Below are 72,089 nucleotides of genomic sequence, written 5' to 3'. Positions count from 1 at the left end.
TAGGGGAAATAAACAACTGAACTAGAATTGCATGGACAGGGAAAATACAGTCACATGGATAAATGACTTAAAGAAATAGTGAAGCAGAGAAGTGTTATCGATCAAAAGTTCATACCACTCACCACAGAACACACCAATAAACTGAGAGACAAGTTCTTGGGGTAAGAAACAGTGCGAAGCCAGGAAACTGAGAAGATGGGGGACTAGTGTCCCAAGCACGTTACCTTAATAAGGAGTCGAGTGTGGCCTCTGTTAGAAAAGGGCGATGTGGAATGCCAGGATGTGACAAGTAGGAGAACTTAAATATTAATATTATATTTTTATGTTAATAGAGAGTCAGAGAAGTTCTATCACTTAAGCCCAGATGGCTTAATGACAATTAATGACAATATGTTTCTTATTAGAAAAGCAGATAACACATGAGGTGTGACCATGAAGAATTAGGATCAAAGTAGCGAGCAAAATACACATTAGTGCTAAGACTGAGTATATTTGTTTTTATATTCATTATTTCATCTAAAATTTATTCTACTTATTGTTTAGAGTGATGAATTTGAAAAGAGGGGAGAATCTTGTGAGAATAATGTTTGTTAGAGTGCAAATTTCTATGACAGGACCCTGTTAAGATCTTTTAAGAAGGTAAATACATTAAATATAGTTTTGCTTAGATTACAGTAAATGCTACAGAATAATAAAGAAACATGAAAAGGGAATGGAAGCTTTTAAGGACAGGAAAACAAAATTTAACTGATTTGGTTAGAAAAGCCTTCATGGAAAAGGTAACAATAAATTATGACCTAAAGAATGAAAGTATGTTATGAAGTTGTCCTCATTTATTTTATCATTCCCGTGTGATGTTCCACAAAATTTCACAATACATTTCACCTTGTTTCACAATCACATTTCAAAACCTAATAATTTCTTTTTCACATTAGTACTTCTCCTACCTAGACTGTTCTTCAGAATTTATTGAAATTATACTATCAGCTATATCTGATTTCATATTTTACCACGTAATGTTCTTATAAAAATTTAGGAAGTTACAGCCAACTATTATAAATACATTAAAAATCTTACCTATCCTTTAAGACCCAATTAAAAACAATTTCTGCCCAAACTGCTGTGTGTGTCCATAGAAGGAATTCTTTGGGTTTCTTTCATTGCTTATTATTTACCTGCTTGTTTTCCACATTATATTGGAAACTGTATCCCTTAGTTATCCTCATAAACAACAGTTTTATAAAGTCCTCTACTGATATTAAGAACCAAAACCATTGATAGGCTAGAAGAAGACAGGGAAAGGAGAAATTACCAAAATTCTGGGAATGTAGTGTACAGAGAGGGTCCTTGAAAGATGGTGAGGGGTGTTGTTAAAGGTATAGTCAACTTAGAGAGACCTGGAAGGGAGGCTGCAGAGAAAGCAGATACATGAGTTCACTCTCTGTGCTCCTCTCTCTCACTGTGCCTTTGACAAGTTTTAGTAGAATCAGGAGAAGGAGGACCAGAGTCCTGTTGATGCAGCTCTTTTGAATCAGCAGCCCCGGGTAGTCAAAGCTATGGTTTTTCCAGTGATCATGTATGGATGTGAGAGTTGGATCGTAAAGAATGCTGAGTGCCAAAGACTTGATGCTTTCAAACTGTGGTGTTGGAGAAGACTCTTGAGAGTCCCTTGGATTGCAAGGAGATCCAACTAGTCCATCCTAAAGGAAATCAGTCCTGAATATTCATTGGAAGGACTGATGCTGAACCTCCAATACTTTGACCACCTGAATCGAAGAGTTGACTCACTGGAGAAGACCCTGATGCTGGGAAAGATTGAGGGAAAGTAAAGAAGGGGGCAACAGAGGATGACATGGTTAGATGGCATCATTGACTCAATGGACATAAATCTGAGCAAACTCTGGGAGATAGTGAAGGACAGGGAATCCTGGTGTGCTGCAGATCATGGGGCCGCTAAGAGTTGGACATGATTTAGAGACTGAACAACAACAACCCTGGACACAAAACAGGGTTGATGAATATGGAAGACAAAGCCAGAGGGGGTAACAGAAGCTATACAGAACACATGTCTATATGAAACCACAAGAATACTTAATATTCATGAGCCCAACTCTTATTCTTGAAGTACCATTTGGAAACATAGAACAAAATATATAAAGTCACAAAGTAACTTTTAAACATTTCTTTCCCATTTTTGAGTATCGATTCCCTGTCAACAGCATGAATCATACTGAGAGGAATACTTCTTCATTATCATATAGTTCATAAGTGTAACTGAAAAATACTTTTTCCTCAACAGTTTTATTCTTAAATCTGGTGACATTACATTGCCTAGAGATTACTTTTAAAGGTTTACAACTGAAAATAAAATCTGACTGTGCATATCCAGATTCATCCGTAAAATTGTCATTAGAGGGTCTTTAACAATCTTTTTAGACATGAGGTTTATGGAGTGAATTGTGTCTAATAGCATGAACTCTAATACAATTCCCAGGAAAGTCACAAAATTCCAAGATAATGTTATTGGTAGAAATACCACCAAACTGGATTGTGCCAGAGTCTGTGCCAGATTCCATAAAATGATGAGGATTTGAGTAAGTAGGACATTTCACTTTTCAATTTATAGTAATAGTACATAGGATTGTGGCAGATTGTATTTTTCAAACGAAGACGCTAAACTTTTCTTTTCCACTGTTCTTCTAGTACCTGCCACTCTTTGATCAACATGGGAATTCTATTCCCTTTCACTTGAAATTGAGCAGCCTTTGTAAGTGCACTGGCCAATAGACTTTATTGGAGTAATGCTGTCTGTCTTTTTATTCCAATCATAAAATTCTGATAAGGTTTCTGCCCGAATTCTTCACTCAGAATGTGTGGAACCCAACCTTTATGTCAGAAGAAAGCCTGTATTATGTGAAATTATTCTGCAGACCCAGATGACAAGCGGCATCAACCTTCAGGAATATAAATGAACAAATGTTCAGATGATTCTAGACCCCAGATTTTGAATGCCCCTAGATGATACTGAAGGAAAAGGGAAAAAGCTGGCTTGCTGAGCACTGCCCAAATTACAGATTGGTGAATAAAATAAAGTGAATGCTATTGCTTCAAGCCATTAAGTTTCTTTTTAAGGAATATTTATTTATTTGGGCTGCACTGAGAGGCATGCAAAATCTTAGTTTCCTGACCAGCAATCTGTGGCCCCGCATTGGAAGCACAGAGTCTTAGCCACTGGGCTGCCAGGGAAGTCCCTCATCAAGTTTCAAGACTGTTTATTAGGTGTTAATAGATAATCAAAATAATTTGTTTATTGAAAGCACTCAATAAACATTAGCAATCATTGTTAAGAGGTAGAAGCGATGTTCTCTTTAATATTCTGTGAACCCAAAGCATGTATTTTTAATACTTATGCTGTAACAGGGCTTCCCTGGTGGCTCAGATGGTAAAGCATCTGCTTGCAAAGCGGGAGACCCAGGTTTGATCCCTGGGTCAGGAAGATCCTCTGGAGAACGAAATGAAAGCCACTCCAGCACTCTTGCCTGGAAAATTCCATGGGTAGAGGAGGCTACAGTCCATGGGGTTGCAAAAACTTGAGCACGACTGAGTGACTTCACCTTCACTTTATGCTGTAACAATATCGCTTCTGATACTCAGTATTGTTTTTGAAGATTTATTTATTTATGTTTGGCTGTACTGGGTCTTTGTTGCTACAAGGGCTTTCTCTAGTTGCAGCGAGTGGGAGCTATTCTCTAGCTGTTGCGCACAGGCTGCTCATTGTCCTGGCTTTCCTGCAGTAGAGTACGGGTTCTAGAGGGTGCAGGCTTTGGTAGTTGGGTCACAGGGTCTCAGTTGCCCAGTGGCATGTGGGATCTTCCAGGACCAGGGCTCAAACCTGTGTCCAGTGTATTGGCAGGTGAACTCTCAACCACTGGACTACCAGGGAAGCCCTGGTACTCAGTATTTTTAACATACCTCATTTGTTAAGTTTCAAGTGTGCTCAGGTACTATATAAAGATAACCAACTCTATTTGTTTAGATGCTACTATCAATATTTCCTGGGGCAGGAGAAATAAATCCATCTATAAATAATAGCAGATTAAACACAATAAAACAGTATACAAGTTATCACAGTTTGGGGGGATCAATTTCACTAAGAAGTAAAAATGGAAAGAGAGCCAATATACAACTGTCAGGATGGCGATAACAAATAGAATATAAGCTTCATGAGACACTAGATTCTTCATTGTCTCCCAGATCAAGCACAATGCCTCACCCATAAAAGGTATTCAATCAACAAGTAAGGAATCCTCGGGTTTCAGGCTAAAACAAGAGGGCAACAGGTTTAAACCTTGAATGCAGAAAGTTTTTGCAGAAGAGAAATTTGCAAGTTGTCTAATTCGAATGCATCTTTCTAAAAAGACTAGGGATGGCTTCCCTGGTGGCTCAGTGGTAAAGAATCCACCTGCCAATGCAGGAGACATGAGTCTGATCCCTGGAAGGTCACACGTGTCATGGGGCACTTAAGCCCATGTGCCACAACTACTGAGCCTGTGCTCTGGAGCCCGGGGGCCACAATTGCTGAAACTACACGCTCTAGAGACCATACTCAGAAACAAGAGAAGCCACTGCAATGAGAAGCCAATGCACCACAGCTAGAGAGTACCCTCTGCCCACCGCAACCAGAGAAACGCCCGCTCAGCAATGAAGACCCAGCATGGTCGAACATAAATAAACAAATAAAATTATTTTTTTAAAAAAAAGACTAGAGAAATGGCAACCCACTCCAGTATTTTTACCTGGAAAATTCTGTGGAGACAGCAGCCTGATGGGGTACTGTCCATGGGGTCAAAAAGAATCGGACACAACTGAGTGTGCACACACACACACACACACGTAAGTGCATGGGAAAAAATGAGTCACTGACATTTGAGCCCATGTTAAGTTATTTAATTCTGGCTTATGATTAGAGAAGGCTCAACTTTCAGGCCACTTGTGAGTATTCGTCTGTAAGATTCCTTCTAATTCCAACAGTCTACAAGTAGTCTTGTTACCTCTACTCCATTTTTTTCTTGGCTTCTTCCAATTAATTTAAGAGAAAATAGTTGCTATTTGCTTTCACAACAAAACCTTTTGATAAGTTTTGAAGTTTCTAATGTGTTGCGCTGGCACTGCAATTACTTGGGGTAAATCTTACAATCAGCATAAGGCCCCTTCTGTGATATGCCTTTTACTGTTTTCCCTGCTTTTATAATTCTCTCAGCTCCTGTCTCCTTCCACACTTTACAATTGTTTGCACATTCTATAGTCCTGCGATGCCTAAATGCTCCTGGGAACCCACATTTCTGATTACTTTGCTACTGCATGAAAAAAGCTCCTGTGCTTTCTGGTGAAATGTTGAATTGATTTTTCATTCTGCTTGGTATGAATAAAGCACAGTCAATCCCTTCTGGTCGTTAGTGATATTTGTCCACTCTCTGCTACACTCTCTCTCTGTCCTTGTATACAAATTCCTTTCAACCGAATTCAGAAAATTGTTGGGGATTAGTTGAGGATTACACCATTTAAAATGTTTTCCTTTTACAGCTGTAGTTGATTTACATTTAAATCATTTGCAAAATTTAAATAGGTGTTTAAAAACAGGACATTGTTTTAGATTTTTAAAGTTTTTCACCAATTAATGCTTCATATAAATATTGTATTCCTTTAGCGCTTCTGATAATGAAATGAAAGATAGTTACCAAGAATTTGCTCAGGAAACAAAACACCTGTTTTGCTTTTGCCCTTGACTTTACTTTCCCCTCTCCTGGATCAATACCTTTTTTTTTTCCTGCTCACTTTGAGGGATAATTGACCAGCACAAGTTTCAGAGTGAAGGTTGGATGAATGGACGGGTTCACTTTCCCACTTTCAAGAAAATGTCGTATCAGTGCCTGATTACTCTTTCCATTTCCTTATATTTCAAGCTTTTAGCCTTCCTTTGTTTTGTTTTTTTTTAAACTTCTTTCTTTTCTCTTCCTTCCTTCTTTCCTTTTCTTGTCTCTCCCTCTTTTTTTTTCATTCTTCTATTCTTTCTACCTTTTCTTCTCCTAATCAGAACGCAACTTGAAACACTGACAAAACCAGAGGTTGGGAAGTAGAAATGACCTAGGTAAAGTATCTCCTACTTTTTGAGAAGTAGTGGAAGACTCTTTGGGCTGTATAATCTTCTCAGGAAGGGTTGGAGGTGATTTGTTTACTTTGTTTGCCACAAGTGAGTGGTTATATTTTTGGTTTATTTTTAATTGTGGATGTTTTTTCTATGTAAATATGATGACTGAAAGCTACAATTGTTAGTTTCATAAGCATTAGATTGAAGTACCTGAATTTAATTTACTACTGTGTCATTAATCATGTTGAGAGGACCAGTTGTTAAATGGAATATTAACAAATGTTGGCTATTTTTAAAATGAAATTTATTGTTTGCATATGTTTAGAAATATTGGATTAAAATAAAAAGGCTTTTCTTTTATTGTAAATTTCTGAGCATCCTTAAGTTGATCGTGTTTACAGTGGTTTTCTAAAATATTTTTGAAGTTAATATTCACAAAGTTGTCTGACCTCATAAAATATTATTCATAAACCATATCATCAGATTAGTGTTTCATAGAATTCATATCAGTAAAGGAACATACCCCAATTACATGTCAAATAAAATTTACATTAATGATTCTAAAAAGTATTTGTTTTTTATTTTTTCAGAGTAAAAAGAAGTATAAACTAAATCCCCAAAGTGATATTTGATATCTGAAATAACATAATGTTTTTCTCTCATTTTGATCATGAAGGTAACAATATAAATACTCCATGCTTGAAGGAAAAACTTACTTATTTTTAGTTACATTTAACTAGTATTTCTCATCGCTCGAGGACTAAATCATTTTAACTTTTTTCCCTTGTCTCTGATGGAGTAAATGCTGGCTACCTACAATGTGTTTAGACTTGTAGCAGTTGCGTTTTAGTGCACTTCGCCCTTCTGGTTGGTGGAAATTTCTCCCGGTACCATCAGTCTCTCTCCAATTGTTGTTGTTTTCAGTCACTAAGTCAGGTCCAACTTTTTGTGACTCCATGGACAGCAGCACACTAGGCTCCTCTGTCCACCCGTTGTATTCCAGATTTTGCTCAAATTAATGTCCACTGAATCAGTGATGCTATTGAACCATTTCATCCTCTGTCACCCTCTTCTCCTCCTGCCCTCAATTTTCCCAGCATCATCTTTTCCAATGAATCAGCTCTTTGCATCAAGTAGCTCAAGTGTTGGAGCTTCAGCTTTAGTATTAGTCCTTCCAATGAATATTCAGGGTTGATTTTCTTTAAGATTGACTGGTTTGATCTCCTTACAGTCCAAGGGACTCTCAAGAGTCTTCTTCAGCACTACAACTCAAAAGCACTTATTCTTTGGCAATCAGCCTGCTTTATTGTCCAGCTCTCATAATTCTGGCATAGCATAGCAGAAAACTCTCAGAGAAGGACGTAATTCCAAGTAGCAGTAGTTATTTAGACACCAGTGCTTCTCCTCCTTTCTCTGTAAATAATTTCTTTACTCACTGGAAATGTGTAAGACACTCACTTCTCTGTTTGTACAATACTTTTTCTGTGTTTCAGCCACATTCCTATATCTGTATCTTTTACTTAAGCACTTCTTTTTACCTCTATTTGTTGAAAATATCTTTTCCTCCAAGTTACCCATCAAATGAGACTTCACCAAGAATACTTCCTAGTGCTCTGAACTCAACTTGATCAAATCCATCTCTTTTTTTTTTCCTAGAGTACTTTGGATTACTCTTCTCTCCTTATCTATATTTTCTGTTGATAGACATCAAGAAACATGTCTTTTTGTGTCTATGCCTTTATCACCATTCTTCCACTTTAACATGTACAAAGATTCAGTAAATGTTTTTTGCTCTGAACTAATTGTACTCAGTAAAATCTTTACTCATTTTTCATTAGATGGTACAGCTTTCTTCTTAAGTATTGGCATCTCTGCTTTTAAGTTCCTATTTTGGTTTGTCTCTTTCTGTCTTTTTTTTTTTTTTTTTTCACTTAATGTGACAACTGAAGAAAAAATAATACTTTTTATAAATAGTTTTCATTAGCAACAATTGCAAAGTGCTTTTCAAGTTTAAAGTGCTATCATACATGTAGTGAAATAATACTCAAAATAACTGAAGTAGGGCACAGTTACCTACCTGGTGCAATGAAAAACAAAATGGTATTAGAATTTAAGACACCACTTCCTTCAACCACCACAAACACTTTTCATCTAAATATGGTATGCATATTTATTCATTCTTTCTAAGTTCTAAATAACTCATCCTACAGTTATTCATTTTATGCATACTTGGTTACAAGTTAAGTTAGGTTCTCTTCAATCTGGACTTTCCTTTTGTAAACACACATAGTTTTATACCAAAATTTATTCTTTAGTACTTAAAATAACATTTTTATTTTCTCCTAGAAAACAAGATGTCACTCAAATCACTTAATGTTATGACTGTGACTGTATTTAAAAAATATACGGTGTTTAATTTTATGTGAAATATATTGTCAGTCTGTTTACCTTAGTATATCTAAGACTATTTAAAAAACAAATAATTCTCAAGATGGAATTTATGAATATTCTAAAGAAAATAATTTGAAATAGCAAAGAACAGTTTTCAAATGAGATATCAAGTGTTTAATTACTGTTTTTAAAATATCAGGGACAGTTTTTAGAAATGAAAGTTTACTATAGCATTTGAATTGCATAGCAGATATTATTTCTGTTTTTATACAGAATTATTTTACTTATATTAATAACAGTTAAAACTATAGGATATCATGTGGAATTTGTTGAAAATACTTTGAATAGGAAGTGTGACTAGCCCCTAAATAATGCTAAAAAATAAAGTTCATTGTCAAATCTGATACATTCCAAATTTTACTTATAGAATTTTTAATCACAAGAAAGTTTGAGGTTATCATCTGAGTCAAAGAGCATCTATGCTATGATGTCATTGACAAGCATTGCTTGAATATTTGCAAAGTTGAAATCTTTGTTTTGTTGTTGTTTGCTTGTTTGTTTGTTTTTTTTGTGAACCTTGTATACTTTACTAATTATTTTAGTCTAATTATACCTCATTATTCTACTTACTGAAAGTATATGAAATAAGTGAAATATGTTTTCTTACATAAAGGTCTTTGAAAATATAGACCTGCTAAATTAGCAAATAAAAATAAAAGACACGCAACTAAATGTGAATTTCAAGTAAACAGCAGTAACTTTTACCTTAAGTATGCTCCATGCATTTTTTCCATTCAGGGTTGGGCATGCTAATACTTTACAATTATTTGCTGTTCTTCTAAAATTCAAATTGAACTTGAAATTCTATGTTTCATCTGGCAATCCTATTCAAAGACAGTTTTCTATTCTAACCTCTTTCTTGTTTCTTTAGATTTAGGCTAAAGATGTTGTTGTTGTTCACTTGCCAAGTCATGCTCAACTCTGTGACTCATGTACTGAACCACACCAGGTTTCCTAACCATTTCCCAGAGTTTCACCAAGTTCATGCTCATTGAATCGGTAATGCAATCCAACCATCCCATCCTCTGTCGCCCTCTTCTCCTCCTGCCCTAAATATTTCCCAGAATCAGAATCTGTTCCAATGAGTTGGCTCTTTGCATCAGGTGGCCAAAGTATTGGAACTTCAGCTTGAGCATCAGTCCTTCCAATGAGTATCCAGGGTTGATTTACTTTAAGATTGATTGGTTTGATCTCCTTGCTGTCCAAGGGACTCTCAAGAGTCTTCTCCAGCACCAAAATTTGAAAGCATCAATTCTTCGGTGCTCTGCATTTGTTATAGTCCACTCTCACATCTGTACATGACTCCTTGACTATAAAGACCTTTGTCAGAAAAGTGATATCTTTGCTTTTTAATGCACGGGCTAGGTTTGTCCTCACTTTCCTGACAAGAAACAATCGTCTAAACATATACATTAAATTATTAGGAAACAGCAGTATTATGTTTTCAAGACTCATAATCCCTCTGGAAATGTTGCATTTATGACCATGTTAAATTTCTAAAATCATCAAGTATAGTTCCACCAAAAAGAATGTTGGGATTGTAACTGTGACGCAATTAGAATAGGAAAAAGAAGTCCAGAATGATAGTGGCTAAAAGACAAAGAAGGGAAAAGCCCACGAAAATAGAACAAAGGAAGGTCCGAGGACCAAAGTGAGAACCTCAGTGAAACAAACAGCCCTCCTGGTTAGACCAATTTACACAGGGCAGGCTCAGGGGGAGGGGAAAAAAACATATAAAAAGAGGAGCCAAAATTGGGCCCCCTTACTCTTTGGTCCTTTGGGTCTGCCTGCCCTCACTCCTTGAGGATGTATTTTCCTTTGCTTTCCAAATAAAACTTAGCTGTAACACTGATTCATCCGACACTTCAAATTATTGCTGCGGTGAAACAGAACTGAGGAAATTACAAACTACCCTGACATACATGTTACTGTTTCCTGAATTTAACCTGGCTGAAGCAACATCAGCTCAGGCCCCATAAGGCAGAAGCCAAGCACAGCAGAAGGCCAACTCAATGAAAACTCCTGCGGTGGAAGCTGAATATGAAGAAAACCCAGCAGACTGGAAGTGACAAGAAGCCCAGAGTGCTGGAAACCGCAACAGCAAAAATAAACTCGGCAGAAAGCTCACGTGGCTGTCTCAGATTCCAGAAGACCTCTGGTTGGGGTAGGAAGTCCTTGCCCCTATGGCTGGAAAGACATACGGCTAACAAAATGTTACTTCCTTTGCAATCTCTTGTTTCTTGTTTCCTAGAACTCCCTGTGAACAGGCGAGCAGCAGTGTGCGCCCCAGGGTGTCATGAAGGGTCTACTATCTGCTGTGCCTTAGTAGCTGTTGCTCAAGTGGGTGGGGGTTCTTCTGTTCTTACTCTTCTCTGTGCCAAGGATCAGGCCCATGAAAACTGTGAGCACAGGTCAGGTATTTAGGAGATTTTTCTGGCAGGTTATGAAGGGGATTCCTCAGCACGTTTTCCCACTGCTTTTTCCTCCCGTCCTTCAGCTCCTTTCTCCTGGAACTTGAGCCCAGCCAAAACCCACGGTGCCTGGTTTTAGGACCTAATGAAGCTCAGACTCTTGATGTCTCATTGCAAAAAGATTCAGTGAGAGACACAGCGATAGGTAAGAGGTAGATATGTTCGGATTCAGAGAGAAGCACACTCCACAGGTTGTGGGCCATTGCAGAGGTCAAGTGCTGCAGCCATGGAACATGTTGGGGCTAGGTTTTGCAAGCTGGGTAATTTCATATGCTAATGAGTGGGAGGATCATTCCAACAATTGGGGAATCACCCACTCCTCCATCTTTTGACAGTGACCTGGAACTATCTTGGAACCTCAGGGTGTATCATTTAGCTTGCAGACTGAGGATCAAGGTTTAGTTGAATTTGACTTATCTGTCATCTTGGACCCATTTGATTTTAACCAGTTTATGTTATGCCCTTGGGCTGTCATTCATTCAAAAGCTGTGCCCCGCCCCCTTCCTTCCTGTGTCATGCTCTTTCCCTGAGCCCTGTCTGGGCCCACAATGTAGCCTCTACAATCTTCTGGAGGGACAACCAGAAAATAGCTGGCCCTTGGGAGGGAAATACTGTTAATACCCAATCCTTCTAAGTAGTCAGGCCTTCATCTTCCATGTTTCCTACAACATGTGCAACAACAGCATCTCTCAGTGAACCCACTAGGCTGGGAGACAGGCACACAATGCCTGCTAGAAGTCCATCTGCTGGTGACATCCCTTCAAGGGCAATTAGGCTTCCAGGGATAATATTTGACACTTTGGGAGTTAGTCCTGCAGGCTGTTTGGGTAAGGGCCCAAATCCTTACCACCCTTCTCCTATAGTTACAAACATACCCCTGGGTCAAATCTCCACTCCACTTTTATGGAACAGATGGTCTGTTACCTGTTATCAATTTGTTCTTAAGCCACTTACTAGCTCCTACAACCAGGACCCTGGCCCCTTGTAGACAACTTTGCTCCACCCAGCTTATTATTAAAATACCCTTAATGCCCCTAATAAGACCAGATAACCCACTTTTGTCATTGCTGCTACTGCTGCTAAGTCGCTTCAGTTGTGTCCAACTCTGTGCGACCCCATGGACAGCAGCCTACTTCTGTTATTAACTAAAGTGGGCCTATGATAATGAAATGTTTACCATTGGAAACACCCTAAACTGCTCTTATGGAGGACTAGGGGAGGAAATCAGTGATGTACATTCCCTCAGAGCAATGAGGATAAGCCTTTTTTGTTGTTGTTCTTTAACTTTATTTTTATTTTTTTATCATCATTTTCATGTAACAATCACAACATTTATCAAGCTCTCTGTGTGTGCCAGACCCTGTTCTACATACTAGAGGTTAATCCAACCATCAACACATGAAATAAAGACTATTCTTCACCAGTTTACATTCTGGAGGGGGGAAATACATTCTGTAGGAGGGAATGAAAAGTGATTAGAAGAAAAATAAATCCAGGTAAACAAAGAGAGCTATAGAGATGGGCATGGAATATTTTATATATTTTTCCTTTAATACATTTTAAAACTCTTGATGGTGGAAATATTAAAACTAGAGATGAAAATGTTGTGAATGTTCATGGGCTTATTCACCATTTATCAACTTCTGAGTAATCTCATTTTCTTTTCTGGTGTATTTTATTTTTTTATTTTAAATTAGTTTATTTATCTATTTTTTAACTTTACAACATTGTATTTGTTTTGCCATACATTGACATGAATCCACCATGGGTGTACCTGTGTTCCCCTTCCAGAACCCCCCTCCCACCTCCGTCCCCATCCCATCCCTCCGGGTCATCCGGGTGCATCAGCCCTGAGCACCCTGTATCATGTGTCAAACCTGGACTGGCGATTCGTTTCACATATGATAATTTACATGCTTCAGTGCCATTCTCCCATATCATCCTGCCCTCGCCCTCTCCCATAGAGTCCATAATACTGTTCTATTTATCTGTGTCTCTTTTGATGTCTCGCATACAGGGTTATCTTATGGCTGTTTCACCAGGTTCCCAGTCTCAGGGCACGGGCTTGGATTGCTTTACATCATGATATCTATTCCCATCTGGGGTGGGCAAACCAGCAAAAAGTTAAGATTACAACCCCTTAATCCTACCCAGCACTAGTCACGCTGGAAAACTTGGGGAAGCCCAACTCTTGTCCGGGGTTCCCAGGAGGTCTATTTTCTTCAGCCTAACTAGGGATCTGGTCCTCAGGAGTTTGTCACATCTCAAACTGCTTGGGGATATGCCAGTCCAGGGGTCTCAGGAGGTCGACACACTTCGACCTGCCCAGGGATTTGATCTCCAGGAGGCTGTCGTGCCTCAGCTTGCCTGGGAATCTGCACCCTGACCCAGGGATGCCCAGCTCTCAGGTTGTGACCATACTGGGGAGGATAAGCTTCAGAAAGACTCACCCCTAAGGAAGTACAACCATGGAAATAGAAGGAAGCCTGATAGTTGTGGAACTGTGTCCGGTCTCAGCAATAATGAGAATCCCATTGCCTTTTCGGAAAGGCAAAAGGAGGCCCTCTAAAAGTTTACCAATCTGGACTTAGACTCTTACGAGAGACAGGTGGTTTTAAAGGAGAGATTACTTTCCCAGTGTGGATCAGACATCAGAATAAAGTTACAACAGCTACAGAAGCAGGACCCTGCTGCCTCTTTAGCTGAGATGGTCCAGACAGAGCCACCAATACCTTTTATAACAGAGAACAGGAGAGGGAGGCCAAGGCCCAGGAGAGGGAGAAAAGGAAAGAGACAAGACATACCCACATGTTGGCCGCCCTCCAGGGAAAGCCTATGGCAAACCCCGAGTCCTTAAAGGACGAGACACCAGGCAAATGCCTAATCTGTAGACAGGAGGGACATTGGGCCAAAGAGTGTCCAAGCCATGACAAATCTCCTAGAACAGCTTGCTACAAATGCCATCAATTGGGACATTGGGCGGCACTCTGCCCTTGGGACCCAAGAACCTCAAGGTCAAGCACCAGGCATTCTCTCATTATGGTTCAACAGGACTGAAGTGGGCCACTCCAGCCAGCCTGCTTGTCACAGATAACCATCACGGGGCTGGAGTGCAAATGCATGTGGCAAGTAAGTCCGAGAATTTCTTAGTTGACACAGGGCTACCTATTCTGTCCTGACCTCCTACTCCAGAGCCTTCTCCGAAACCTGTACCATTTTGGGTGCTACAGGAAACAAAGTTATAAAAGATTCACATGAGCACTTCGTTGTTGCTGGGATGGACAAATATTTTCCCACCAGTTTCTGATGGTCTCTGAGTGTCCTACTCCCTTATTGGGAAGAGATCTCTCCTTGCCTTTGAAATCATGCAGCTATTGTAGTCCTGACAGATGCTTTAAACTCTCTCTTGGGGGCAAAAATATTTTTACCAGCACCAAGTGAAACAACTCCTGAATGGGAGAGGTCTTTTATGGATGCCTGATCAAAGGATCCTCAGATATCAAGCAGTGCTGATGGAAAATCCAGGCCTCACTATATCCCTTTGTGAGGTTCTCAGCCCAGCCACGCTCCTGCCTACCCCCGAGGGCTCTCTCCCCTTTCACTCATGCCTAGAAACATTGAACCACTGGACAAAACCCCAAGAGGGATTGTCAGAAGATCCTCTGACCAATCCTGAGGAAATCTGCTGCACTTATGGAAGCAGCCTTGTCTTGGATGCAAAAAGAAGAGCCGGGTATGCAGTAGTCTCCAATTTTGAGACCATAGAGGCTAAGCCTCTGCCACCAGGTACTTCAGCCCAATTAGCTGAGCTCATAGGCCTGACTCGCGCTTTAGAGCTGGAAAAAGGAAAGAGAATAGCCATTTACACTGACTCCTTTCTGGTGCTACATGCACATGTGGCTATTTGGAAAGAAAGGGGCCACTTGACCACCCGAGGGTCCCCAATCAAATATGGTGATCACATCCTTAGGCTCTTGGAGTCAGTCCATCTGCCCACTGAGGTTTCAGTCTCCCACTGTAAAGGACACCAAAAAGGGAGCACAGAAGTGGCATGAGGGAATCAAGCAGCTGATCAGACAGCTAAGAGAGCAGCATTACAGAACAATGACCTAATTGAGATTGCCACCTTAGTTCCACAGACTAATTTGCCAGAAACTCCTTCATATACTGAAGGTGAGACTCTTAAAGCTAAGAGTGAGGGCTTTCAAGAAGATCATATGGGGTGGTTCCAAAAGGAGGGACTCCCTTTTCTGCCTGGGAACCTCCAATGGAAGTTGGTTAACTCCTTGCATGCCACCACTCATTTAGGGGAAAAGGCCCTCCAAAGATTTCTAGAAGGGTCCTTCAGAGGAACAGGCCTCCAAACGACTATAAGGAAAGAGGTCTCCTCTTGTCCCACTTGCCAGTTAAACAACCCCCAAGGAGCTCGAAGACCCAAGCTGGCCCAGCCTGTCCAATGACGTGGTCCTACCCGGGAGAGGGCTGGCAGATGGACTTCACCCAGATGCCAGTTTCTCAAGGGTATAAATACCTATTAGTCATGATAGATACTTTCACAGGATGGATTGAAGGCTTTCCCACCCAGACGGAGAAGGCCAAGGAAGTAATAAAAAAAACTGCTCCACGAAATCATTCTGATATTTGGTTTGCTCAAGTCATTACAAAGTGACAATGGGGCATCATTTATTTCTAAGATCACCCAAGGGGTCTCTAAAGCATTGGGCATTACTTATTATCTCCATTGTGCCTGGATGCCTCCGTCTTCAGGAAAAGTAGAAAGGGCCAACCAATTCTTTTTTTTTTTTTTCAACCAATTCTTAAAATCAATGGTAAAAAAGATAACCCAGGAGACCTCCCTGGGATGGAAGGAGGCTTTACCAATAGCTCTCCTCCCCCCCGTATTGCCCCTAAGGAACAGATTGATCTTAGTCCTCTTGAGATGCTACATAGGAGACCTTTTTTTTATGTCAATGACCTCTTCCTAGATCCAGAGGCTCAGACACTTTGGTCTTATACCATGGTTATTGGGCAATTTCAACAGGATATGCGCTTGTGAGGTATCAACCAGGACCCAAAAGATTGTAAAGAGCTACCACTATATGCTCCAGGGACTCAAGTCCTAATTAAAGTCTGGAAAGATGGCTCCCCAAAGGCTCAACTCTAGCCCACATGGAAGGGCCCCTACCCTGTAATACTTTCTACCCCCACAGCAGTCAAGGTACCAGGGCATGACTCCTGGATTCACTACTCACGAGTCAAGCCGTGGAAGAAAACAGAAGAGGACACTCAATATACCCATATGCCCTGGGAGATCTCAGATGCCCATTCAAGACTACAAATGAGTGCCATTCTAAGGAACACCCCCAAAATTAATTTTCTGGGGATAAAATTTCTCAGGACAGCTCTAAGGAGCCAACACAGCTTTTCAGGGACAAAACAAAATAGACAGGAGATAGATGTCCTGATCCCTGAACAAGGAGGGATGTGAGCCATCTTGAATGAGATTTGTTGTTTCTGGGTAAATATCTCCAGTCAAGTTAAAAAAAGTCTTACAGTCTTCACGAAAAACATTCAGATCCTACTGGATCTCAAAGAATGAGCTGGAGAGTTCTCAGGGTGGCTACAATTTCCCTTTGGGGGATCTTTCTCCTGGTGAGGGGGAATTTGAAGTTGGCCAACACTTGTGTTCACCATATTGATGCTGCTTATGATTGCTCCATGTATTACCAATTGTCTAACCCATTTTATCTCTGCCCAGGTGAACAAGCTACAACATGCAGTGCCAGTTCAACAAGGATATAGAAAACTACAGCTGACCATGGAAAATATCACCCACCCTTAGATGAACACAGCTATAAGGACTCTGAGGCTTGAGACTAGCAAGAGGGGGAGGCCCAAAGCCTCTCGCTGTCCTAGTTCAGCAGGAAGTAGCCAGAGAGACCTCGATGCCCCAAATTCTCAAAGACCTGGGCCTCTCATCTCTTGAGGGGGGAATGTTAGGTAATCAGAAAAGGAAAAAGAAGTCCAGAATGGCGGTGGCTAAAAGACAAAGGGAAAAGCCCATGAAAATAGAACAAAGGAAGGTCCGAGGACCAAAGTGAGAACCTCAGGTGACACAAACCTCCTGGCCAGCCTAAATGATATAGGGCAGGCTCAGGGGGAGGACAAAAGCATATAAAAAGAGGAGCCAAAATTGGGCCTCTGACTCTTCTCTTTGCATCTTTGGGTTGGCCTGCACTCACGCCTTGAGGATGAATTTTCCTTTGTTTGCCAAATAAAATTGAGCTATAACACTGGTCCGCTTGTTGCTTCAAATTTTTGCTGTGGTGAAACAGAGCCATTACAGGAAATTACAAACTCCCCCAGTGTAACCTTTAATTCTCTATCAGTGTAGTTTAAGATTCAGTGTTTCTTTTCCTTTGTTCTCTTCTTTGAATTTTGCAATGTCATATTGCTGATATGCATCATTCCTGTGTCTACTGAAACACTTAATACCACCCATATCCCCAAAACATCACTTCATCATGCTATACATATGCCAGGGATTTTAAACTTAAATGTATTGCTATGCACTTAGTTTTCATCTTTAACTCAAATCAAATAATTTTAGTTGGTGTTATTTTCCTGTACTAAAAGTGTTCTCTGCCTTTCAAAGATTTCATAATAACTGCCTTTATACAGAGCACTGACTTATTGCTTTTCAAATATGGCTAATTTAAAAAATGTTCACCTTTTCAAATCAGTCTCAGGAACACATTAATATTCAAGTTCTATCCATATGAACAGTAAATCAAGGTAAAATATTCTTTTATTATTATTACATCCTTTTTATTTTATTTCTTTATAATTTTCATTTTTAATGAGGTGATTTCTAGAACTTTAAGTTTCGATTTTCTGGGAACTATTATATAAAGAAATAATGCACTGTGCAATACATAGTTACTGAGAAAATGCCACTTTATGGTGTTCTAAGATTCCTCACGAGCCCCAAACTAGCTACTTTTGGCAATTTACAGGAAAATGTATACTCTAGGACACAAACTATAGGTGCAGGAAAAAATTTTCATATACAAAGACTTACAATTGATAGGTAATTAATTATGAAAAATATTGGTGGGACAGTGAAGAAGCAGGAACAAGACTTATTTTGCTTTTGTTGGACACCTTGTCCTATACATATAGACGGTTGGTTAGCTCATTTTCTTGTAGCTTGGAAACTGTTAAGTCTAGAATTGTGCACAAGCTTCTACAATGTTCCAATCCAGATATCCTTACGCTATGTTAATTTCTGATGGTAGGCTAAAATTGTATTTTAATTTATTACACCAAATTTTTAAAATTTATTTACCTGGCAGATGGAAATCTAATCAAGGTTTCAACCTCATATAAATTTTCCAATAACAGCCCTTTAGGATTGAAACACAGAGTGAGCCATTTTGAATACCTCTGTGAATAATTTGTTAGACAGCAATTTCAAAGCTTTCACAGCTTTAATATAAATTTAAAATGAATTTTGGTAAACATATTGAGGTTATGTAAAAGTTAATGCATTTTTAAACAGATAATCCTACCTTCCTGAATAGAACATCAATTGCTTGGAAGCAGGATAAGAAATCAGTTTTAGAATTTATTTCCTGATGGTTCAAATAATATCACAAATGAGCATATTTTAAGAGATAGATAAAGAGACCAAAAGTTACGATTTTATTTGAACTTAAGCATTTTCTAGGAATCCAAAATTTAATACTCACTTGTTTTGGTATATGCAACAATTTTGAAGATGGTTCTATTTAATTTATAACCTAAATGCTTAATGTAGAAAATGAAACTTTAAATAACATATCCCATCTTTTTTTCCCCTAATTTTGACTTCTATAGAATCATCTTTAAATATGTCAATGATTTTCAATTGTCAAAGAAAATTTGCAGCAGATAGAGTTAAAAAGACAAGGAAGTGTTTTTCAAGACTGCTGAATTTGGGAAAAGAGTTTGAATTCAATCCGCATGAAACAAAAGAAAATGAGGGAAAGGGGAGAGGAATTTTTAGCAAATGGAAAAGTATTGAACGCCTGTTGATACATATGATTAGGTCATCTGTGTTTGTGGCTTATTGGAAAAAAGAGGCACTTAGACCTTCAGTGATTACATTTCAAAAGAATGGTTCCCAGGTCCTTGAGAAAGACATTCTTGGGTTGTAAAATGGGCAAAAAAAAAAAAAAAAAAAACAGGAGAAAATTCACATCCAAAAGGAGCAGAGAAGGAATCTGTAGTTATAATTTTCTAACATAAATGTTTGGACTTCTTTAGTGGCACAGTGGATAAGAATCCACCTGCCAAAGGAGGGACCATGGGTTTAATCCCTGCTTTGGGGAATATTTCACAGGCCATCAAGCAACTAAGCCCTTGCTCAACTACTGAGCCTGTGTTCCACAGTGAGAAAAGCCAGCCCAGTGAGAGGCCTGGAAACTGCAAAGTAGAATAGGCCCTGCTCACCACGACTAGGGAAAGAAAGACAAAGCTGCAAAGACCTAGCACAGCCAAACATGAAAAAGAAATGAATAAATACAGCATATATTCTAAGAAAAGGAGCTCTGGGTCTGAGTCAAGAAGAAACTTGTGTAAAATTTAATCAAGAAGAGGGGAGGTTAAAGCCATTTTCATTCCACTTAAAAACATGGAATACAAAGCAAGCTGCTTTTACAAGTTTTCAATTGACTTACTACATCACAGATACATCTTTCACCTGTATTTATGAAATTTGAAAAATGTATTAGTTACAGGATGAACCAAGGAAATTTGTTTTGTTTTGTTTGTGTGTGTGTGCTCAGTTACAGCAGACTCTCTGTGACCCTGTGGACTATAGCCCACAAGGCTCCTCTGTCCATGGGATTTTTCCAGGCAAGAAAACGGGACTGGGTTGCCATTTCCTCCTCCAGGGGATCTTCCCAACCCAGGGATTGAACACACATCTTCTGTTTCTCCTGCAATGGCAGGCAGATTCTTTACCAATGAACCACCTGGGAACCAAAGGAGACAGTTTAACAAATGAACTTCAATTTTTGCTAATAAAGCTCTAACATTCAGGTTACTATTTTTTTTATGATCATGATTTATTTCCTCAAGATAGTTCCGAAAGAGTATCGTTGTTGTTTTTGTTGAGTCACTTAGTCGTGTCTGACTCTTTGCGACCCCATGGACTACGGTATTCCAGGCTTCCCTGTCTTTCACAATCTCCCAGAGTTTGCTCAAACTCATGTCCACTAAGTCCAAAAGGAAATATTTGTGCTTATATAGCTTGTGACACGTTTGTGTTTATCATAGACTATTATAAAATCCCTGTAATATATGTACTCTTCATATTGTCCTATAATCCAAGATTGCTCAACTATTTTAGCTACTCAGATACTATATTTCCCATTTGCAGCAATTTTATTTTAGAGATCTCTTCAAGAAAATTAGAGATACAAAGGGAACATTTCATTCAAAGATGGGCTCAATAAAGGACAGAAACAGCATGGACCTAACAGAAGCAGAAGATATTAAGAAGAGGTGGCAAGAATACACAGAACTATACAAAAAAGATCTTAATGACCCAGATAACCACCATGGTGTGATTACTCACCTATAATCAGACATCCTCAAATGTGAAGTCAAGTGGGCCTTTGGCAGCATCACCATGAACAAAGCTAGTGGAGGTGATGGAATTACAGTTGAACTATTTCAAATCCTAGAAGGTGATGCTGTGAAAGTGATGCACTCAATATGCCAGCAAATCTGGAAAACTCAGCATTATGGCCACATGACTGGAAAAGGTCAGTTTTCATTCCAATCCTAAAGAAAGGCAATGCCAAAGAATGTTCACACTACCACACACTTGTACTCACCTCACATGCTAGCAAAGTAATGCTCAAAATTCTCCAAGCCAGGCATCAGCAGTACGTGAACCGAGAACCTCCAGATGTGCAAGCTGGATTTAGAAAAGGCAGAGGAACCAGAGTTCAATTTGTCAACATCCACTGGATCATAGAAAAAGCAAGAGAGTTCCAGAAAAACATTTACATCTGCTACTTATTGACTATGACAGTGTGGATCAGAACCAACTGTGGAAAATTCTTCAAAAGCTGGGAATACCAGAACACCTTACCTGCCTCCTAAGAAATCTATATGCAAGTCAAGAAGCAACAGTTAGAACAGGACATGGAACAATGGACTGATTTCAAATTGGTAAAGGAGTACATCAAGGCTGTATATTGTCATCCTGCTTATTTAACTTCTATGCAGAGTACATCACGTAAAATGCTGGGCTGGGGGAAGCACAAGCTGGAATCAAGATTGCTGGGAGAAATATCAATAACCTCAGATATTCAGATGACACCTCCCTTATGGCAGAAAGAGAAGAAAAACTGAAGAGCCTCTTGATGAAAGTGGAAAAGGAGAGTGAAAAAATAGGCTTAAAACAGTATTCATAAAACAAAGATCATGGCATCTGGTTCCATCACTTCAAGACACATAGATGGGGAAGCAATGAAAACAGAGATAGAGTTTAATTTGGGGGACCTCTGAAATCACTGCAGATGGTGACTGCAGCCATGAAATTAAAAGACGCTTTCTCCTTGGAAGAAAAGCTATTACCAACCTAGACAGCATATTAAAAAGCAGAGACATTACTTTGCCGGCAAATGTCTATCTAGACAAAGCTATGGTTTTTCTAAGAGTCATGTATGGATGTGAGTGTTGGACTCTATAGAGAACTAAGTGCTGAAGAATTGAAGCTTTTGAACTGTGGTGTTGGCAGACACTCCAGATTCCCTTGGACTGCAAGGAATTAAACCAATCAATCCTGAATGAAATCAGTCCTGAATATTCATTGGAAGGACTGATGCTGAAGCTGAAACTCCAACACTCTGGCCACCTGATGTGAAGAACTGACTCCTTGGAAAAGACCCTGATGCTGGGAAAGATTGAAGGCAGGAGGAGAAGGGGGTGACAGAGGATGAGATGGTTGGATGGCATCACTGATGTGATGGGCATGAGTTTGAGCAAGCTCAGGGTGTTGGCGATGGACAGGGAAGCCTGAGATGTTGTATGCCATGGGCTTGCGAAGAGTTGGACAAGACTAAGTGACTGAACTGAACTGAACTGAAGAGAAAATATAAGAATCAAGTTCCAGGAAAGAATTTTAGGATATATTTAAACTTGGCAAAAGTCTCATTATAATTTTAGAACTTACTGATCATTTTTTTCATATAACATTTCACATTGATAAGGATTAGATCATTCATGTAATTGAATAGCAATATCCCTAACTGAATAATTGTGCTTAATACAGACATCATCTCAATGATATATACTTGTCCACATTTTATAGATGAAGAAACTGAGGCAAGTTAATTAACTTGCCCAAGGTCACGTATTGTGCCATGCTGTATAAAATGCTGAAGGAGATTGATGCTAAGTTACCATCAAATGATGCTAAGTTACCTATCAAATGCCCAAATCCATCATCAAGAGAAACAAATTGTTACCATTTAGAAGGTTTCACTGCCCTCCATCAAAGTTTTTCTGTAGTTACTCCTTACTATTTTTACCATAACCTCTCCATAAATTAAAAGGCGCTTACTCCTTGGAAGGAAAGTTATGACCAACCTAGATAGCATATTAAAAAGCAGAGACATTACTAACAAAGGTCTGTCTAGATAAGGCTATGGTTTTTCCAGTAGTCATGTATGGATGTGAGAGTTGGATTATAAAGAAAGCTGAGTGAAGAATTGATGCTTTTGAACTGTGGTGTTGGAGAAGACTCTTGAGAGTCCCTTGGACTGCAAGGAGATTCAACCAGTCCATCCTAAAGGAGATCAGTCCTGAATATTCATTGGAAGGACTGATGTTGAAGCTGAAACTCTAATACTTTGGCCACCTCATGTGAAGAGCTGACTCATTGGAAAATATCCTGATGCTGGAAAGGATAGGGGGCAGAGGGAGAAGGGGATGACAGAGGATGAGATGAATAGATGGCATCACCGACTCGATGGACATGAGTTTGGGTAAACTCCGGGAGTTGGTGATGGACAGGGAGGCCTGGTGTACTGTGATTCATAGCGTCGCAAAGAGTTGGACACGACTGAGCGATTGAACTGAACTGAACTTCCCTCCATCAAAATTTTTCTGTAGTTACTCCTTACTATTTTCACCATAACGTCTCCATATCTGAGATCCCTTTAAAAAGCGACATGATGCATTTGATTGTTCCTATTAAATTAAAAATTCAGCTCTTGCTTCCTGGCCTACATGTCTGTGATGTTATTTAAATTTTTACTCCTGAATATACTCCTTTTTCTGTTTTATTTCTGTTTATCATTTTCTGACTTATGCCTAGACAGAACTTAATCTATTATCTGTTAAGATATCAAGTTTCTAAAGTTTCACTAGCTGTGCTGAACCGTTTTCTACTACCTCCATCTTTCATAAATCAGAGCTTGAGTAACATCAACTGATAGGGTTTGCCCCTGCAGGTGTGACACCAAACAGGTCTTACCTTACTGTAGCCTCAGTGAAGCCCTATCACAGTCATAGAACCATGTGGTGCTTTCTCATGGGCCCATGCTCACAGTGGTGAAGACAGAATACCTGGTAGATTGGAGAAATGATGATGGAGACTGTGTTTGAAGATTCTGCACGAGGTTCCCCATCCTCCCTTCCTCTCTTCCTGGATAACTCCCACTCAATAATCCTGTCTCACTCTATTGTTCTGTCTCATCCCAAGTGTTCTCTTGCCATTTGTCCCCTCTCCTCCCCCACCTCACTCTCCAAATATCTCAGCTCCTGCTGTTAGAGATTTTGTGGGTCTTATATCTGTCACCTCGGGGCACTTTGACATTCTGATGGTATTGTTATTGTTACTGAAAGGTGTGGGGTCTGGCTGCTCACTGCTCAAAAGCCAATAAACAGGCCAGGTTGGTGAAAAAGAAAGGTTCTTTATTTCAGCAGCTGGCACCTGAGGGTGATGGTGGTGGACATTAGTCCAAAGGCCAACTCCCTCCACCCACTGGCAACTAGTGGGGCGAGAGCTGTTATAGACAGAACTGGGGGGGACTATCTGCAGAAACAGCAGCGTCAGCTATGACAGTCATCTTCAAAGTGGTTATCAGTGGTTTGACCAGCGTCATCTTGATTGTTTTAGGCCCGGTTAATCTACAGGTCTATGGTTCATATGTTTCCATTTCTCTGAGGCCAGTTCTCGGAACTGTGGCAGCTCATGTCTTGGTTACAGTCCAGTCATCATGCAGGTAACTTTTCCACCTAATGTTTTAGTCCCTATAAGATACCTCACAGGAAATGGATCAGAATATTATCAATAGCCCTTGAGAAAGAACTAAAGTTCCTTGTCTTGCTTAATGACTACATGACTACTATTTAGTCTCCTTTGTTTTCCTTTGTTTCTGCATTTCTCATTTCTCTGATTAAACTCGTTCTTTGTCTAAAGTTTTCCACAAACAAAAGGCAGATAGAGGTCATGGTGCAGGGCAGGAGGGGCGGGAAGGACCGCAAGGTCTTGTTACATTTTAGTATCTCTCGTTTTTCCTTCTTCCCCACCAGTGGAAGTTTCATTGTCCTGCCAGAAATCAGCAAGACACACATCACTGTGGTGATAAACATTTGCTCACCAAATGAACAATAAAATTAACCTACAAAATCAGGAAAAGAAATAAATTGATGAACTACTGGTACTGGTAGCATGATTTAGTAAAACAACCAAATGGTTATGAATGGGACAAAGTTTAGTTCAGTCACAAATTTACTGTCCATCCAACAGATACGTAATGGACACTATTTACCAAGCATTGCAGTATTCACTATGGATAGAGTAGTAACTAAATCAATGCCTTTAGCTCCAGGCCACTTTATGTCTCACTGAGAACACAGATAAATCTCTGTGAAGTGTGACAATATGTTTGTATACAGTGTTTCAGGAAAACACTGAAAATAGGTGTCTCAAAACTGTATGAAGATTAAGAGAAGTTTTCTAAATATTCATCAGCTAAGGACTGATTGATGAGTGTAGTTAAAGCTACAGCAAGTCAAGAAATACAAGTCCCCCAAAGAGAAAAAAAATAAAAATAATAGTGTATGCAACTATGTAGAAATAGGTTGAAATGATACATTATAGAAAACTGGAAATAATTTAGAATGAACAAGAAAGATATGGGCTTCCCAGGTAGCACAGAGGTAAAGAGTCTGCCTGCCAATGCAGGAGATACGGGTTCAATCCCTGGGCCAGGAAGATCCCCTGAAGGAGGATATGGCTACCCAATCCAGTGTTTTTGCCTGGAAAATTCCACAGACAGAAAAGCCTGGTGGTAGGCTACAGCCCGTGGGGTTGCAAAGAGTCAGACACGACTGAGCACACGTGGATCTACATATGTAGATCTATACGTCTAATCATATATGTATATATGATTTAAAGAAACCAATATTAATGGAAATAAACTGCATGATAGGAAAGAAGTAAAGGCAGAATAGATAGTCAAAGGCACAGAGAAAAGGAGTCAGGAGGGAGAAAGAAATGAATAAAAAATGGATAATGAATGAAGCAATAAGAAGCAGTAGAATCAAGCTTGAGTCAAGAGAAATACAATTTCCACTGAGGAAAGAAGGTTGAAAGAATAATTATGGATTCAGTTATTTTATAACATCGTGGCATTTAATTAAGGTAGTTCTTGTCTTTGTGAACTTGTAGATGAAATGATCTACTGAAAATGGAGAGGAGAGTGAAATAGGAGATTAGATTATAGGGGGATGGATTTGCAATATCCATCTTGGGCAATGGCAGAGGACTCTGACCAGGAAACAGAAAAGAATTATGCCTGGTAACTAAGGTAACGAAGTTGCCAAAGCAAAGTGAAATTCTGAGAGAAGAGGCTGTTTCACATCCTTAACTTGAGACCTCTCTAAAATCATCCATGCATTATATCTTTTATCTTTATATAATCTCTCACCCCCTCATACTCCACCTGTTTTACACATTTTTTTTTTTTTTCCTGAAAGCTGATCTTGTTACCCGGCACTGGTGAATATCAGTTTTGGAAGGGAAGGGCTAGAACAGTGTAATAAACTATTTCCATGAATATGTGATTAATAAATCATAGTAAAGTGTTAAATCTCTGAAAGCAGTTGAATGTTAGCCATCTTCATAGATTATCATTAATATTTCTGCCGAATTTCAGTATAATCATCCCACTTCATACGGACAATCCGTATTTTGAATGAGCCTAAAGATATGAGGCTTCTGAGCAGTTTAACACACGTTTTCCTTATCTGAAAATACTGTTAGAAATGTTATTTGGATTATAAGCAGAGCTTTCATTTGTGGAGCCCATGGCAGTCTCTGTCATAAATATGCACATATCTTTGCCTTAGCAAGGTTCTTCCTAAGTACATTTCATGGTACTTTTCACGTGCACTGGATTTGATTTGTTTTAGGGCATAATATAAATTCTCTGCTGTGATACACGATAATGGAAATACTTTTTAAGAAACCCATGTTGGTTATGCGGCTGTGTGCATCGCCCAGCCTCATGATTTATTAACTGCCTAAATAATCCCTTATCATTATTGTTTGTTTTCATACATAACCACTCATCAGGTACTCAGCACTGTATCTGCCTTTCTTTGCAGTGTCTCTTCGTCCACGCATTTGCCCTCAGTTACTTTTGTGAATTCTTCTGGAGGATAATGATAGCATTTCACATTCAGTACCACTATCCACACTCAATGCCACAGAATACAAATGTGTGGAAGGTGGTGGTTTCATTATCTTAGGGTCAGTAGAATTTCAAGAGCTTTAAAATTGCCTCTATCAATGATGCAAGTGTCAGCTTAGTTTTAATAAATCTTTAGGAACAGCCACAAGTTACTTCTAGGACATCTCCTATTTCCAGAAATGCATCATTCAGTTGCCAAATCTACTATCAATGTCTTGCTAAAGATTTTCCAATACTAAACATAATGCTATATCTTTGGTATCTGCATTTGCTTTTTGTTACCATGATTAACCCAACGGTTCTGCAGAATCAATCCATACTTATGCTACTTACACAAAATCAGAGAGAATATAGTACAAGCAAAACAGAAGAAAAATATACAAATGCATCTATTATAAATAACACATACAGGAGGTGGGAGAATTGCAGTGCTTTTTGTCAGAATTACATTACTAAATGTAGGAACAATGAAAACCTGGGCATTTGGCAAGGTGACATTTTTAGAATAAATTAGAGTTGACAAGTAGTGAATTCAGCCAACCAATAAGTGTAGTGTAAAATTTCTCATAATATGCAGCCAAACTCAGATGTTTCCCTTTTAATTTCCAATAAATTTGACCATATGTTCCTTTTGCTGAAAAGCTAAATTATGGGGGTGGGAGGGATTGCTGCTTTTGTTTTTCTTTTTTGTAAACTGCTGCCATTATTTAAAGTTGATGACATTTTTTAAGAATGAACTGTGCCCCATTGTTGAAAGGTAATGTGGTATTTAAAAGGCAAAATAGCTTCTTTGTGTATTAGAAAGTAAATAGCTTTTGAAAAAGTCATCAGCACCACAGGATACCCATCTCATCCTATAAGTATCTATCATGTGACTTCTTTCATTTACGTACCAGTTTATATTAAGTGGGTCCTGATATTCCTAGCCAAAAAAAAATGATGCTCAGCATGAGAGTGGGCAAAATGTACTTAAAGGAAAAGTGAAATTAATGAAGTTTGCTTAAACTTGAAGAGGCTTTTTCTAATAGCAAAAATGTATATAACTATAACAAATTTAATGCTATTAAATATTAAAGTTTATTAAAAATTTAAATTTCTATCTTTCTTACAGGGCTTAAAATGTGTTAATTGAAACAAAGGAACATCAATGAGATTGGAAACAAAAATAGTAAAAGGTAAACAAATATAAAAAAATATTTAATCTATAGCACTGAGCCTAGTGTTAGTAATATCGCACTGGTGTTTACTAACAGTGAGCGTCATAATATTGAACCATTCGAGTGGAACCTTAGAGCTACCCAGTCACGGACAGAACCGCACAACCACTGGGCTTCCTGTGTTAGTTCCCTTAAAGTAATTAAACAAGGAGATGAATTAGTCTGTGTTCAATTGCTCAGTCCTGTCTCCTTCGCAGCCCCACAGACTGTAGTCCGACAGGCTCCTCGGTCCATGGAATTTTCCAGGCAAGAATCCTGGAGTGGGCTGCCATTTGATCTTCCCAACCCGGGGACAGAGCTAACCACCTCTTGTGTTCCCTGCGTTGGCAGGCAAATTTTTACCACTGGGCCACGGGGAAACCCCAAATTAGTCTGAGGTAGCTTTATATCTTAGCGACCTTTAGAAGCAAACTAAAACCTAAGTCTCTAAATGGTTCTGGGTTAAGAAAAGAAAACCTAAGCACAGTCAATCAAACACCGTCAATCAGCCTGTTCCAAATAAGGCGAATGCTTAAGTCACAGCCAATCAGATAATTCCATTTTTTCTCTCCTGCCTTTCCTCTTTGCTTGTCTTTCACATCCTACTCCTCTTGGTGGAGGGCGCCGAATCACTTCCTTTTTGGTGCTGCCTGATTCCATCTGATTTTTGCTCAGATAACCTCTTAAAATGTTTACTATGCCTCCATTTACCTTTTACTATTAATAGTTCACACTTCTATATAACTTGGCATCATGCAGCCAAACACCAGTAAACAGAAGCCCGACGGGAAGCAGGATGATGAAGTCAAAGGAAGGAAGACAGGGTGGAGCTGGAAACCTCCAGGTCACCCACTCAAAGAGCTCCAAACGGAAAGAAGGGAAGGGCGGCGTGAACACAGAGGAGGAACTCGAACGGCTGTCCCTTCAGAGAGAGGACCAGAGCGGGAGCGAGGAATAGGCGGTCCACACCAACCTCCCCACACCCCACCCGGGAGTTTCCTGAGTGGTTTTCAATATTTATTTTCGAGCTATTTTCTTTTATTTTGACTTCGACCTGTTTGATGAATGTGTGTCATCATGTTTGTGGCTTTTATTTACTCTGCTTTCTCTTTGCTTCTGGGATTATTTGCTTCCTAGATTATTTGTTGCATCGGTCAGTTTTGTTGGCTTGTTTCTCGTTGTCTTCTAATGGATGGAAATAATAAACTTCTTATCTTTTCTTTTAGCAGCACCTTTTAACACCTTAACACAGATGATTTATGTGTTCCAACATAGCCTAATTAGAATATTTCCTCTGGCCTCCTCTCAAAGTAGGTAAATACTATATCACACTTCTCAGTAAATGCCCCACAAAATTCCCCGTTATATTTTAGTCTGTTTTCATTTTCTTTTCAAAACATTCAAATAATGTTAGTGTCATTGGAAAGTGTAATTTATTAAACACATTCCCAAATTACTGTTAATATGATCTAACTCAATAATAAAAGCTTAGTTAGATTGATCGTAATCTTTTACTGATTTCCTTTTATGCTCTTTTTATTTTTCTTATTTTCTACTTTCCATTCCTTCTTGAATTTATGTTTCTTTAGCTGAAGACATATCATAATAGTTTCTCTTTGAGATTCTAGGGGCTCTAACATTTATGAATTACTGTATTCCAAGTATAATCTTTATTTTATCTTTATAATTTGATGATATATGTTAAAAAAATGTTCCTTCTTAGTGGTACAAGGTACTTTTCTGTTGTCTTCTGTCAACTATAGTAGCTGAGGATAGATCTCCTGATAATTCATCTTTGATAGATATTCAGATATTTCTTTTATCGTTTATAATTTTCCCTTATCCTTGATGCCTTTATTTTCCTTATGACTTGAGAAGGTATGAAATTACAGATGTTATCATTCCTAGCACTAGGTGGAACTTTTTAAATCTGAGAGTTCATTTCTTTTCTTGTTTCTGGAAATGTACTAGCCATTAACTCTTTGAATATGGACTTTCATCCAGTCTCTGTCTGCAGGCCTTATGGAACAAATACAAATAGAACACTTAAGTTTCACACTGCACTCTTCATGTCTCATCTAGAAAAACCTGATTATGATACATTGTATTGCTTTTCTTTCTCCTCTCTACCTTGTCAATATTTAACTAGCAGTTTAAAAAATTTTCCAGGGATTAAAATTTTAGTATCTATGATTTATACCATATTCTCTTTTAAATCTACCTTTCTATTTCATATATTAATATTACTAGTCTTCTTATTCTTTTTTGAGATATTTAAATAAACATATATCATAAGACCTATCAACTTTTCTATTAACATCAATTTCTTAGACAGAAATCTCTAAGTTGTGTCAAAGAAATACTTTGTCTATCAAAATGTTAAATTATGTATTTCAAATATCTAAAGGGATATGCACTAAAATAATAGCAGTGTTTGTTCCTAACAGGTATGGATTGAAGAGGGGAAATTTTTACTTTAAGTATTTTACTATTATTTTTATTTTTGCTACAACCCATATTAAATTAATTATTAAAATTATTCTAAGAATTTTTCTACCTAAATTCATTTGTCTTAAGGTTATGAAACAACTATAAGTTCAGTTTTTCACTTTCACTCCAGTGTTTCTTCTTGAGTCACATAGTTTTTTGAAAGGATATAATGGTATAAATCTCCACACAAAAAAAAGAGTTTTATAAAGAACATATTGTAGATATTTAGATCATATCTAAACATTCTTCTAAAGTCTAATTTGTAGCCACAATAATGAATGTGACAGGGGACTATGGTAGAGTGGGAAGGACATTAGGAAAAGATGGGAGAAGAAAACATTAAATCAATATTTTAATTCAACTGGACAATATTTATCGTCTATATATTCTAACTGTTGTTGCTCCAGGTCATTAATGTTCATTAGAAAACCTATCTTGTATTATTTTATATGATACTTTTCATTATTGGGATTAATATACTTGGCAATGAGATTTCTTGACATATTATCTCTTCCAAGTGTAACAACCAGCATTGATTGACTGGACAATTCATTATCAAAACTCATAAAGCATTTTAAAATATGAAAAATTAAATCTTACTACAATTACCTCATTTTTATAAGTTTGTAATATTCATATCTATTGGACTAATATTTTCTCTTATATTAAAAGAAATGAACTAACAATGTTTGCTATCAAATGAAATGTTTATACATGAACTTAAAATATCAATATTGTGCAGTTGAACATTGCAGAGATCCCTGTATTCATATATATATGAATACACTTTTAACATGTATCATATATCATATATATGTCATATGATATATGATATATGTTAAAAGTATATATATATATATATACTCATAGAGCCCTTTAGGTATAATTATAAATAACATCACTCTTAGCATTTCCAAAGATAAAAATACCCACTTGAAAACATTCCATGGTTCAAAGAAGTCAAATAAAAAGAGAATCTCATGTAAAAAGATGTGGTAACTATAAAAGCAACTAGATTAGTGAAGAATCTCTGATTTAAATGGTCAAGTTAAACAAGACACAATTAAGACTAATTTGGTTTTCTTGTCTGCAGCTGAGAAAAAGAGGATTTCAAATTAACCTATATTATGTCTAGTATTATTTTTAAATGTAAATAGCATAATCCTTTCAGCTCATGGCAATGTGGTTAATTTTTTAAAGTAACAAACCCACTAATTCTTTTGCCAGTTCTTATGTTCTAATTTGGTACATCAAAATTTTTCTCATTTTTGCTAAAACAATTTCCACAAGGTCAAATTTTTAAAGGGACCTGACTGTCATTTCAGTAAATATAGAGACAATTGGAGAAGGCAATGGCAGCCCACTCCAGTACTCTTGCCTGGAAAATCCCATGGACGGAGGAGCCTGGTAGGCTGCAGTCCATGGGGTCGCGAAGAGTCAGACACGACTGAGTGACTTCACTTTGACTTTTCACTTTAATGCATTGGAGAAGGACATGGCAACCCACTCCAGTATTCTTGCCTGGAGAATCCCAGGGACGGCGGAGCCTGGTGGGCTGCCGTCTATGGGGTCGCACAGAGTCGGACACGATTGAAGCGACTTAGCAGCAGCAGCAGTAGCAGCAGCAGCATAAAGACAATTTAAACCTTTCATAGGCGCAATCAATTGGCCTGGTTGTCCCTTGATTCATAGCACTGGGAAATGTGCAGGCTCTGTTTGACCAGATGTGGCTACCAAAGAAGACAGGCTTCCAGAATACTTACCCTGGGGTCAGGAGTCCATTTGGATGAAAAAGAATGAGGAGACACTTGCTATCCTACCTAGTAAGAACTCCTTACTATTTTTCCCAGACGCGATGTTCCCCATGAACCTGCTGGTTTGATCCTCTGCATTTGAGGACTTGGAGACCGCAGTCTAACCCACTTGGCTCCTTCCCGTCTCTTTTCAAAATCAGACGGCTGCTTTGCTGTGGGAGCACTGCGGCCCAGTTTCTTGCTGGCTGCGTGGAGCACTGCCTTTCTGGTGCGGCTGGCTCTTCTCAATCACTTCACTGGATGCCCCAAGGAGTCTGGTCTCCACATTATATATGCACTGTAGATAATTCAGGTTGGTCCTTGGATGTCTTTCCACATAAATGTAAATGTCTTTGCTACCTGGGTGTTGGCCAACCATACATGCCAATGTTTCACTATTTTGTTGTTGTTTTTTTCTTTTCCCAATGTTTCATTTTGAATATATTTCGTATGGAAAAATTTGTCATAAGGCTCTCCAAAACTGAGAGTAAATTAGTCTGCCTTTTCAAGATAGAAGTGGTTTTGCCTTGCTCTAACGTTCATTTGTATAGATTTCCTGCATCAGATTACTTTCATCATATTTATTCTGGGCTGTATGTGACAAGTACAGTGCGAGATATAAACCAACTGTGTTGTTGAAACTTCATATGGTATACTTAAAATTTTATACTTAGCACAGTTTTTGCATCTTGTTAGATCCTGCCCATCAACCTAACTGCTACAGAAATGGTATCTTGATTATATATATTTACCAGTTGTTCTTCTGTCTCTAAATCGTGTCCAGCCCTTTGCATAGCAACAAAGTAAACTCCTGCTCTTTTATTGAGCAGGAAAATAGTTTTATGTGTCTTTTCTTGGGATTTTCAGGCAGCCTGCATTCCAAATTGACACTGGGGTTTGAAGGTTTTAGGATTTCAAAGACATTACTGTAAGGGTGAGTTTATAGGCTGGGCATGGGGCTCTTCCCTGTGTGAATTATCGTTGACTGCCTAACCTTGTGTTGTGACTGGGGGAGCCCTGCTGGTGTGCTGTAATTCTCATGCTTGACAGGAGGCTCGGTGTTATCCAAATCCCGATGGTACTCAACTGAATTGATGAAATGACCAGGAAGGTCTAATTAAAGCTGTTCAGCTCAAATGTATTGATGTATTACATCTATTACAGCTTGGTTCAATAGGTCCACCCATGAATGCTGTCACAGCCTGTAAAGCAAACTAAACAGATTGAATAAATAATACTGCAGGGAAAGGAGACAGCAAAGGAACCAAAGCAACAGAGCACTGAATGCAACAGGGTGACCTATGAACTTATCATATGATCCACCAGAAATTAATCTTTATTATTTTTACATGTTGTGCACAGAAGAGAGAATATTAAGACCTAGAATAATCTTTTAATCTATCGTAAGAGCTGGCAAGCTCTTCTCTCCTTTAGTAAATGTTACAGTTGCATGACAATGTGCATAAAATCAATGTGGTTTTGCTTGAATTTTCTTTGCAATTTCTTGTTAGACTCTAGCATTTTTTTTTTCCTTTTTGGCTTCTGGCTGAGTCTTTGTGAAAGTTTTTAAAACATGCAATCTACCACCATTCTTTATTTCTTCTGCCCCAAGAGACTTGGTAACTCTTTTTATTCCTTTGCTGAATTTGACTCGTTTCACATTTTCATAATTTGTATATGGTTCTGACCAATAACTCTGGTAATGAGTTCTAAATTCTGGGCATTTTAACATGGGGATTTCTTACTCATTTATTTGTAGCATTCGGTATTACTTATATTATTCTGTTTGCACTGTCAGAAGAGTAAATTATTATTGCAATCAAAGCTTGATGCTAAAACAAAGAAAGGGTAGCTTTCTTAATATGCATTGTATATATAATACAAGCAGTGCAAGTTTGATGCATGGATCAGGGCATCCAAAGCAGGTGCTCTGGGACAACCCAGAGGGATAGGGTGAAGAGGGAGGTGGAAGGGGGATTCAGGATGAGGTGTTGTATACCTGTGGCCAATTCATGTTGAAGTATGGAAAAAAAATCACAATATCATAGTTATCCTTCAATTTAAAAATAAACTAATTAATTAAAAAAATAAAAAGCTCAGTAATCAGAAAAAATGTGCAGACCAAAAGTCATCAAAGTATTTTTTTTCTTTCATACAATTAAATTAAAAAATATTATAGGAGATGATGGCTGTCTTCCAAATTTATTTTCTGCAGTTGAACTCACACTGAACTTCAGACATACTGCTGCCTACTTGACATCTCCCCTTAGATGTTTAAAAGACATCTCAAACTTAACATTTAAAAGTGAACTCCTAAACTATCTCCCCATTCAAATTTGCTTCTTCAGTTTCCCCATCTCAGCAAATGTCAAATTCCAGTCTTCCACTTGCTTAGGCTCAAAATATTAGTTATCATGAGCTAGACTGTTTCTTTTATATGCTTCCCTTCATATCGTGTTCATTTTTCCTTCTAAATATTTCCTAACTAAATCACTTCTCATTCCCTCTATTGCTACCATTCTGGTCTGGATCATGATTATCTTTATTTGGATTTCTACCATAGATTCTTAGGTATCTTCTATGATTTCTCTCCTATCCCTTCTGATCCATAGATAAGTCCTTAGCATCTAATCCAAAATCTGGCCAACTGTAGCTGTGCAACAACTATTAATTAGATACATGATACAAGAAGTGAACCCCTGTGGAATTTAACTCACTTAGGTCCTTAGTGGTTCTCATATGAGTGCTTCATTTTCTGCCACCCACTTTTGTCAAACTTTAATGTTATCCTCTCAACAGGAAAAGAAATAACCCACTACACACAATCTTACTTGCTAAAACCAATTAATATCTTGCTGTTGCCCATAAGTTCTAAACTCGACACTTTCTTCATTCAGCAAAGGTTGATCAATGGCGTTTCTGTGCAGGGCACCATGCTATGTTGCTCAGCATTTCATCACAGTCCCTTCAGGAGCAGACTGCGAAGACTAACTGACTTCACTTTCTTTTCTTATAGACTAGAAGCACTGCTTCTATAATATAAGACCCATATGTAAGACCCTTATATATATAAGACCCATATAGTTGTATATACATTCATATATATATACTCATATATATACACCCATATATATATACATTATATAGATAAGAACCATATATTTGTATATATATTCATATATATATACTTCTAGTCCATATATATAATACTCATATATATACATTATATATATATATCCACACCCATATATATATATACATTATATATATAAGACCTATATATTTGTATATACATTCATATATATATACTTCTAGTCCATATATATACTCATATATATATACATTATATATATATACACACCCATATATATAAACATTATATATATAAGACCCATATATTTGTATATACATTCACATGTATTTACTTCTAGTCCATATATATATATACTCACATATATATATATTATATATATATACACCTATGTATATAGACATTATATATATAAGACCCATATATTTGTATATATACTTCTAGTCCATATATATATATACATTATATATATATACATCCATATATATATATACATAAAGTCTGACACTGTTTCCACTGTTTCCCCATCTATTTCCCATGAAGTGATGGGACCAGATGTCATGATCTTAGTTTTCTGAATGTTGAGTTTAAGCCAACTTTTTCACTCTCCTCTTTCAACTTCATCAAGAGGCTCTTTAGTTCTTCTTCACTTTCTGCCATAAGGGTGGTGTCATCTGCATATCTGAGGTTATTGCTATTTCTCCCGGCAATCTTGATTCCAGCTTGTGTTTCTTCCAGCCCAGCGTTTCTCATGATGTACCCTGCATATAAGATAAATAAGCAGGGTAACAATATACAGTCTTGACGTACTCCTTTTCCTATTTGGATCCAGTCTGTTGTTCCATGTCCAGTTCTAACTGTTGCTTCCTGACCTGCATGCATGTTTCTCAAGAGACAGGTCAGATGGTCCGGTATTCACATCTCTTTCAGAATTTTCCATAGTTTATTGTGATCCACACAGTCAAAGGCTTTGGCATAGTCAATAAAGCAGAAATAGATGTTTTTCTGGAACTCTCTTGCTTTTTTGATGATCCAGTGGATGTTGGCAATTTGATCTCTGGTTCCTCTGCCTTTTCTAAAACCAGCTTGAACATCTGGAAGTTCACGGTTCACATATTGCTGAAGCCTGGTTTGGAGAATTTTGAGCATTACTTTACCAGCATGTGAGATGAGTGCAATTGTGTGGTAGTTTGAGCATTCTTTGGCATTGCCTTTCTTTGGGATTGGAATGAGGACTGACCTCTTCCAGTCCTGTGGCCACTGCTGAGTTTTCCAAATTTGCTGGCATATCGAGTGCAGCACTTTCACAGCATCACCTTTGAGGATTTGAAATAGCTCAACTGGAATTCCATCACCTCCACTAGCTTTGTTTGTAGTGATGCTTTCTAAGGCCCACTTGACTTCACATTCCAGGATGTCTGGCTCTAGGTGAGTGATCACACCATCGTGATTATCCGGGTAGTGAAGATCTTTTTTGTACAGTTCTTCTGTGTATTCTTTCCACCTCTTCTTAATATCTTCTGCTTCTGTTAGATCCATACCATTTCTGTCCTTTATCGAGCCTATCTTTGCTTGAAATGTTCCTTTGGTATCTCTAATTTTCTTGAAGAGATCTCTAGTCTTTCCCAATCTGTTATTTTCCTCTCTTTCTTTGCACCGATCGCTGAGGAAGGCTTTCTTATCTCTCCTTGCTATTCTTTGGAACTCTGCATTCAGATGGGAATATCTTTCCTTTTCTCCTTTGCTTTTTGCTTCTCTTCTCTTCCCAGCTATCTGTAAGGCCTCCTCAGACAGCCATTTTGTTTTTTTGCATTTCTTTTCCATGGGGATTTTCTTGATCCCTGTCTCTTGTACAATGTCACGAACCTCATGTCCATTTTTGGGCTCCAGAATCACTGCTGATGGTGACTGCAGCCATGAAATTAAAAGATGCTTACTCCTTGGAAGGAAGGTTATGACCAACCTAGATAGCATATTTAAAAGCAGAGACGTTACTTTGCCAACAAAAGTCCATCTAGTCAAGGCTATGGTTTTTCCAGTGGTCATGTATGGATGTGAGAGTTGGATGGTGAAGAAAGCTGAGCACCGAAGAATTGATGCTTTTGAACTGTGGTGTTGGAGAAGACTCTTGAAAGTCCCTTGAACTGCAAGGAGATCCAATCAATCCATCCTAAAAGAGATCAATCCTGGGTGTTCATTGGAAGGTCTGATGTTGAAGCTGAAACTCCAATACTTTGGCCACCTCATGCGAAGGGTTGACCTACTGGAAAAGACCCTAATGCTGGGTAGGATTGGGGGCGGGAGGAGAAGGGAACGACAGAGGATGAGATGGTTGGATGGTATCACCGACTCGATGGACATGGGTTTGGATAGACTCCGGGAGTTGGTGATGGACAGAGAGGCCTGGCGTGCTGCAATTCGTGGGGTCGCAAAGAGTCGGACAAATTGAAGACATTTGAGAAGAAACATATTTTCAATTCTTTACTTTTTTCCCAATAACTTCTGCTTGTTTTTTCCGTCTTTCAATGGCAACGTTTTTAGTGATTCCTTTTATTGTAGTGACTTTTTGTACGAAAGGATTTTTTTATTTACTCAACTTATTGGACAGTTATATTCATTCATTGATAATAGTTGTAAGTAAGGTTTGAAAGAAAATACAAGTGTCTCTTAGCAAGCACATAACTGATGAAAACAACAAAATTCTGAACAGGCCCACTGTGTAGGAAAGTTAACAATTGCGAGTATTTACTGTCTTGTGGGCACAGATTGGTATATATTATGAAGGGATTGGAGAGAATCATTCTGGTCAAAAAGCTGCTTAAAGGTGCTTCTCTTACACTGTAGCTCTAGTGGTTCCCTCATCTGGCTCCATTTCCCCACCCTTCCTGATTTCATTTCTGTATTTGCTCATTCGGCCTGAAAACCTCATCCTTTCTGACTGAATAGTTACTAACTATCTTGTAAAACTCATTTTAGACTGACCTGTCCTAGTTAGTCCTCCTTGTATGTTCCTACAATACTTTTTCATATCTTCCATCGTAACACTTTCCTCTGTAGACTGACATTTTGCATCTATTTGTGCATCTCTCTAATTAGACTTTGGACGTTAGAGGGAAAGTTTGCTTCTTATAGGACCTGCTCCCTGCACCTTCCACAGTTTTTAGCACACAGTTTACAGTCGGTAAGTATTGGCTAATTTCTGTTCATTTCTTGATGTTTATTCCATTACCCAACAAGAATACCTAACTTAAATTTTTCTCAACACTTGAGAATTGTCTAAACGCAGGTTAAACCTCTGAATTCTCCTCTTTGAATACGACAACCTCTTCTCCTACTTCTTTTCAGGTTCAGTGGAATTTCCCCTTTGCTATTACAGTCACGCTCCTGACTCCTTTTTATCTTTTTAATCCATTAGCCCATTTCTGATTTCACTAACTTCTCTAATCCACCTAATTTTTTTTGTTGTTGTAATTTTTCCTTTCTCTTTCCTCTTGCCCATCCTGACAGTGTCTGGCTCTGGGATCCCGTCTGGCTGTGCGTTTTAGCGTCCCTCCAAAGTCATGTCAGCTGGAGGTAACAAAACCATTCCAGTTGGGGCCAATATAAATTCTTGGTAACTCAGACTCATGGGGAACTTTGCTATTCTCCTCCTTTCCTTTTGGACAAAAACTGCAATTTCTTATTTTCAGATCTCATCATTCCATCTATTTCTACCTCCTCTTGAAATATCTTCCATTGATTTTTTCATCTCTTAATTGCATTTTCTATTTCTCTTCTGAATCTTTCTATCCCTTATGACTCTTCATCTTCCTTTATCTTAGTTATACTTCAAAATGTCTTTTCTGTATCATGATATGTAAGTTTTTCCCCTTTTTCTAAGACCAAGTTGCTAAACGTCAAGTCTATAAAATGTTCTATAAGGCTACCTGTTTTTCCTCACTAGCCATTCTTTTTTATTCTTGCAACAATAATAATATAGTTCCTAAACCTACAAATATAACTGAAAGCTCATATTTGGGAACAAGGTGATGTTTCATATTTATTACCTTATATAAATCTTTAAGATATTCCTACAAATTGTTCTCATTTCCTGCGTTCTACAGAGCATGAAACTGAGCTTCAAAGGCGAAGTAACTTGACAAATTACTTACAGTTATATGACTGTGGCCTCCAATTACCTCTAAAACAGTCTCTGAAGTGTCATTGGTGACTTTCTTATTGTAGTGATTTTTTTTTTTTTCTGGCCGTATAGATTGCAAGATTGTAGTTCTCCAACCAGCAATCAAACCCAGGCCCTCAGAAGTGTGTGTAGAGTCCTAACCACTAGACCACTAGGGAATTCCCTGAGGTGAAATTGAAAAGAACATAAATTAGCCACTTGAAAGTTCAGTCAGGGCATTAAATATCTTCTCAATGTTGTGTAATCATCATCTCCACTTCCAAAATATTCTGATCATCCCCAAAGGAGCTCCTGTACTCATTAAGATATGATTCTCCTTTACTTCCTTCCCTCAGTCCCTGGCGACCACTGATACAGTTTCTGACTGATGACTTTACCTATTCTGGGTATTTCAAAGAAATGGAATCATCCAATATGTTCCTTTTCATGCCTGGCTGTACTTAGCATGTTTTCCCTGTTTATCCACATTGTAACTTATGTAAGAAGTACTTGCTTTCTGTGCTTAAAAATATCCCATCGTATGGTTATAACACATTTTGTTTATGCATTCAACCATTGATGGACTTTCGGGCTATTTGTGAATTGTATTACTATGAATACTCATGTACAAGTTTTATTTGAAAATTATTTTCAATTATTTTTGGTATATACCTAAGAGTGAATTTTATGGATGATACGGTAACATTTTGTTTAAGTTATTGAGAAAGTTCTATATTGCTTTCCACAGTGGATGCACAATTCTATATTCCCACCAGTAATATATAAGTGTTATAATTTCTCTATATCCTTGCCAAGACTATTTTTTTTTAATTGTAGCCATCTTAATAAGTGTGAAGAGCTATTTCACTGTGGTTTTGAATTGCAATTCACTAATGATTAATGATGTTGACCATCTTTTCATATGTTTGTTGACCATTTTAATATCTTCACTGGACAGTTTTCTAAGTCCATCGATTAATTTTTAACTGTGTTGCTTGTCTTTTGGCTGTTGAGTTGTTATTCACATATTCTGGATGTTAGACACCTATCAGATTTGCAAGCATTTTCTCCTTTTCACTATCTCATGGTGCCTTTTGATGCATAATATTTATAATTTTGATGAAGTCCTGTTTATCTTTTTTTGTTTTGTTACATTTGACTTTTGTGTCACATTGATTTCCAAATATGAGTTTTGGAGTTTTAGCTCTTAATTTATGTTTTTTAACATTTGAGTTATTATTTTTTAATGTGATATATAAGCTAACATCCATTTTTTTTTGACATAGAAATCTAGTTGTCCCAGCATTATTTTTGAAAGCATTATTTTTTCTCCACTGAATGGTCCTATTACGCATGTCAGTAATCATTTAAACAATATTTTAAGGTATTCAGCTGAAAATTATCGAATATGTGGCTTTGTATTAAATTTTCAAAGGGGAAGCCTGAGTTTTCCAACTTTGCTCTCCTTTTCAAGGCTGTTTTGACTTTTCGGAGTCCCTTGCAACTTCATATGAATTTTAAAATAAATGCTTTTCTTTTCTGCTAAAAAAGAAAGAATTGCATTAATATGGAGATTGCTTTGAACATATTTTATTCTAAACAGTATTAAGTCTTCTAGTCTATGAACCTTAGATGTCTTTCTACTTATTTTTGAGTTCCTTAATTTTCTTGCAGCAAAGTTTTATAATTCTTGCACATGCCTTATTCAATTAATTCCTAAATTTTTTTTCTTTTTTGATGTGATTGGAAATATAATTGCTTCTATTTCATTTTCAGATTTTTCATTTCTAGTTTGTAGAAATCCAACCAGTTTTCACATATTGATCTTGTTTTCTGCAACTGTTTTGAATTTTTTAGTAGCTCTAATAGTTTTCTCATGTATTCTTTAAGACTTTCTGTAAAAAGATAATCCATGAATGAAGATAGTTTTATATCTTTTTTTCCCATTTTGGATGCATTTTATTTCACTACCTTTTCTGATTTCCCTGGGTAAGATTTCCTGTAAAATGCTGAATAGAAGTGGTGGAAGAAGGTACCCTAGTCTTGTCCCTGATCTAAGTGGGAGAACTCTCAGTATTTTATCTTTGGGTGTGATATTAATAGCTGGGCCTTTCATAGATGCCCTTCATTAGGTTGAAGAAAAAACACTCAGGAAACAGTAATCCTTATTTCCTGAGTGTCTTTATCATGAAAGATGTTGAATTTTGTAAAATACTTACATGCATACTCAGTTGTGCCCCACTCTTTGTGCCCTAGTGGACTGTAGCCCACCAGGCTTCTCTGTCCATGAGATTATCCCAGCAAGAATGCTAGAGTGGGTTGACATTTCCCCTTCCAGGGGGTCTTCCCAACACAGGTCTCTTGCATCTGCTGCATTGGCAGGCAGGTCCTTTACCACTGATGCCACTTGAGAAGCCCGCTGTAAAATGCTTGTGGTGCTCCATTGTTCATTGTGTCCAGCTCTTTGCAATCCTGTGGACTGTAGCACCCCCAGGTTCCTCTGTCCATGGGATTTCCCAGGTAAAAACACTGGAGGGGGTTGTCATTCTCCTCTTCAGGGATTTTCCCAACTTAGGGATCAAACCAGCATCTCTTGTGTCTCCTACATTGGCGGGCAGCTTTTTTTCTTTTTTTTTTTTTTAACCAATAGAGCCTCCTGGGAAGCCCTGCATCAAATGACATAATCATGTCACTTTTTATTCATAATATGGTACATTTAGTTGATTTTTATGTTTAACCATTCTTGCCACCTGGGATAAATCTTTCTTGGTCATGATGCAAAACCCTTTATCATATGTCGCTAGGTTCAGTTTGCTAGTATTGTGTTGAGGGTTTTAGCATTTTCAGTAGTCATGTATGGATGTGAGAGTTGGATCGCAAAGAAGGCTGAGCACCAAAGTTTGATGCTTTCAAACTATAGTGCTAGAGACAACTCCTGAGGGTCTCTTGGACAGCAAGGAGATCAAGCCAGTGAATCCTAAAGAAATCAACCCTGAATGGTCATTGGAAGGACTGATGCTGAAGCTCCAATACTTCGGCCACCTGATGCGAAGAGCCGAGACATTGGAAAAGACTCTGATGCTGGGAAAGGTTGAGGGAAGGAGGAGAAGGTGGTGACAGAGGAAGAGATGTTTGGATGGCATCATCAACTCAATGAACAGAAGTTTGAGCAAACTCCAGGAGATAGTGAAAGACAGGGAAGCCTGGTGTGCTGCAGTCCATGGGGTCACAAAGAGTCAGACACAACTGAGAGGCTGAACTGAATTGAACAGATTCATAAAGAATTTTAACTGTAGTGTTCTTTACTTGGGGTCTTTACCTTGCTTTGAATTTGGGTAATGTGATCCCATAGAATGATTTATAAAGGGTTTTTCTGCCTTACTACTTGTTGGAAGAGTTTGAAAAGAAATTGTATTAATTTAACTTTAAATATTTGGTATAATTCCACTACAAAGGTATCAGGTCTAGAGCTTTCTTTGTTGGGAGGTTATTACTGATTCTATTTCTTCAGCTATCATATACTCATTCAGATTTCTATTTTCTCTTTATTCACTTTTGATAATGTGTTTCTATTGTTTTGTCCATTCCATCTAGGTTATCCGAATTGTTGGCATACAATTATTAGTATTACTTTATTATAATCTCTTTATGTTATATAACATCTCCTCTTTGATTTCTGCCAGCATGGATTTAGTTTTGCCTTCTTTATCTAGTTCCTTAAAATATAAAATAAGTGTTTGATTCATGATCTTTTTTTTTTTTAATTTATTTATTTATCTATTTTTTACTTTACAATATTGTATTAGTTTGCCATACATTGACATGAATCCGCCATGGGTGTACATGTGTTCCCCTTCCAGAACCCCCCTCCCACGTCCCTCCCCATCCCATCCCTCTGGGTGATCCCAGTGCAACAGCCCCGAGCACCCTGTATCATGCATCAAACCTGGACTGGCGATTCGTTTCACATATGATAATTTACATGCTTCAATGCCACTCTCCCATGTCAGCCCACCCTCGCCCTCTCCCATAGAGTCCAAAAGACTGTTCTATACATCTGTGTCTCTTTTGCTGTCTCGCATACAGGGTTATCTTTAGCAATTTACTAAATTCCATGTATATGCGTTAGTATACTGTATTGGTATTTTTCTTTCTGGCTTACTTCACTCTGTATAATAGGCTCCAATTTCTTCCACCTCATTATCTTTTATCTTTGCTTTTGCTGCATCTTATACATTTTGGTGTATTATGTTTTTAATTTCATTTACCTGAAGATATTTTCTAAATTCTGTTATGATTTCTCTTTTGACCCATTGAATGTTTAAGAGTATGATATTTAATTTCTACATATTTGTTAATTTTCTAGTTCTCCTTCTGTTATTAATTTCTCATATCACTCCATTGTGATTCCAAAATATACTTTGCTTGATATATATTTTGCTAAATCTATTGAGACTGGTTTTGTGCCCTAACATATGGTTTATCCTTTAAAATGTTCCATGTGCCCTTGGAAGAAATGTGTATTTTGATGTTTTTCTTTGAAGTGTTCTTTGTATGTTAGAGCTGGTTGGTTTAGATTGCTATTCAAGCCTTCCACATATCTATTAACCTTTTGTGGCTGTTGTGTCCATTATTGAAAGGAGGGTATTGATATCTCCAACTATTATTGTAGAACTGTCTATGTCTCCTTTCAGTTTTGTCAATTTTTGCTTCATATAATTTAGGACACTGTTGTTAGGTGTATATATGTTTTAAATTGTCATATCTCCTTAGTTAGCATCTTCATCATTATATAATGTCCTTTTTGTCTGATGTCTGATTCTTGTCCTTTTTCAGGGTTTACTTTTGTTGCTTATTATCATTTGTAGTTACTGGTTTAGCAACTTTTCCAAACTCTTTTAAAGACTTTATTCTTTGTCACAGGTGATCCTTGATGTCTTTGTTTCTTTAGCTTGCAGTCAGCTAGTCAGAGAGTTCCTTAAATGCTTGGAACAAACAACAATCAAAAAGCAATCCTCTCCTTGTCTTTTTGCAGCCTGGCGCTGTTGTGAGGTGCTCCTTCAATGCTGAGTCAGGATATTTATAATTCTGTTGTAGCATTTGCTTTCTCTTTGTGCTGAGCGTGAAGCTCAGCCGGACTTGAAACCCTACGGTCTTCTCAGGTCTTGACTGATTATGTTTCTTTCCACAGTTACACATCTACCTGTTGAGATCCCCTGTTATATGCAGGAGATGTTTAAGCCCTATACACAAAGCAGTTATCTTCCCAGATTTTCCTCTTAGGTTTTCAGTATGTTTACTTTTGTCCCCATCTGTAACGTCTTTTGCCTCGGTTGGTTGAGGCTTGTTCATTTGTCTTTTAATATTTTTGACTAATGTCTTTTATTCAGTAGGTTTTCCACTCTGGAAAAGTTCCAAGTTAGGGGGAACAAAGACAAGCGCATTGCATCAGTCCTTCGGGGAAGGTCCTAAAAGCTTTCTTTCTTTTTTTCTTAGTTGGACTATAATTGCTTTGCAATGTTTTGTTACTTTGTGCTGTACAACAGCATGATATACATACACACACATGTTCCCTATCTCTTGAACTTCCCTCCCACCCACCCCTATATCACCCCTCTAGATCATCGCAGAGCACGGAGCTGAGCTCCCTGTGCTATACAGCACCTTCTACACTAGTTATTTATTTTACATACAGTTACATGTAATGCTACCTTCTCAATTTGTCCCACCCTCTCCTTCCCCCCATGTGCCCACAAATCCATTCTCGATGGCTGCATCTCTGTTCCTGTCTTGCAAATATGTTCATCAGTACCATTTGCCTAGATTCCATATATAGGTATTAATGTATGATCTTTTTTTCTTACTTCATTCTGTATGACAGACTCTGGATGCATCCACATCATTATAAATTATCCAGCTTCATTCCTTATTATGGATGAGTAATTGTGGATTAGGAATCAGTGAACTAAAATTGACTTGAATGGGAGATTTAATTCAGATGACCTTAATATCTACTACTGTGGGAAAGAATCCCTTAGAAGAAATGGAGTAGCCCTCATAGTAAACAAGAGTCCAAGTAGCATTACTTGGGTGCAATTTCAAAAATGACAGGATAATCTCTGTTCGATTCCGAGGCAAACCATTCAATATCACAGTAATCCAAGTCTATGCCCCAACCACAACTGCCAAAGAAGCTGAAATTAAATGGTTCTATCATGACCTACAAGACCTTCTAGAACTAACACCAAAAAATCTCCTTTTCATCAAACAGGACTGGAATGCACAAGTAGGAAGTCAAGAGATACCTATACTAACAGGCAAGTTTGGCTTTGGAGTACAGAATGAAGCAGGGCAAAAGTTAACAGATTTGTCAAGAGAACACAGTGGTCATAGCAAACACCTTCTTCCAACAACACAAGAGAAGACTCTACACATGGACATCACCAGATGGTCAGCACTAAAATCAGATTGATTATAATCTTTGCACCCAAAGATGGAGAAGCTCTATACAGTCAGCAAAAACAAGACTGGGAGCTGACTGTGGCTCAGATCATGAACTGCTTATTGAAAAATTCAGAATTAAACTGAAGAAAGTGGAGAAAATGACTAGATCATTCAGGTATGACCTACACCAAATCCCTTACAATTACACAGTGTAAGTGACAAATAGATTCAAGGTACTAGATCTGATAGAGTGCCTGAAGAACTATGGACAGAAGTCCATGACATTGTATTGGACACAGTGATTAAGACCATCCCCAATAAAAAGAAATGCAAAACGGCAAAATGGTTGTCTGAGGAGGCCTTACAAATAGTTGCGAAAAGAAGAGAAACTAGAGGCAAAGGAGCAAAGGAAAGATGTACTCTTTGAATGCAGAGTTCCAAAGAATAGCAAGGAGAGATAAGAAAGCATTCCTCAGTGATTGATGCAAAGAAATAGAGGAAAACAATAGAATGGGAAAGGCTAGAGACCTCTTAAAGAAAATTAGAGATACCAAGGAAACATTTCATGAAAAGATGGACACAATAAAGGACAGAAATGGTATGGACCTAAAAGAAGCAGAAGATATTAAGAAGAGGTGGCAAGAATACACAGAAGGACTATACAAAAAAGATCTCCATGACTCACATAACCACTATGGTGTGATCACTCACCTAGAGGCAGACACCCTTTAGTCCAAAGTCAAGTGGGCCTTAGAAGCATCACTACGAACAAAGCTAGTGGAGGTGATGGAATACCAGTTGAGCTATTTCAAATCCTAAAAGATGATGCTGTGAAAGTGCTGCACTCAATATGCCTGCAAATTTGGAAAACTCAGCAGTGGCCATAGGACTGGAAAAGGTTGGTTTTCATTCCAATCCCAGAGAAAGACAATGCCAAAGAATGTTCAAACTACCACACAATTGCACTCATTTCACATGCTAGTAAAGTAATGCTTAAAATTCTCCAAGCCAGGCTTCAGCAATATGTGCACCGTGAACTTCCAGATGTTCAAGCTGGTTTTAGAAAAGGCAGAAGAATCATAGATCAAATTGAAAACATCCGTTGGATCATCGAAAAAGTAAGAGAGTTCCAGAAAAGCTTCTACTTCTGCTTTATTGACTATGCCAAAGCCTTTGACTGTGTGGATCACAACAAACTGTGGAAATTTTTTCAAGAGATGGGAATACCAGACCACCTTACCTGCCTCCTAAAAAATCTATTTTCAGGTCAAGAAGCAACAGGTAGAAACAGACATGGAACAACAGACTGGTTTGAAATCAAGAAAGTTGTATATAGTCACCCTGCTTATTTAACTGCTATGCAGAGTACATCATGCCAAATGCTGGGCTGGATGAAGCACAAGCTGTAAATAAAATTTCCAGGAGAAATATCAATAACCTCAGATATGCAGATGTCACCACCCTTATGGAAGAAAGTGAAGAAAAACTAAAGAGCCTCTTGATGAAAGTGAAAGAGGAGAGTGAAAAGGTTGACTTAAAACTCAGCATTCATAAAACCAAGATCATAGCATCTGGTCCCATCACTTCATGGCAAATGGATGGGGAGACAAAGGAAACAGTGTCAGACTTTATTTACCTGGGCTCCACAATTGTTACAGATGGCAACTGCAGCCATGAAATTAAAAGATGCTTGCTCCTTGGAAGAAAAACTGTTACAAACCTAGACAGTGTATTAAAAAGCAGGGACGTTACTTTGCCGACAAAGGTCTGTCTAGTCAAAGCTATGGTTTTTTTCCAGTAGTCATGTATGGATGTGAGAGTTGGACCATAAAGAAAGCTGAGCACTGAAGAATTGATGGTTTGGACTGTGGTGTTGGAGAAGACTCTTGAGATACCCTTGGACTACAAGCAGATCCAACCAGTCCATTCTAAAGGAAATCAGTCCTGAATATCCACTGGAAGGACTTATACTGAAGCTGAAGTTCCTATAATTTGGCCATCTGATGTGAAGAACTGATTCATTGGAAAAGACCCTGATTCTGGGGAAGACTGAAGGCAGGAGGAGAAGGGGACAACAGAGGATGAGATAGTCAGATGGCATCACTGACTCAATGGACATGAGTTTGAGCAAGCTCTGGGAGATGGTGATGGACAGGGATGCCTGGTCTGCTGCAGTCCATGGGGTCTCAAAGAGTTGGACATGACTGAGTGATTGAACAACAGCAACTTCCTGATTCAGGATTTTCTTGGATGCTGTAAAATATCTAGATTGTCTGGAGTTTTGACAAAGTTATTTTTAGCATATTCTGATCATTTCTTTGGCATTTCTACTGAAGGTTCAGCTCTTAGAATTCTGTAGGCTGTCGTTTTCCCTGGCATCCTACATGTGACTTCTTAATAACCAAACCAATCTCATCTCTATAGAAATCTGAAGAGTGTTTTACTTATTAACCATATTCCTCCCTCTGTCCACTAGCTCCCACAATAGTGAAATATTCCCTCCTGTTCCTCAACTCAATGTAGTATAAATTGCTGTTTAATTTTCTTTTACAGTGCTATCCATTTTTTTCCTCTACTGTATCTATTTATATCACGTAACAATTTTAGCATTTTCAGGGAAGCCTAGCATGCTGCAGTCCGTGGGGTCACAAACAGTCAGACACAACTGAGCAACTGAACTGAGCTGATTCTGTATTGAGAATTTCCTAAGCTATTTATTCCTGCCTTCCTTCATTCTTGCTACTATACTTTTCTCATCTGTTCCTTTCCCCCTTTTCCGCAAGATTTATCAAACATCTAGATAAAGTATTGTCAAGTATTATACTAACCTTTAGGGATCTGGAAATGAAGTCAGCCTCCTCTAAGTAGTTCAGAGCCTAATGAGAGATTTAGCAAACAGTTAATTTGAACACTGTTTAATAATATTAAAATAGCAGTGATTACATACTCTCATGAGGAGAATTTATAAGGAGAATATAGTCCAAGAGAATAAGAAAGACCTTAATGAAAAAGCACTAATGGAGCCAAATCTGAGAGTATAGAAGGAATTAGTCAGAAGAGATAGAGCTACAGAAAACAGAATATATTGAGGAGCCTCATCTTGTCATTGCACTATCTTTGCACAAAGTGATACAAAATAGAAGAGACAATGATTAGGGTTAGAGCAAGTGATATTCGGGGGCCAACTTTATAGTCTACAATACCATGGCATCATGTGGTTTCACCCAAGCCACCAAGGCAAGTTGAATTTCTTCTTCTTATGGGTTTCTGTAGTATATTATAGGTACTTCCATATATATATATATATATATTATAACTTCCATATATATAACTATACATCATTATGTATATTGACTTCTTATTGAAACAGAGGAATTCCTAAGAAGAGGCTCCATTTAATTCTATATCTGGACCACACTCCTCAGAAAATTCTACTACACAGAATAAGTACTCTATAAGAATTTATTGAGTTGAATGCAATCTATGTATCTTGACATTTGACCTCTTCCATGAGGTTATAAACCACATTTCCAAATATTTTCCAATTGTCACAATAACAAGAAAACTCCACATGTCGAAGTCCAATCTTACTTTTTCCCAATTCTGGGGACACCTCACCCCTTTAACCTTTTAATTTAGATGTATGTCACCACTACTGTCACAGCTGTCCATCCTTTTAAACTGTAATCATTGACATCTTTTCTAAAGATGCTCCATATCAAATCAGCATATGGTTGTTGATTTGACATTTACAGTCATTCTTGAATCTATCCATATGTTCCATTCTCTCACTGCTTTGAAAGTAAAAAAATATATATATATTTTAAACATGTAGCATTTAATTTTGTTGCTTATTGAAGACAACTAATAATCTTGAGCCTCAAAATGACTAATGAGAGAGGAAATGAGGGCTCATTTTAAAGAATATAAATAACATTTTTAATGGGCAATGATTGTGGTAGAATTTCAGGTCAGATCAATAAACTGCAATTTTATGTGTAAATGGAGGATAAACAAAGACAATGAAGAGTATGTATGATATATCCAGGGAAAATATGTAGCATGATTTAATGGATAATATATATTTACATTTTTTTATTCTGTAATAAGAAAAATCTTTGGGGGAAAATCACCCTTCAGGCAGAATGTGTATTATGTTAAGGATGAATTGGAAGCATAAAAATACTATGGATTGTTATTTTTAAATTAATTTTTAAAATTCAGAATTATTTTCCCCACCATAGAAATAATACCCAAAATAGGCATTTGATTCCTTGACTAGCTCAAAGCAACCTTTTTCAAACAACATGCCTCGAAAATAAGATTATATGTATTGGTCTTTAGGACACAATTTCAAGCAGTTCCAATGTTGACAAAGTAGCTTTTCTCATAGCTCTTATTATTTAATAAATTGGAACTCTTACTATTTAATGCTTTATTGCACTGATCTTGTTTTTCTTTTGTTCCGAATAAGATTGAGAATGATTGCCTAGTATTCAAAGAAAAGTGTAGCCTAATAATAACAACAAAAGAGGAATAATATTGTTACACAGTATAATTCAACTAAGACATTGTGATCCACAACTGTGTTTGTTTTGTTAAAAGCCAAATTTGTTTTCTATCATTATTTTCCTTTAACATAGAGTGAAAATTAGTTATTTAGGATTCAAGTTTCTTATTATCCACAAAATTCTGTATCCAGCATTCCAAACTCCAATTGTATAATATAAAACAAAGATTAAATCAGCAAAATAGTTTGAGCATTTATATAGATAACATAAACCATATACATTCAAACATTTTCAACAACTCAATTTTACAAGGGCTAAGGGGAAGTTTTTTGCCCAGAAAGACTTGTTTATGACTCCCTGGGCTCTATAATTTGCAAAATTCTCTACTCTTATTTCTCTGTATTTTTCAGTCGTTTAAAACAGTAAATTGTGGAATGGAAACAATTTGGCTGTTTGTGAAATATTTGCTTTAGGAATAATGAATGAATAAAGCCAAGACATAAATTGACCATAATATAGATTTTTACAGTCACTCAAGTCTTGTTTCAATAGAGCATCTTGTTGAAATACTGATTGCACATATGAAAATAACAAGCTTTAAGGTACTTACAGTACAGAAATGTGTGCTCTGATCAAATGAGAGGTGGTTACAAGCAATTTATAACTAAATACACAGAAAAATCATTATATATATATATATGAGGCTTTTTCCCAGATAATACTAAGATTGAAGCTTTGACACTAAAGTTTAAAAAAAAGAGTCATGTCTGTAATATATATATGTCATATTTTGGGTTTCCCTGATAGCTCAGATGGTAAAGAAGCTGTCTCCAATGCAGGAGACCCAGGTTCCATCTCTGGGTTGGGAAGATCCCCTGGAGTATGGAACGGCAACCCACTCAAGTATACTTGCCTGGAGAATTCCATGGACAGAGAAGCCTAGTGGGCTACAGTTTGTGGGGTCACAAAGAATCAAACACAGCTGAATGACTAACACACTGTCATAACACGCCTCACATTTTTATCTTTTTACGTTTACATGTGTATTAGTTGGTTTCTATATCTATGTGTGTTTGTAATAGACACATATACTTTTAATTTGCAACACTCACTGCCTTATTACGTTGATGCTGTTGGCATTTTAAAGTAATGCACACCCATGAAGTAATTGGTGATCACTGTATCTTACAACTCAGAGCTCTGTGGCAGCCCCCTTAGCCATAAACAGTCCTAGATATCAGTCCATCACTTTATTTTCACAATGACTTCCAATTACTATCACATATAATTCATTCTCTTCTGCCTGGTTTTCCCACCCATCTTAGAAACACTCCTTCAGGAACGTATTAGTGAGTGGCTAAAAGCAGTTCCTATAGTGTATGCAGTCAATTCTCTGGCCTTTGAAGAAAGTCTTGTTCACTTTCTTCCAAACTAAGCCACATTTTCAGGTGACTCACAGCAGTTTATATAGTTTCTAATCTTACTTGGTATAGATCAGGGTTAGAGAAAGCCCAATATAGTGAACAGTGACCAGAGAGGTTAGAAGGGTTTGAGTAACAGGGAACCTATATGATTTTGGATGAAACAATATTCCTCAGGCAGCCCTCACAGATCTATAAAAGGAGAAAGTCAGATGAAAGAACTCTGAGATTCTTTAACTCTAACAGATTTCAGAAATACATTAAGGACTACTAAAATGTATGAGTTTATGAATCAATACAAACCCACATAATAGGTTCTGTGAGAAAATTCTTATGCATAACTACATTATCTTATTCTCATAATATTTTGTACTTGAAAATAGGATAACAAGCAATGTGATGGTGGGTATAGCATTTGAACTCAGACAAACCTGAATTCCAACACTAAAAAAGCTTTATTAATTTCGTCAAGTTACTTACAATTTTTGATACTTAGTTTTGTCATCGTAGGTGAAGAAAAATATGTGAATTTTGCAGAACTTGCTTGACAGGAGTAGAAATAATAATATATGAAAAGCTCCACTCTACTTCTGGAACATAATAGGAAGATACTATGAGACACATTTTTAGGGATATTATCATATTCATTTGATTGTGAATATAGATATCTTTCATAGCACATGTTTCAATCAATATTTATCATATAAGTAAGTAGACCTAAGTCTGTGAGACAACTGAAAACAATTTCACCCACCACCATCAATAAATACAACTGACAGATACATAAATACTGGAATTCAAGAGATAAAATCTACAGCCATCTAGATGTTCAGGTTCCTGCCAGAACAGCAAGTGAAACAACTCTTAATAATTAAGTAGCCACTGTTGCCAGCATGTGATGTTGTGCTACTCAATAATTCATTTAATGACTAATTCTTAAGTATCTACTCTGTATTAAGTCCTGGGGCTGGGACTATGGCAAAATCTCTACTCTTGTGATTCTTATTCTAACAGAATAAGAAAATGAACTAATCACTATTTAATGTGCTAGTCAGTTGGAAATTTGTGCTATAAAGAAAATAAAATGGACTAATGGAGAAAGAGAGGGATGGAGGAAGAAAGTGATATTTTTATCTCTGATAAAGTGATATTCAAGAAGAGAGTCAAAGGAAGTGAGAGAAGAGTTTTGTTGCTACCTAAGTGAGGGCATTTAAATCAGAGCAGAGAGCAAAGGCCCTGAGTCAGGAGACCACCAAGTTGTTTAAGATACAACAGGATAGAAAGAAAATATGAAAAAGCGGGCAATAACAAGAGATAGGTATATGTGGGAGTACAACATGGCAACAAATTAGGATCTCACTCCAGTGAGATAGGATATCAAAAATGCAACTTTGGAAATTAGCAACATGTAGAAAAGCTTTAGGCAAGAGATCATCTTGGGAGTGAATGAACACAAAGAGAAATTAACTGAGGATTGAATACCAAAAAAGTCAATGTTGTTTCATTGTTACAGCACAATGTGTTATAAATTATATAAATGTTATACATTAGCTGAAGTGTTGTAACATTTTATGTTTTTCAAGTATTGCAGTACTTTCTTCCTTATTCCATGCTAACAGATGACAGAAATAACCCTGGGGATATTCTCACTCATGCACTACAGATGAGGAAACCGACACACATCCGGATGGGATGATTGCCTCCAGCTTAAATCAATTTTATTTACTTATTTTAAAGTAATTGGAGGATGGTTACTTTACAGTGTTGTGTTGATTTCCACCATACAGCAACAGGAACCAGCCATAGATACACATATGCCATCCCTTCTGAGCCTTCCTCCTACCCCCACCATCCCAATACCACTCTCTAGGTCTTGCAGAGACCAAGCTGGGTTCCCTGTGTTATGTAATAGCTTCCCATCAGCCATCTATTTTACACATGTTAGTGTATGCAAGTCAATGCTACTTTCTCAATTGTTCCTCCCTCCTCACGTTCCTCTGCCGTGTATACAAATCTGTTCTCCATATCTGCTTCTCTATTCTTGCTCTATAAATAGATTCAACAAAAGAAAATCTGGTACATATATACAAAGTAATAATATTGTTGTTGATCGGGTGCTAAATCATGTCCAACTCTTTGCAATCCCATGGACTACAGCACAACAGGCTTCCCTGTCCTCCACTATCTCCCGGAATTTGCTCAAAATCCTGTGAACTGAGTCGGTGGTGCTATCCAACCATCTCATGCTGTCCCTGTCTCCTTTGGCCATCGGTCTTTATGCATGAGTCAGCTCTTTGGATCAGGTGGTCAAAGGATTAGAGTTTCAGATTTCAGCATCAGTCCTTCCAATGAATATCCAGTGTTGATTTCCTTTAGGATTGAATAATTTGATCTCCTTGAAGCCCAAGGGACTCTCAAGAGTCTTCCCCAGCACCACAATTCGAAAGCATCAATTCTTCGGTGCTCAACCTTCTTTATGGTCCAACTCTCATATCTGTACATGACTACTGGAAAAACCATATTTTTGACTATAAGGACCTTTGTCAGCAAAATGATGTCTCTGTTTTTTAATATGCTGTCTATGTTTGTCAAGCTTTCATTCCGCGGAGCAAATATCTTTTAATTTCATGGCTGCAGTCACCATCTTCAGTGATTTTTGGAGCCCAATCTCAATAGGCTTTGGAGGACCCTATTTGGAATCCTTCTCCCCACTTGTTTTGGAAGACTCCTCACAGACTGCCAGGACTCTTCAGGTGATGTGGTCTCAGTTGCCTTTTTGCTGCCCTGAGACAAAGGCTAACAAAGAAGAGCATGGCTGAAAATTGCTATCATTTGTTGAATGTCAATGATGAAGTCTCATCTGCCGCATCCTTCTGATGGAATGGGTGAAACTGCAAAGCAATGCTCGAGTACCAAGCTTCACATTGAAAATCACAATCTCAAATGAATCCTTCTTCATTCAGTTACTTCCTGACTTCCCTTGAGCAAATTCACTTACTTTCTTCAACAATTATATGTTCCTTAATGAAGCAGGCATAGCAGCATAGTAGTTTCTAATGTGGAGATGGTGTCAGGAAATCACTTTACAGACTACGAGGGGATCTAGCCAGTCCATCCTAAAGGAAATCAGTCCTGAATATTCATTGGAAGGACTGATGCTGAAGCTGAATCTCCAATACTCTGGTCCCCTGTTGAGAATAACAGACTCATTTGAAAAGACCCTGATGCTGGGAAAGATGGAAGGCAAGAAGAGAAGGGGACGACAGAGGATGAGATGGTTGGATGGCATCACCGACTCAATGGACATGGGTTTGAGTAAATTCTAGGAGTTGGTGATGCACAGGGAGGCCTGGCGTGCTGCAATTCATGGGGTCGCAAAGAGTTGGACACGACTGAGTGACTGAACTGAACTGAACGTGGTATGCAATTATTAACAAATAAAGCTTATACAAATATAGGGCTTCCCTATTTTCCATGGGGTCGCAAAGAGTCGGAAATGACTGAGAGAATTTCACTTTAAGTTTTAGTTCTGCAAAAAAATTTTTGAATTTTTGAGTTCTGTGTAACTTAACAAAGAAAGGAGATAATAATATACTCTTATTAGATTTTCTAACAGTTGTTTTTGAAAAGAAAAACAGATCAGGCAGCACTCACTTGGCAACTTTAGCAGCTGCAGAAAAAGAACTTGCTGAGAAAGAAGCATAATGGATTTCCAGGTCTCCAGTACCTGAAAATGAAAGTGAAAGTCACTCAGTCCTTGGAAGTCTATAAAGTCCATGGAATTCTCCAGGCCAGAATACTGGAGAGGGTAGCCATTCCCTTCTCCAGGGGATCTTCCTGACCCAGGAATCAAACTGGGGTATCCTGCATTGCAGGTGGATTCTTTACCAACTGAGCTATCAGGGAAGCTCCAATGCCTATAGCATTCCTATTCCAGATACATTTTCAGGAATTTTTGCTCCCTAGTGGTTAAACATGAGCTTCCCTGATGGCGCAGACTGTAAACAATCTGCCTGCAATGCAGGAGACCGGGGTTCAGTTCCTGGGTTGAGACGATCCCCTGGAAAAGGGAATGGCAACCCGCTACAGGATTCTCTTTTTTTTTTCTTTTTTTTTTAATTGAAGGATAATTGCTTTACCGAATCACTCCAGTATTCTTGTCTAAAGAATTCCATAGACAAAGGAGCCTGGCGGGCTACAATCCATGGGATCTCCACGAGTTGGACACTACTGAGCGACGAACACTTGGTCAGACTTGGTCAGTGGTTAAACTTTGTTATTATTATGAATTAAACTATATAAGCAGAATTTTAAAACTTCATTAGAAAAAGGTAATAAATACATAAAATTCATCCCTTTCTAATCATTTTACTGTATTTTATTAGTATCTATGCTTTTGAGGTTATTTATGCCCCTTGTATTTGTACAGTGAGAATATTATGTGACTGTTGCTCAGTATCTCTTCCCAATTTCTTGTACAGTGGTATCATGTATATATCTTGAACTCACCTTTGATAGGAATATTTATACCATGGAAATTAGAACCACATGTTATCAATCACACTAGAACACCCTGCCTCAGAAGTGGTTAATATTTACAAGCATACAACTTATTAGATATCGCCCTTTGGAAGAAAGAGCTTCAATCGTGGAATCCTGGAAACATCAAATTATGTGATTTAAGGTTTCATTGGCTCTGCCATGATATAACTGGGGGAGGGACTGATAGCACAAGTTTGGACAGAACCTTAGAAACAGGTGTGCCCTTGGAGCTCAGTGATTCACCATTGACTGAGTGCCAGCCACTTCCCTGGCACTGATCAGGGCTGCCACTAGCCTTAGCAGTTAAACACATTCAGTTGCAATACACTATCAGTAACTAAGGAGTTTTGCAAGAACAGAATTCCTTTTGGGATGCTAGCTTTAATGGATCCCTTTTTAATAAATTCATCTGTACAATTCAACCATCTTTAAGAAAAATGTCTTTTCACCTAAATAGGTTATATATATTATATAACATAATGAGTGTAGCAGCGAAGATAAGTCACTTTTCAAAATTTTGCATAACATTATGGAACGCATTTGAGATCTCTTTGAAAAGCTATGCACTTTAATGAAGTTTATATTTTAAAATAAAAGTTGCCATTAATTTTTATATTGGAATTTTGTTTTTGTTTTGTTATGTAGTATCCCAGTATAACAGAAATGCATACTGATACATGCTGCTTAAATTATTTTATCTGTTTTCTTTTTTAATATCCATTTTAATGATATATTATAGATGTTGCTTGTATAGAATGGTTAAAATGAACTTTTAGGGTACTTGTCTTACCATCTTATGACTCTGATTTATGAAGGATTAATATTCAGTCAATCAGTAAAATGAAGTCTGTTACAGTATAAAATAAATATATTTTATTTCTGTGAAATCTCTGCCTTAACAAGGTCGCATGCATGAGCACTCTGCTTCCTTTATGCACAGGGAGTCATTCTAGAGTCCATAGGTGCATCTTCTGTGCTTTAGAGCAGACCTGGTCTCATAACCTTAGTTCCCTTTTCTTTGTCTTGGAAGACATAAAATATGACATGAATCAAAAATATAATTATATAAATATAATATATATAATTAATTATATAAATATAATATAATAAAATATAATATAATTCATTAAGACATAAAGTTATTGTAAAGTGACTGCTAATATTTGAGTAGAGCATCTTGCCTAAAACTGGAGCCATTGTCTTTAAGGATTCTCTTTATTCAAGAAAAATACTTTCAGGAAATAAAACTCCAGTTCTATTTACATTTGATTTCAGTTTTAAACTGCATTAGCATTAGCTATTCTCCTATTCATTCAGGAAGTAACAAATCCTATGCAATAAGAATGTTAATTCTCTCATAACGCTACTAATATACATTTGCAGGAAAACACTACCGGTATTTTTTCTAATCGCAAAAAGCAAAACCTGTGAAAGCCCTGGCACCCAATTCCAAAGGAAGTTGAATACTGTGTATTTGTTAGATTCACTGAATAATAATTCTTAAAGAAACAACAGATTTAACTATGTATGGGAACAGCGTGAGATAACAATGTGAAAAGCAATAGGCAGGATGAAGTAAAAGGAATAGAGGCTGATGTTAAGAAAGAAGAAGGAAAGAAGGGAAGAAGCAAAAGAGGGAGGGAGGGAGAAATGGAGAGAGTGAGGGAGCAAGGACAGAAGGAAGAAGAAAAACCGGAAGGGATAGGAGTGGCAATAAAACATTAGAGCAAGCTTAAGGGAAAACGTCTGCTTAAAATAATTGATTTCTAATTATTCAACGGAACTTCCCTGGTGCTTCAGATGGTCAAGAATGTGTCTTCAATGCAGGAGACTCTGTTAGACCCCTGGGTCACAAAGACCCCCTGGAGAAGGAAATGACAACCTACTCCAGTATATTTGCCTGGAGAAATTCGTGGACAGAGGAGCCTGGTGGGCTGCAGTTCATGGGGTCGCAAAGAGTTGGACAGGACTGAGTGACTAACACTTTCACTTTTATAATAGGCATTTGGTGTCCAGCCTAATTATTTTCTGGAGAAATGGCTGATTTAATCAGTGAAGTGGGGTTTACCATATTGAGGGAACGGAGGAATCCTCCACTGGGATATCTTCCTCAATCTGCCTCTTAACTGATGATTTTTCCTAGTTTATAATTGATGACTCTGTTACCTTGGACATATTTTCTTTCTTTATTTTCTTCTGAATATTTTTGTCCAGAGTTATGTAAAATTACATCAAAAAAGCATTTTAAAGTGCAAAATAGATGCAACTAGCAGGAGAAGTGTGAATATTAATTATCACTAATAAAGTAAAATAGACAGTAATGGCTTAAGTGAACAAAGCTTAGTGCCAGGTTACCGTCTGCACAAATCATGCTCTATAGTCATCTGCACAAATCTCTTCACATTGTATGATCTGGGGCAAGATCTTATCATTTTATATTGTCAAATCTGAAGTGGTAAATTGCTAATGGGTTTACAGAAACAATATGCTGGGAATGAACTCTTAAATCCATGTAATACTGCTAAATAAATATAGGAAATCAAAATGTTTCTGTTGTTTCATGGCAAATGAATACTTTTGAAACCAAATTATTTTTCTATGAAAATGCAATCTTAGGAGAATAAAGTCAACTGAATGTTAAATGGTCACACATACTCAGCTAGCAACCAATGCTTTCTTTGTTGATATTAAAGGAATTTAGAATATCACAAGTGTACATGCCATAACCCTCTGGTTTGCGTAAGGCAATCTGCTTCTGTTTTAGTGAGAACAATGAGATCCTGAGTGGAGAAGTGATTTGACCAACGACTCAGAGAGATGAGACTAGAACTCAAGACTCCTACCTGTGTGTCACAGTACCCTTCTAAATGCATCAGGATGCCTTTCCTGCTTAGTACATAGATTAGCTGTCAAACAGCAAAAAGTCTTTTGTCATATTTGGATGAGAGCAGCCACGATGTGGCTTGGAAGGAATCAGCCGACATAAGGTGGAATCATCTGTGAAAAGAAAGAGGTCATTATTGGCTATTTCTGTGAGGTGGCTTGAAAAGAGGAGGGGGATGAGTGTCACACTCTGCATGGATCCTTGAAGTTTTTCAGGATAACACTCCATTAACAATGACAAGTTGCCATCTGTTAGTGAACTCTTCCAGAAGAGAGAGAAAGCTACCCAAGAACATTTTGCTACAGTCAAACTGATTCTCCAAATTCAGCCCTTGGTTTCCTTACATGTGCCAACAGATATCCACGGTCACTGGTAAACTTTCTCAGTGAACTAGATAAATGTCTAGAAATAAATTACAAGTATTTATACATGATAAGTTGCTACTTGAAAGAAGCTGTCAATCAGTCTACTAAATAAAAGCCATTTAAGTTAAATTTTAATAATTTTGCCTGCAAGCGTATTCAACATTGCAACTTTTTGATTATTCTCTACTAAGCTGTATGTTTGTAGAACGCAGTATGAGCCTCATTAGGGGAAAGAAAAGTGACCAGTTTATGCATTCACCTTAAATTGTGTCTCTTGCAGATTTTCTGATAAAGATAGGGGAAACACTGAGCAGTAAATCATGAGTACCTCTCCATCTCATGCATGTTAAATTTGAGAAAAGTCATAGAATGAAATATTTTCACCTTAGCATATTGACAGTTTAGAAGACACATAAATCTTTCAATAAATAATATCTTCACTTGTTTGCATGCAGATTTCACGAAAAGCAAATAAATACATAGTCTTTTTCCTATTTGAAAATGATATAAAAGTTTTAGGTTATTCATAGAGCTAAAATATAATAAGGGTTTATTTGTTCTAAGAATGCATTTCATATTTAAAATAATAGTAGCTAGAGAGCAAGAATAGTGATATTACCAACACGGAACCTTGATACATTGATGGTACTGAATTTAAACTTAGCCCTGTGTGCCTGGAAAATGTCAAAGGTTAAGCAATTTCCTCACTCTTTTGTGATCTGGAAAACACCTACCTGCTGAATCCAACCGCATACTCCTCACCACACAATAGTCCATTATTCAAGAGAGGAGTTGTTGGGACAAGGAATAGCAACTTTATTCAGAAAGCTGGCAGACAAGGAAGATAGTGACAGAGTGTCCCAAAGAACCATCTTATTTGTAAGAATTCAAATTTATTTTATACTAAATGGGAAGGGGTTGTGGCTGGTTGTTGCAAACTTCTTGGTACTGGTGTCTTTTGTTCTTGCAGTTGTCCATGTAGGTCTGGTCAGAATGTTCTTATAAACCTCTAGTACCAGTGTTATTCTCTGTTCTATAACTTCTATGTCTGTGTGAATGGGAAAATGCTGTACCTTTAAAGGGCAGAGCTTTGAGCGTGGGGTATCCTGTATATTTCATGCTATAGGCAATACTCTTTTGCAAAGGGTGCAGAGCCAGCATGACTAAGTACAGGCAATAAGGCACAAGGGTTAGAGCTAAAGGAATAGGTCCAATATGGAGTCAGGTTTGTTATTCTCTATTACGGTCTTACTGAAAGAACCACCTTTTCCATATGACTCAGACAGAACCAAAGTCTGACCTTTACTTACTTGTTTATTTACCTCTAACTAGAGCATAGACATAGACACCCCCTCTCCCATATTCCCATTCTTTGACTCATAAATATTTGCCTGAATTATTCCTCCTCAGTCATCAATTGGAACAAAATACTTGTTAAATAAACTTGGTTAAAGTTGTCTCCTCTTACCAGATTCCTGAATTTCTTCCCACTCAAAACCTGAGCAGCAAAAAGTTTCCCCTTAAACAGACCACTGTCACTTCTTACACCTGCTTCTTTCAGGCTCTATTTATTCCAGTTTATTTGAAAGAAAATCTTTTTGGCTGCCCCTTGAGATATTTGCAGATCTTATTGTCAGAGCACTCTCCACAGTGCAGCGGTTCCCTTGCCCCCACCACTACAAATGTCCCTTCTTCTCCCCTTTCCATAAAACTTTTTGAATAAATCTGTTCTTGAGTCACTATATTGTGGAGTCACCCGAAACTGAAGTAATATTGCGAGTGAACTATACTTCAATACAAGCAGACATATAGAAAGTCTCTTCTTACTAAGTCTGAATTTTTTTGATTTGGCAAGATGATGCAATAAATATGAACCACTTCAAATATCTTTGGATAATGACACTTTGAAACCATTCTTGACTAGAATGACTGGAACCACTGCTATTCAAGATCAGCTCCAAATTTTCATCAACAATGTTCATCTTTCTAATATTCCAATAGTAACAATTTTCATGTGACTCTTTTGTCCTTTATGAAAGAATTGCCAATGGTTCACTTATCAGACAGTGCCTTTTTTAACTTTTAACTAGCATTCATAAAGAATAGGAAAAAAGTTCATTTCCACAGTTTGAATTTACAATTCATGTAATTTCTCTGAATAAAAAAATGAAAGAACATACCTAAAAAAGCATGCATTCAGAGCAGTCTGAAGGAACACGTGAAGTGAAGAGTTTCTCATCTTGGCTAAACTGAAAATTATGCTTGAAAGAAACATTTTTCCTTTAAATTAGCAAGCAATTCTAGATGAGTCATTTTGAAAAAAAAAATAAAATTCTATCCTGACATCAGTTTACTGGAAACCGTTGGGAAAGCCTGCTATTTAATCTCCACACTGCATTAATTAATGAATCAAAGAAAGAATATAATAGTAAACCCTTTTTAAGTCAACAGATTTCAATAAGAAAACTGAAGCATGCGTCTGTGTTTTCAGACTTTATCTGATTTATTTGTGCCTGCTTCCACAATTTGTCATGGTCAAACTGAGTTTTAAAACTATTCTCTAAGGTAGCTGCTATTCACAATATTGATGTTCTTAGAGGATTTAATGAGAAGGTGCTACATTTTAATATCAAAAGCACTGGTGGAACTAATCATGATCAGACCAAGGACCAGCCCTCATGGGCTATGAATGCAATTTAATATATATGCTTTAAGCATTTACTAGTACCCAGCACTGTTCCTCTGTGATTTCGGTGTGAGACAGTGGTTCAAACAGAAAGCAATAGTTCATCAGAACCAATGCATTTAATCCCCTGTGTCCCTACATGTAGAACTCTGGAGAGGCTTTCTAAGAGATGAGGAGATAAAGGGAGCTCTAAAAGAATTGTTTTTGTTCTGTCTGAATTAATGGTTGCCTAGGTCTGGGAAGGAGGGTTCTACCATATCACACACTGATTCAGATACCTTTTGCCTTTCAAACTCTGATTCCTGCCATCTGCCTAACTTGCTGAAGGTCTGCTTCGTTTCTGCTTGGATGGATTTCCCAGATCAGCTCTTGTTCCTGCTGCTCAGGGTTTGACCCTACTTTCCTGCATACAATGACATTTACCTCTTCTCCTGCCTCAGGGCTCCAGAACACAGTCCCATCCTTCCAACCTCAGGCTCCTGTTCCTGCCAAGACTGCTGCCAACTCAGTATCTTTTCTTTGGACCCTATTATGAAACTGACCCCAATTCTTTCACAAGCTGATTGGAAAACAATTTGCACACAAACAGCTCTTTCTCAAGGATGCTACCTCACTTAGCATCGTGTAGATATTCCAGCCATCCTGTTCTAACTTGTTCCATGCCCGACTGGAATTCTGGCTGCTTATGACTTCTGTGAATGAAAAATGTTGCTTCCCTGTCAGTAAATACATGAGAGCCATCAGACCATTACGGACCAACCCCCAACCCCCAACCACCATCCGGAGTTCCTGGGAGAACTCAGGATGAAAACAAAGGGACTGACCCCTGCAAGTCCTCAGCCACTGCAGCCAGCCCAACCATGCACCCCGAGTGGATTCAGGATGGGAGAGAAAGAGATACTGGCTCTACAAAGCTAAAGAGCATATCAAAGTAAAAGCAGCTCTTGGGCTCCTTTCCTGTTCCCCTCTAACCTTGGAATAACCTAATTATGGGAGGTAAAGAGTACACCTGCCAATTCAGGAGACGCGGGAGACTCAGGTTTGATCCCTGAGACAGGAAGATCCCTTGGAGGAGGAAAAGGCAAGCCACTCCAGTATTCTTGCCTGGAAAACCCCATGGACAGAGGAGCCTGGCAGGCTACAGTCCATGGGATCGCAAAGAGCTGGACCTGACTAAGTGACTGAGCACCCACGTGGGAATGAGATAACTTGCCTGCTTCACCTAATGCTCTCCTAAATGTACACATGCCTGTCTAACCTGTTCATTCTTTTCCTAGATAAAAAGAAGAAAGAAAAATTAAGCAGTTAAAAAAAAAGTGACTAGCTCCACATCTTCACCGCGCCCCTCACACCAAGCAATCTTAAAGGCAGATTACTCTGGCAGGACAAGATCTGAAGAGAGTGAGCCACTACACACTCAATGGATGATTGTTATTGAATATAAGCTCTGTCTACTCACCATATGGCAGGACAATAATGGAGATGAGGTGCTGAGGCAAGGAACAGTGACTCTGTTCAGAAAGCTGGGAGTCTGAGAAGATGGTGGACCAGTGCACGACAGTACCCTCTGATGGGGTGTAATGCCAGTTTCTTTCATAGAACAGAGATGGGGATGAGTTCAGTTCAGTAAGTTCAGTCACTCAGTTGTGTCCGACTCTTTGCAACCCCAAGGACTGCAGCACGCCCGGCTTCCCTGTCCATCACCAACTCCTGTAGCTTACTCAAACTCATGTCCATAGAGTCAGTGATGCCATCCAACCATCTCATCCTCTGTTGTCCCCTTATCCTCCTGCCTTCAATCTTTCCCAGCATCAGGGTCTTTTCCAATGAGTCAGTTCTTCACATCAGGTGGCCAAAGTATTGGAGTTTCAGCTTCAGCAACAGTCCTTTCAAAGAACATTGCTTATTGATTTCCTTTAGGATGGACTGGTTGGATTTCCTTGCAGTCCAAGGGACTCTCAAGAGTTTTCTCCAATACCACAGTTCAAAAGAATCAATTCTTCAGCTCACAGCTTTATTTATAGTCCAAATCTCACATCCATACGTGACTAATGAAAACCATAGCTTTGACTAGCCAGACCTTTGGTGGGAAAGTAATGTCTGTGCTTTTTAATATGCTGTCTAGGTTGGTCATAGCTTTTCTTCCAAGGAGTAAGTGTCTTTTAATTTCATGGCTGCAGTCACCATCTGCAGTGATTTTGGAGCCCAAGAAAGTAAAGTCTGTCACTGTTTCCATTGTTTAGCCATCTATATTACATGAAGTGATAGGACCGGATGCCATGATCTTAGTTTTCTGAATGTTGAGTTTTAATGCAAATTTCTCATTCTCCTTTTTAACTTTCATTAAGGGGCTCTTAATTTTTTGCTTTCTTCCATAACAGTGGTGTCATCTGTGTATCCGAAGTTATTGATATTTCTTCTGGAAATCTTGATAATACCGTGTGCTTCATCAGGCCCTGCATTTCACATAATGTACTCTGCATATAAGTTAAATAAGCAGGGTGACAATATACAGTCTTAAAGTACTCTTTTCCCAATTTGGAACCAGTCTGTTTTTCCATGTCCGTTTCTATCTGTTGCTTCTTGACCTGCATACAGATTTCTTAGCAGGCAGGTAAGATGATCTGGTATTCTCATCTCTTGAAGAATTTTCCACAGTGTGTTGTGAAACACACAGTCAAATGATCTGGCATAGTCAATAAAGAAGAAGTAGATGGTTTTCTGAAACTCTCTTGCTTTTTGATAATCTAACGGATGTTGGCAGTTTGATCTCTGCTTCCTCTGACATTTCTAAATCCAGCTTGAAAATCAAGATGTTCACAGTTCATGTACTGTTGAAGCCTGGCTTGGAGAATTTTAAGCATTACTTTGGTAGTGTTTGAGATGAGAACAATTGTTTGGTAGTTTGAACATTCTTTGGCATTGCCTTTCTTTGGGATTGGGATGAAAACTGATCTTTTCCAGTCCTGTGGCGACTGCTGAATTTTCCAGATTTGCTGGCATATTGAGTGCAGCACTTTCACAGCATCATCTTTTAGGATTTGAAATAGCTCAAGTGGAATACATCAACTCCACTAGCTTTGATCATAGTGATGCTTCCTAAGGCGCACTTGACTTCACATTCCAGGATGTCCAGCTCTAGGTGAGTGATCACACCATCGTGGTTATCTGGGTCATGAAGATCTTTTTTGTATAGTTCTTCTGTGTATTCTTGCCACCTCTTCTTAATATCTTCTGCTTCTGTTAGGCCCACACCATTTCTGTCCTTTACTGAGCCCATCTTTCCATGAAATGTTCCCTTGGTATATCTAATTTTCTTGAAGAGATCTCTAGTCTTTCCCATTTGTTTGTTTCCCTCTATTTCTTCCCATTGATCACTGAGGATGACTTTCTTATCTCTCCTTGCTATTCTTTTAAACTCTGCATTCAAACGGGTATATCTTTCTTTTTCTCCTTTGCCTTTACCTTCTCTTCTTTTCTGTGCTATTTGTAAGGCCTCCTCAGATAACCATTTTGCTGTTTTGCATTTCTACTTCTTGGGGATGGTCTTGATCACTGCCTCCTGCACAATGTCATGAACCTCCATCCCTAGTTCTTCAGGCACTCTGTATATCAGATCTAACCCCTTGAATCTGTTTGTCACTTCCACTGAATAATCACAAGGGATTTGATATAAATCAAAGCTGAATGGTCTAGTTGTTTTCCCTACTTTCTTCAATTTAGGTCTGAATTTTGCAATAAGGAGTTCATGATCTGAGCCAGAGTCAGCTCTTGGTCTTGCTTTTTCTTACTGTATAGGCCTTTACGCTCATCGGATGCAACGGACATAAGCAATCTGTTTTCGGTGTCGACCATCTGGTAATGTCCTTGTGTTGTGTCTTTCTCTTGTGTTGTTGGAAGAGGGTGTTTGCTATGACCAGTATGTTCTCTTGGCAGAACTCTGTTAGACTTTGACCTCCTGCATTCTGTCTCCAAGGCCAAATTTGCCATTTACTCCAGGTGTCTCTTGACTTCCTACTTTTGCATTCCAGTCCCCTATAATGAAAATAACATATTTTGGGGGGTGTTAGTTCTAGAAGGTCTTGTAGGTCTTCATAGAACCTTTGAACTTCAGCTTCTTCAGCATTACTGCTTGGGGCATAGACTTGGATTACCATGATATTGAATGGTTTGCCTTGAAAATAAACAGAGATCATTCTGTCTTTTTTGAGATTGCATCCAAGTACTGCATTTCAGGCTCTTTTGTTGACTATGATGACGACTCCATTTCTTCTAAAGAATTCTTGCCCACAGTAGTAGATATAATGGTCATTTCCCCAAGATGGTGGAGTAAAAGAACATGTGCTCATCTTCTGCGAAAACTCCAGAATTACAACTTGCTCCTGAACAACCATCAATAGGAGACTGTTGGATCCCACCAAAAAAGGATACCTCATGTCCAAGGGAAAAGGAGAAGCCCCAGCAAGATGGTAGAAGGGGTGAAATCGGATTTAGAGTCAAACCCCATATGCATCGGTGATGCTCAGAGGGCTCAGACAAAAGCTTGTGTGCTCCAGGAGGCCCCACAGAGACTTAGCCAGGCTTGCCTTTGGGAATTTCAGTGTCTCTTGCATAGGGATGGGTCAGCAGTGGCCTGCCACAGGGGCAGAGGCTCTGGTTACAGCAGACTTGAGTATGGCATAAGCCCTCTTGGAGGAGATCACCATTAATCCCACATAGAGCTGCCAGAATTTCCACAGGACTGGGGAAACAGACTCTTGGAGGGCACAAACAGAAGCTTGTGCACCAGAACCCAGGACAAAGGAGCAGTGACCCCACAAGAGATTGACCCAGACTTGCCTGTGAGTGTCCCGGAGTCTCTGGTGGAGGCGTGGGTCGACTGTGGCCTGCTGCAGGGTCATGGGCACTGAGTGTGGCAGTGCGTGCATGGGGCCTTTTGAAGGAGATCACCGTTACCTTCATTACCTCCACCATAGTTTGGGCTCAGGTTAAACAACAAGAAGGGAACACAGCCCCACCCCTCAACAGAAAATTGGATTAAATTTTTACTGAGCATGGCCCTGCCCATCCGAACAAGACCCAGTTTCTCCTTCAGTCATTCTCTCCCATCAGGAAGCTTCCATAAGCCTCTTATCCTTACCCATCAGAAGGCAGACAGACTGAAAATCACAATCACAGAAAACTAACCAATCTGATCACATGGACCAGAGCCGTGTCTAACTCAATGAAACTACGGGCCATGCCGTGTAGGGCAACTCTGGATCAAAAGGTCATGGTGGAGAGTTCTGACAAAACGTGGTCCCCTGGAGAAGGGAATGGCAAACCACTTCAGTATTCTTGCCTTGAGAACCCCATAAACAGTATAAAAAGGGAAAAAGATAGGACACTGAAACATGAACTCCCCAGGTCAGTAGGTGCCCAATATGCTACTGGAGATCAGTGGAGAAATAACTGCAGAAAGAATGAAGAGACAGAGCCAAAGCAAAAACAATGCCCAGTTGTGAATGGGACTGGTGATGGAATCAAGGTTCGATGCTGTAAAGAGCAATATTGTATAGGAACCTGGAATGTTAGGTCCATGAATCAAGGTAAGTTGGAAGTGTTCAAACAGGAGATGGCAAGAGTGAACATCATCATTTTAGGAATCAGCAAAGTAAAATGGACTGGAATGGGTGAATTTAACTCAGCTGGGGAGGAGGTGAGGAAGTAAAGTAAAAAGGCCATAAGTCTTGTAAACTTTGCATTTAACTCCGCTGGGGAGGAGGTGAGGAAGTAAAGTAAAAAGGCCATAAGTCTTGTAAACTTTGCTAGCCTCGGGAGGGCATGTGTTGGTCTCTTTCCTGCAGCTGTTCACAGGCGGGCAGGGTTAGGGTGACTCCCTGAGAGCAGTGCAAAGGCACTTTACCACCCAGGCAGAAGGGGAGCGTTTCCTAAGGCAAGCCATTGTGTATGCTTATAACTATAGACAGGATCCCTTTAGTGGTTATAGGAGTAAAAGCAACGGAAAGCCAAGGTTAAAATAAAGAAACACAGAGTCAGATTTTGTTCTTCCCTATTATAGAAGGATGCAGAACTGACATCCTGCCTCAATGATTCACTGAGATTTTTCACCCTCATTTTTCCCTTTAAAAACTCACTATTGTGCAGAACTTCTAAGCTGGTCTGTGGACACGAGTCCACCATCTCCTCAGATTGCCAGCTTTTCAGTTAAATCACCTCTCCTTTCTACAGATTGCTTCTTGAATTATTGGCTTTTGAGCTTCAAATAGCTAAATCTGAGTTCAATAACAAAAGTAACAAATTTATTGATTTCAGACTCTTGCATCTCCCCATACATAGAAAAGTTCTAAACTAATTAACTTGAGATATCTAGTTTTTTAAATTAACGTAGTTTAATGTTCTGACTCGCTGGTATTTGTTGCAAAATCTTCTGGCTTTTCCCTTACCTCTTTGGAGCAATACCTTAAAGCTATCTGAGACTTTATCTCCTGTACTTGAAGTCCTCAGAAAATCTGCCAAGTAAAATATAATTTTCAGCTTTTAGATTGTGCATTTTTTTTCAGTTGACATTGCCATTGTTCCTCACTTCTCTTCATATTATTTGATACAGTAACTAATTGATACAGTACTACATTTAAATTTAATGTTATTATTTTCCATAAATAATACATAAATACAACTTTTTTCTGAAGTCCCAAAGTTGATAGCCTTGGGAGATTTGTAATATTAAATAATTACTAAAAAAACAATAATCTCAGGGATAATATGATAATTTATGTTCATTTTATTTAAAAATGCACATGTGGTTTCTGTTATTGTTAGTAATTTTCCTTTAAACTATGAATATGTAAAACATTAGTTAACTGCAGTCATATTTTTGTTTTGTTTATTCATTAAAGAATTGTCTTCGAAACTGAGAGTAGCTTAGATCATATCTTGTCCAGTTTCTAATCAATCTAAAGTGATTAAAATTAGATGTCTTTTATATTCTTACCCAGTTACAAAAAGTTTTAATGGCATTTTTCTAAAGGAAATCTCTCCTAGAATCTGCAGCATCAAATGGTTGTACTGATATGCACTGTGTGAGTATGTGTGTGTTTACATACACAATATATGTTCTTAGGATCATGTGTTGAGACTTCTACTGTGCGTCAGCAATGGCTTTGGCACATTCTGTGTTCAAAGGATTCACAAAGGGATTTGGGTTCTTACTTTATACTATGCCAACTTTTATGGTGGACTTTCATTTTGTTTATTTCAAAATGTTGGTCCCTGTCCTTATGTCTTTGTACTGACTCTTATGTTACCTTAGGCCAGAAAGCAAGCTGAGCAGCTTCCAACAAAGTGAGACCAAGGATATTTCACAATCAGCTCTGCAGGACTGATTGTGTGAAGTTCAGCCCTTTCCTCCCCCAGAGTCAGCTCTAAGCCATCACTTTGCTAATGAGCTCACTTTGACCAGCATGCAAAACACTGCTGCTGTTTCAAATGTTGGCAGCTTTGTTGAACTTTTAAGTAGCTGTGAATTCTTATTTTTATTTTTCTCTTGTAAATGCCTTGCAGCCTTCTGTAATGCTGAGGATTTTCCAAAACCAATGAAGAATTCAATTCAACACTCTCCTATTTTATTTTTCTGGGGTTTTCTTCTGTTTGGTGACCATCTCAGATTGAAAGAATTTCTTTGTATCTATTGCAAACTTCTTGCCAGAAAGTACAGAGAACAAAGAACTTGAGATTTCAGGTTCTTCTGCAAATGTGTGTGCTTACTCACTTTATCCTGTCTGACTCTTTGTAACCCCATGGATTGTAGCCTACCAGGCTCCTCTGTCCATAGGATTCTCCAGGTAAGAACTCACTGGAGGGGGTTGCCATGCCCTCCTCCAGGGGATCTTCCCAACCCAGGGATCCAACCTAGGTCCCCTGCATTGCAAGCAGATTCTTTACCTTCTGAGCCGCAAAGGGAAGCTTCTGCAGATAAAGGGTTCTAATTGGTTGCCAAATCTTAGAACTTGTTAGATCTGTACCCGCCAAGTGCAGGGTATTTTCAATGATCCTTTTCAATATAAAGTTTTTGATTATGCTTGAATATGATTATTTTTATATGCTTGTCTTTTTTTATTGTATAGTTTGATATTCCATGGCTAGATTTTGGGTCACTATTGTTCAGATGCTTATTTCTCAGTGTATTCAATGGAGAGCGTTCACTTGCCACAGTGGACACCATGGAGAACAGAGGAGATCCCTCCACCCCTCCCTAAGCTACATGAACTGATGTTGTGAGGAGACTGGAAATCAACAAGACAGATATGATTGACTTCAACTTTATCACATTAGATGATGACAAGTGATGTTGTATATTAGTTTGATAGGCTTTCAAAGCCACTTGTTTATGACTCTAGTGAAGCTATTTTAATCCACTTGTTTATGACCAGGGTGAAAAAAGGTATTAGAAGTAAAGTTGTTTTTAAGAATGAAGCAAGTTGTGTCAAGATGTCATCTCAGCTATTGTGGTTGGTAAGCACTCAGAGATCAGCTCCAGAGAGGTGCCTGCTGGCGGCTTATTGATTAAAAAAACAATAATATGAAGAAAGCAGCACTGGTGAGGGGACACTTAGACTATATGCATCTGGAGTTCCTAGAGATGCTCTGAAAGTTCCGACTGGGCACAGCTACCTCTTGCTGATCTGGCTCTTTAAAGACCTTGGGACATTATGTCCTGCCTGGTAGAATCAGCTCTTAACTTTCAGTGCAGTAGCCCCGGGAAAGATGGTCACCTTGCCTGCCAACACTGGTGCCCTGGTTCCCTAGCAACGTGCTCCAGCCACAGGGAGACGTTTCACCTCCATTCAGCAGGCAGCTGGCATCAGCTCCTGGTTGGTTAAGCCACCTCTCCAGAGGGCCAACCTCCTAGAAAAGGTACTTTTCAACTGAATTTGGATTTTATTTCTGTCATCTCCCCTTGCTTGGAGCAACAGTGTAATTAATCCATCACTTATTTGGAACATGTTATTTCTTATTGTCTTATTAAAAGACATTATCCTGTATGGTATTGGCTTGTGCAATGACTTTAATTACCCCAGTAAAGCATTGCTAAAGAAACTATTGGCAAAGTTAGTCTGACATAATTTGCTGACTCTAAAACAAAGCAAGGGGGAGGACAAAGTAAAATGGGGCTTTCAATTTAGGTTAGTGGCCAATTCTGTTTTTTTGGGAAACTGATATTTGATTAAAGATCAAAACAACAAAAAAAATGAATAAAGTGTGAAAACATCTGGAAAAAAAAAATATGCCAAGTAAAGAAGACAGAAAAGGCAAAAGCACTGAGGCAGGAGCATGCCTGACATGTCACACGGATACCAGTGTGGTTGGAGCAGAGTAGTTGGCGGAAGTGGAGCAAGGGATGCTGGGAGCAGGCATCATTCTGCAGTAACTCAGGTGAGTGATGACGGCGGCTTCAATCAGGGTGGCAGTGACCAGAGCAGAATGGCCGATGAACTAAGACTGGACAGAGGAACGCCATTTCACAGTTCGTGGTAAATTAGAAATTGGGGAAAGAAGAATAAGATTTTGATGTCTCTAAGATTTATTACCACTTCTCATTTTGCACTAAACACACCCTCTGTGGATGATGATCTCTCTTCTATAACATACTGAAATTCCCATCAAGGAAATTCCA

General features: G+C 38.2%; 1 long non-coding RNA gene across 1 annotated transcript; it reads left to right on the top strand.

Moving 5' to 3' along the window:
* The first annotated feature begins 28,901 nt into the window (after window positions 1-28,901).
* Window positions 28,902-47,479, top strand: LOC145530189 (uncharacterized). Its single transcript, XR_014071536.1, has 2 exons — window positions 28,902-29,341; window positions 45,832-47,479. It is a non-coding gene; the product is annotated as an uncharacterized LOC145530189 (long non-coding RNA).
* The last annotated feature ends 24,610 nt before the right edge of the window (window positions 47,480-72,089 follow it).

This window comes from Giraffa tippelskirchi, chromosome 12 (assembly GCF_054371585.1).
Source record: "Giraffa tippelskirchi isolate mGirTip1 chromosome 12, T2T-mGirTip1v1.2.pri, whole genome shotgun sequence".
NCBI lineage: Eukaryota > Metazoa > Chordata > Mammalia > Artiodactyla > Giraffidae > Giraffa > Giraffa tippelskirchi.
This window is presented reverse-complemented; position numbering and strand designations above follow the sequence as displayed.